The 68,585-nt window shown below is 41.9% G+C and overlaps 2 protein-coding genes across 2 annotated transcripts; both read left to right on the top strand.

Moving 5' to 3' along the window:
* Positions 1-8,662: 8,662 nt before the first annotated feature.
* Positions 8,663-24,634, top strand: LOC124039380 (inward rectifier potassium channel 16-like). The gene is made up of 2 exons (XM_046355343.1): positions 8,663-8,747; positions 21,928-24,634. Exon 2 carries the CDS (start codon positions 21,938-21,940, stop codon positions 23,210-23,212), a length of 1,275 nt encoding a protein of 424 aa, XP_046211299.1. The 5' UTR covers positions 8,663-8,747; positions 21,928-21,937; the 3' UTR covers positions 23,213-24,634.
* A 22,316-nt stretch (positions 24,635-46,950) lies between these two features.
* On the top strand, positions 46,951-56,807 carry kcnj2a (potassium inwardly rectifying channel subfamily J member 2a). Its single transcript, XM_046357586.1, has 2 exons — positions 46,951-47,123; positions 52,916-56,807. Exon 2 carries the CDS (start codon positions 53,193-53,195, stop codon positions 54,474-54,476), a length of 1,284 nt encoding a protein of 427 aa, XP_046213542.1. The 5' UTR covers positions 46,951-47,123; positions 52,916-53,192; the 3' UTR covers positions 54,477-56,807.
* Positions 56,808-68,585: the final 11,778 nt, after the last annotated feature.

Here is a 68,585-nt window from a genome sequence, read left to right as displayed (position 1 = left end):
TCAATGTGACAGATAGTGAGGTCCATAAGGGTTACTACACTAGAATTCAATGTGACAGATAGTGAGGTCCATAAGCGTTACTACACTAGCATTCAATGTGAGGTCCATAAGGGTTACTACACTAGAATTCAATGTGAAGTCCATAAGGGTTACTACACTAGAATTCAATGTGACAGATAGTGAGGTCCATAAGGGTTACTACACTAGAATTCAATGTGACAGATAGTGAGGTCCATAAGGGTTACTACACTAGAATTCAATGTGACAGATAGTGAGGTCCATAAGGGTTACTACACTAGAATTCAATGTGTCAGATAGTGAGGTCCATAAGGGTTACTACACTAGAATTCAATGTGAAGTCCATAAGGGTTACTACACTAGAATTGGATGATAGAGACATGAAAGATAGAGGGATGAAAAATAGAGGGATGAAAGGTAGAGGGATGAGTATTGAGAAGAATCGGACGGAGAAGGTATTTGATACACAACAGTGTAATGAGTGGCTGAAGAATATGCACTGAGAACACACTGTCTGGACAATCTTACACACACACGCACGCACACGCACTCGCACACACTCGCACACACTCGCACACACACACACACACACACACACACACACACACACACACACACACACACACACACACACACACACACACACACACACACACACACACACACACACACACACACACACACACACACACACACACACACACACACACTACTGTACTCACATACTGGAAAGGTTTGGGTCACTCTATTTTCATGAATACATAATCTGGATCTAAGTGTGGAACATCCCAAAATATTTTCAGAAAATTAAGCTCAAGCACCAACGAGATAAGATAGCATGTGTTACATAAATAGCATAGTTTATTTACAAAAATATATAATTTACAAAAATCTAAAATATGACATACCAGGTATCACGCAGAAATGGACTTTAATCAATATTACAAACTTAGAGAATCATATTTATGCTCATATATATTATGTTAACTAATTGCAATGAAAAATGGAATTTGGAAATGGCCTAATCAAAACCAAATTAAATCTGTGTGACATGATACCCTTTGGATTTATCATTTTAGAATGTCAGTGTACTAGCTAGTACACAGTGCAGGTTTTAATCATGACCAGAGGGACCGCCTTAGTGCCAAATTATCCTAAGTAGATTTAAAAACAGCATAATTCTGCAGTTCTGGTGAGAGCTGGCAAAATGTTTCACAACCTCATCCATGTTGAGGGAGCGTGCCGTCCTTGAATCAACACTGAGAATTCAGAGCTGACTTAACCTGTCATCAACCATTTTCATCTAAAAATGGGTTTCAATCAGTTTTAAAGTTGAGAAGCTTCTCTCGCAGGAAGCACTGCTGACTGGTGTAGCAACAGAAATCTTACAATGTTGAAATAGCTCATGGAAGACCTCTTTATAAGGTTCTATAAACACAACAAAGGCAAGGAGAGGAGATGGTCTGTCCCTTCCACTTTTCCATCTCCTATCAAGAAGCTGCTTGGTTTGATGAACCGCATGTTTGAGCTCCTCTAAATCTGACTCAAAGGTCTGAGCAAAGGCAAACAGAGGCTCCTCATTCAAGAATGTTGTACTCTCTGGGTTGAGAGACTGGACCCCTTGCATTATCTTGCAATTATTCTTTGAAAAACGCCTCTGCAGCTCAGCTGTGAGACTGTCAAGCACCTGATAAAAGACAAGCTCTTTGGAAGCTCTCGCCATAACTTTGGTCACTATGTTTCTGTCTTACAGGGCTCATCGTCAATGAGTCATGACATCTAAGCTTGTTTTCGGCTGTCTTGTACACACTGTTTGTACACTTATTTTTCAGTGTTCTGCAATCTCTTCAACCTCTTTCCATAGTTCTCCATAGTAACCTTCACTTCTGTAGTCCTATAATGTGTCTGTAGGACACCTACTAGATCCACAGCCCTTGCTAGGTCAAGAGAGCTTGATTGGAGCATGTCAGAAAGACATTTGGCATCACCAAGCACTTTACAAAAGGTAACCAAAAGCCCTATGAAATGTAAATCTGTCTGAGAAAGAAGGCCCCTTGCCTCCACTGATCTATCACCACTATTTTCAAGTGTGATATCCTGTAGCACTCTCAGAACTGCTGGAAGCCTGTCCCTCAGATCACGGCATGCCATTTAGCTGCATGCTCACCTTACATCCGTAAGTCTCCGTAGTTCCCTGGGCTGCTGCTGTGGATTCAGCTCTTTCTGAACTGCAAGCCACTTGAGATGAACGTACGAGCCAGATACAGAGTTATAAGGCTTCTGCAGGAGAGCAAAAACGTTAACTGCCTCAGGCACTGATTTTACAACATCGACAAGAACCAAATTCAAACAATGTGCATTACAGTGCACATAAAATGCAAATCTTGCACTGTTTTTAAATCTGTGCAGACACACCAGAATGCTTTCCACTCATGACGGATGCACCGTCACAGCCTTGCTCCACAAGATTATTTCTGTAGTCCAGACCACGTTTTTCATGGCAATCAATTATAATTTTTCTGAGACCTGCTGCATCTAGAATTTCAGCCGACTGTGGGCTCGTTGTAATAGTACCTCATAACGAAAGACATTTGTTCTTTTTCTTTAAATCTTTGGTTTCATCTGCAATTACGCTGAAAAACTTCACTTTCTTTTATTTATCTTATTATTCCACTCTGTACCATCTCAGCTAAGCCCTCGAGAACTTCGTTGTGGATTTGGTGGCTTGTGTACTTAGCGTTGCCACATGCATTCAGCCTTTTCTCTATGAGAGGGTCAGGCTTTGCTATCTTTTTTTCTAAGCTTGTCGAAAGAAATACCCCTTGTTGTGAGAGTCAATAGACTCTCGATGACCTCTCTGCGCTATATTTTGAGTGGCAGTTTAATAGGAGCACATGAGCAATTGTTCTAATGTAAGTACAGTTTTCCTCACCTTTCTTTTTCCGGGCCTCATTTATGAAATGTAACATTGATGAGTTGCTGTCAAAAGCCTTTTTATACTGATTCCAAGCATACATAGTATTGATATGATGCTCTGCCTTCGAATGGAGCATAAACCCAGAATCTATAATAATATATTATATATATTTTATATTTCAGGCTAGGGTCTATTTCTCTCCACTTCCTGTCTGGCAGATGTGCCCAAAGTAAACTGCCTGTTACTCAGGCCCAGAAGCCAGGATATGCATATAATTGGTACCATTGGATATAAAACACTTTGCAGTTTGTGGAAATGTTAAAATAATGTATGAGACTATAACACAATTGATATGGCAGGAGAAAATCCAAAGAAAAACCAACTGGAAAATATATTTTTTGAGAGCACATGCTCTTACAATGGAAAGCTATGGGGCATATGCAATTCCAGCTCCCAGATTGCAATTCCTATGGCTTTCACTAGATGTCACCAGTCTTTGTTCAAGGTTTCAGGCTTGTTTCTTCCAAAATGAGGAAGAATTTTGAGTTTTGGTACTGGGAGTCAGAGTTGGAAGTCAGTCTGTGCGCACTCGACGAAGAGGACGCGTACCTGCTAATTTTACTTTCCTATTGTACATATTTCTTTCCGTATGAAATATTACAGTTGAATTACATTTTAGGGTGCCTGAGGATTAAATAGAACCGTCATGTCTTTCTTGTTTTAACAAAGTTTAGCGGTAGCTTTTTTGGATTCCTTTCTCTGCATGTTGAACGAGTGGATTACTCAAATCAATGGGGCCAACTAAACAGACTTTTTGGGATATAAAGAAGGATTTTATGTAACAAAACTGACATGCATGATGTAGCTGGCACCCTTTGGATTGCAAATCAGAGGAATATTTTCAAAAGTAAGTGAATATTTAATTAATTCATTTGTGATTTTTTTTAAATATTTTGATGTGAGGAGCCGTCTTCAAACAATCGCATGGCTTTCGCTGTCAAGCCTATTGTAAATTGGACAATGCTGTTAGATTAGCAAGACTTGAAGCTTTTAACCGATATAAGACACTTGCATGTACCTAAATGTTTAATATCCATAATTGTATTTATTTATTTGAATTGCGCTCTCTAACTAGCTATGTATCCAAACTTTTTCAAAATAACACTTTTTCCCGAGACTTTAAAAACTTTCCAAAACAAAAAACTGAGCTCTCCCTCGTTCTGTGTTCAACATGGCTTTATGGTGTAAAACTGAATGTGTTACCCAAAGATAGATTTAACAAGTCATTTTGCATTAATTTGCACCTCCCTATTGCAGATAACAAGCTTCCATTCCCCTTCTCAGAAGGGAGGGTTATGGCTGATTTAAGATGAAATCGTCAACCCTGTTACTTTGTCACCTTTTATAGTATTTAAAAAAAATGTATTTAACCTCTGGAGATGGGATTTTTTGTTGTTGTTGGGAAGTACTCTTTATGACACAATGTTAAAATTAAGTTTAAAATTAAAATTAAGCTTTACAGAAACCCAGTCTAAAACCTCAAACAGCATGCAATGTAGATGGTGGCAGGAAGAAAGGCAGGAACCTAGGGAGAAACCTAGAGAGGAACCAGGCTCTGTGGGGTGGCCAGTCCTCTTCTGGCTGTGCCTGGTGGAGATTATAAGAGTACATGGCCATTAAGGCCAGATTGTTCTTCAAGAAGTTCAAACGTTCATAGATGACCATCAGGGGTCAAATAATAATCACAGTGACTGTAGAGGGTGCGACAGGTCAGTACCTCAGGAATAAATGTCAGCAGGTCTTTCATAGTCGAGCATTCATATGTCGAGACAGCAGGTGCGGTAGAGAGAGAGTCGAAAACAGCAGGTCCAGGACAAGGTAACATGTCCGGTGAACGGGTCAGGGTTCCATAGCCGCAGGCAGAACAGTTGAAACTGGAGCAGCAACACGACCAGGTGGACTGAGAACAGCCAGGAGTCATCAGGCCAGGTAGTCCTGAGGCATGATTCTAGGGCTCAGGTCCTCCAAGGGGAGTGAGAGAGAATTAGAGGGAGCATACTTAAATTCACACAGGACATAAGATAAGATGGGAGAATTACACCAGATAGGCCCGGCAAATAGACTATTGCAGCATAAATACTGAAGGCTGAGACGGGGGAGGGGTTGGGGGACACTGTTGCCCCGTCTGACAATACAATACCCCCGGACAGGGCCAAACCAGGGTAGATATAACCCCACCCACGTTTCCAAAGCACAGCCCCCACACCTCTAGAGGGATATCAATAGTCCAACAACTTACTATCCTGAAACAAGGTATAGCCCACAAAGATCTCCTCCACCACATGAGCCCAAAGAGGGCTCTTACACAACACAACACAACTAAGAGTCACAATGACACGCAACCAAAACCCAGAAGTGATACCATTAAAACATTGTCCATCTGTTTGAGAATTGAATAGAGAACAACAAATCTGTTTTGTTGAGTGTATCGTGATTGAATTTTATCACCAAGACCAATCCAATTGTTCCAAACTACTGCAGCTGCATGGATAGCCTTGTAATGTAAATTTCTCTGTTTTGTCTACGAGAGTTATGGAACTTGGCAGATAGAGCATTGTACTGAAATGACTAAACCATGGTGGTTTTAGTGTAGACTCGATGTATTACTTAACTAATGCAGGAGTTATTCAAAAACGGACTTTACAGCCATGAACTCACTGAACTTTTATTCACATTCATGAAGTCAAAGATCATACCCACCTCACACCATTACAAATAAAAAGTGAGGTTAGCATGACTTTGGGGTTATTTTACCTTTATTTAACTAGGCAAGTCAGTTAAGAACAAATTCTTATTTTCAATGATGGCCTAGGAACAGTGGGTTAAATGCCTGTTCAGGGGCAGAACAACAGATTTGTACCTTGTCAGCTCAGGGGTTTGAACTTGCAACCTTACGGTTACTAGACCAACACTCTAACCACTAGGCTACCCTTTGACCTCTCTGTAACTTTCTCATTCATCATAATTCACGGCTCATTCAGGATTACCCATAATTATGGTAGCATCCAGATTAACGTAGAAGTGTTTAGAAACACAGATTCTTAACACAGAAGCGACTCCAAAATAAGACCTTACATTGTTGTCCGTTCATTTCTATTGAGAACAAAATCATCAGAAACGCAACTCAAAACGAACTGCAAATACATCCAATAATTGAGTATGGTCACTACCTTGATGTTGTCATTGCGTGCTAGGAATATGGGACGAATTACTAAACGTTTTGAATACTTTATTGATAAGAATATTTTGGAGTGTCAATTTTGACTCTTGTTTTTTTTTTTTGAAAAAAATAATATTGCCCTTTAAACAAAATCTCTTTCTCTGAGCAATTGGATTAGTATAAAATAATATCACTTCACGATTTTTTTTATCATACAATATAGTATTTGAATTATTTATTGGTGATCTTTATCAAAGGGTGTGAATAAATTCAGACCCTAATGTTCTCCACCATATAATAGACCAGGGTGGAACATGTGTTTCTATTCCACAATGCAAAGTTAACAGTAGCTCTCAGACACAAGTTGTGGTTGATAGACAGCTTTCCCATGACCAACTGTAGGCCTACCGTCCTTTAAGTTTATGAGAAATATAGTCAGGCTTACTACAGTTGTCCGTGGTCAGATACACCAGGAAGTAAAGCCAGACACTCCACGTTGTTCTCCTGTAGCTAGGCTTTGTATTAGGACCTGTGTGGACCAAACAATTGACTGACCCAGATTGTATGAATGTCAATTCCCTGTTCACGCCCACATCAAATTATATATATTTTTTTAAAGGCATTCATCAGAGGCATAACGGAGTATTGTGAAAGCTGACTAGTTACTTCTACTGCTATATTGCATAAAGAATCATTCAAATCCAGTATAGAGTATTTTTCCCTCTATGTTCAGACAGAAGCCCAGCTCTCTTTGGGCATCCGAGGCGACAGGCAGATAATCCCCGTTAACTACAGTACAGCATGTGTGTTGTTCAGCCCGAGCTACTTTACACATCATTAACGTCAACACCGCCCGGATGGAAAAGTCAGGAAGGAAAGGGATCTCCCAAATCCATTGCCTCATATCTCCCTGCCCTGTGGGCCCACAACACCAACAACCCTACCTGGGTTATAATAGCCATGTGGGTGCTTATATTTGTCCTATTGTGTAATGTGTACTGTGTATTTGTGTGTTTGTACTGTACACACTAAAAAGAAACGGTTTTATATAGTGTCAAATGAGGGTTGTTTGGCTTGGTAGTATAGCAGGAACCATATTTGGTGCTATACGGAACCTTTTTATATAATATTCCTTTTATATATATTCTATATAACACCAAAAATAAGTTTGGCTATGTTTATCAAAAGCCTTTTAACATTTACATTTTGGCCATTTAGTAGATTCTCTTTTCCAGAACGACTTACAGTCGGTGTTCCAATTCATCCCAGAGATGTTCGGTGGGGTTGAGGTGAGGGCTCTGTGCAGGCCCGTCAAGTTCTTCCACACCATTCTCGAACAAACCATTTCCGTACGCACCTCACTTTGTGCACGGTGGCAGTGTCATGTTAAAAAAGGAAAGGGCCTTCCCCAAACTTTTGCCATTAAGTTGGAAGCACAGAATTGTCTAGAATATGTTGTAGAGTATGTTGTAGCGTTAGAATTTCTCTTCACTGGAAGGAAGGAGTTTAGCACAAACCATGAAAAACAGCCCAGACCAGTATTCCTTCTCTACCAAACTTTACAGTTGGCACTATGCATTTGGACAGAGCTGTGTGCAAACCAAGCCCCCACATATGCTAATGAGCTACCGCCCCTACATTGGAAGTATTACCCTGAGTGAGATTAAATAACCTTTTTTTGAACCATTAAAGGATTCAAATGGTTATTTTGGTTAGTATGATTCCACATACAACCATCATCCTTCTTCATTTTTGTGTGCATGTCAAACAAACCTCTTTTACGACACCATTAGAGGGATAGGTTAATCAACAGATTCTCAAATCTGAAAACCTGCCTATTTACATTTTTTCTTGCCTCTGACAATTAATGAGGATTTCTGGAGAAACTATTGAGAGGGAAGCAAAAGAGACATTTGAGTCTGATGTGTCACGTCTCTGAGACTGGAAACATGGGCTTCATGGTCAATTCATAGAGAAACAGAGAGAGTGGACACATGAGGGAGAGTGGGATTCCTCTACTCTTTATGTGGTCAAGTCACGGTGAACACAGGTTGAAAAGCTCTAATTTTGAACCATTGTCAGGAGGGTTGTTCAACTATTTAACAAATATGTTTGGACTGGTTTCACATCCAGACGGAGAAAGAGGCGGTTGAGTTTCGCACCCTTGTTTAATGGACTCTCCTGATTCCCATGAGAGGTAGTCTAGAACTAGATATCAGGATCAGTATAGATGGGGAGATATAATCATCAATATAACCCAAAGTAGTCGCTGAAACAGCTTGGAAACAATGTATTGCAGAAAGGCTAAATGCTGGGCAAGATGAACAGAAGGAGAGAGACACAAACAACCTGCTCTGAGCCATGGAGGTTGTTACGGTTACCATTATGATAATGCACACAAACAGGCCTACCCAGACAAACACAGGGACACACCTAAGGGGAGGTGTTTATATTTACTTTGTACAGCTACAGGTGGGCCGATTTCATTCTAGTAGGCACGGCTGTTGTTGCACCTGTACCAGTCTCTGCTCTGGTTCTTCCCTACACACAGGAAGCAGCCGGTAGCCCGACTCCAGACTACTTTTGTAACAGGTATGAAACAACAACTCTCTTTTTAAATCTCTTTTTCTCTCTTTTTAGTTAATCACAACTTTGCTTTAAACTACGACTGTTTATTATTTAACTCTTGGGTCTACAATGTCCTCGCCCCGTGGAAATTGTACTAACACAATTTTAAAAAATCGGTCTTCTCATGAAAACGTCTGTAGCGTCCGAATGATTTGGCGAAGTATTATTGAACGATGAGAAATCTCATGAACACGACGGTGTTCTCTGTTCTGCTCTAGGATGTTTACAAGACTCGTCTGAAGGTTCCCGGGTACCAGTTGAACAAACAAAAAAAATATGAAAGTATATATGGATAGTTCAGCACCTAAAATAAGGTGATAAATACTTGTCATATATTTTTTTACTGCAGTGTAAATTATTTTCCTGGTCTCTCAGATATAGAATAGGCACATCAGAACAAACTTCCCTTTGAAAATGTTTTGGGGTCTATGTTCCATGTAGTGAATCTAGTATTCAATGCATTTCTATTGGCTAATAGCAGTAATACCAAATTCAATGTTTAATACCCCCAAAAAATGATTTTTTCTTTTTTTGATACTTGAAGGGGTCTTAAAATTCTAACTCAAACAGCTAAATAATCCTTGCTATGACCCTCTTAATACAAGTCCATATTGTATGTTAGTTTAGAACCCCCCCTCCCCAGCTTAGACCAGGGCGTAGACTCTAGAGGGTAAATGGAGAGCCATGCAATTACTAAATACAACTTATTACACGGAAAATGCCTTAGTAGACGAATGACAAATCAAGCCAAAGTATTGTGAGTTGCATAATGAAAACCTAACGTTGTGGTCTTGCACAGGGGATATTTAAAGCATTCTGCTTTACTTACGTCAAATCAACATCTATTCCACTTTGGTTCAAAATAATTTAATTGAAATGACTTGGAAACAACGTTGATTCAGCAAGTGTCTTCCCATCGAGCCTCAATTATTTCCACTGAGATGATGCACAGAATGCTGACAGAGCAGAAAAGACACTGTTTCATAAATATTGATCTTTCAAGCATGGCTCAAGCAAAGATAAGAGTTTCTGGTTATAAAACAGTCAAGCATGCCTTCCTGAAGTGATAAAGGCCAGGGTTAAATCTGATCAGTGGTACATTTTCGTTATACGGGCTTGACATTTAAAGGTCCTTTTCAATTCTTCTAACATCACTTCTTTCCACTGAGAAAACAAAAAATACAATGAAAGTGTAAATTCTATACATTTTTTGGGTTTAACAACAGTTTGTCTTACTTCTATTTGTGCTTTAATACTTTTTCACTAAGAAACTAAACCTAGAAACAGATTAGTGCTGTTGTCAACGTTTTGTTTTTAGATTTAAAGTGTTGAGACACAACAACTAAGTAAGGATAGAGTTTAAACTGACAACTCCGATCTGGTGACAACGACAACAATGGAAAACCTGAGACTGATCTAAGGTTTTTAATTACAGACCTACGTGACTGTTTTTAAAACATCAAAAAGGACTTGTTGACAAGAGTGATAGTTTGTTGATCAACGGTCTGATCTGAATCTTCCATATCTGTGAACTTTAAGTTGTTGTAACGCCCTCCAGAAGTTGTTTTACTGTTGAAAACCAATATCCTAAGTATAAATACAGTGAAGTACGCATACTAAAGGGTAAAAACCAAATTGTTTTGAGCAAAATATTGTTTTTTTAGACAACTGCAAACAAAGAGTAGGTCATTCATGGAGTTGGTCTGATTGGAATCTGTGATGTCATCCTAGTTTGTTTGTGGTCCGAGAGCATCATGAAGTGTAGAGGGCGTCAGTCGATGACACCTAGACGCTACAGAGCAGAAAAAAACACTGTTTAAAAAAATGTGTTGTCTATTGATATTTCAAAAGATGGCACAAGCTATGAATAATACAGTTTTCACATAAACGATAGCAAAGTGACATTTTTCGAGAGGTTCTCGAAGAGATATCGATTCTCGAGAGGCAATACTGTTGTGTAAACTTGCGAAATGATCACAACTTGAAGCCTTACCTCGGGAGGTCGCGCACGACACTCGCCCAACAGTTGCACCCTCCCACCCCCGAGCTAGGCAATGCAATGTGCACTGTCCCTGTAAAACTAAAATAAAATAAACTAAACTAAACACAATTGTCTCGTTGAACTCCAAGCCGAACTACGTAAGTCAACATTTTTGAGATAGTAGATCATACAAATAGAACATGTTTTTTTCATTTGTAACATTGTGTGGTGATTTTAGAGGTTGCACCACAGGCCCCAGAGTGGTGTGGGGGAATTGTTTTCCAGGTTGCCCAGAGATTTTTCTGATCTGGTTGGCTTACCTAACCGGATATAATTCTTGGTAAGACATAGTGTTAAAAGCAGCGATAAAACATGGTTTTACTATATGTGGGCTATGATGGGACCAGGGGAAGAACTCCTGGCCCTATGGAGAATGAAAACCTAAAAATCCTGTCAAAGAAATCATGGGGTGAATCAGTCTGAACTACGATACTTTGTCTCTCTTTTCAACACTTCTGTGTCAATATTTTTTATTAATACAAATCAAAAGTCCTGGGGCAAAACGCCAGCTTGCCACACATTTCCTGGCGGCAACGTGGATAGATGGAAATCGCCACACAATGCTACAAATGAAGAAACATAGCCTAGAGTATATGTATGATCTACAACAGGGCTACCCAACCCTCGTCCTGGAGAGCTACAGTCCTGTTGTTTTTATATCCAACCCTCTTCCTGGAGAACTACTGTCCTGTTGTTTTTCTATCCAACCCTCTTCCTGGAGATCTACCATCATGTTGGTTATCAGTCCAACCCTCCTCCTGGAGATCTACTGTCCTATTGGTTATCAGTCCAATCCTCTTCCTGGAGAGCTACAGTCCTGTTGGTTATCAGTCCAACCCTCTTCCTGGAGATCTACCATCATGTTGGTTATCAGTCCAATCCTCTTCCTGGAGAGCTACAGTCCTGTTGGTTATCAGTCCAACCCTCTTCCTGGAGATCTACTGTCCTGTTGGTTTTCAGTCCAACCCTCTTCCTGGAGAGCTACAGTCCTGTTCGGTTATCAGTCCAACCCTCTTCCTGGAGATCTACCGTCCTGTTGGTTATCAGTCCAACCCTCTTCCTGGAGATCTACTGTCCTGTTGGTTATCAGCCCAACCCTCTTCCTGGAGATCTACTGTCCTGTTGGTTATCAGTCCAACCCTCTTCCTGGAGATCTACGGTCCTGTTGGTTATCAGCCCAACCCTCTTCCTGGAGATCTACTGTCCTGTTGGTTATCAGTCCAACCCTCTTCCTGGAGATCTACGGTCCTGTTGGTTTTCAGTCCAACCCTCTTCCTGGAGATCTACTGTCCTGTTGGTTTTCAGTCCAACCCTCTTCCTGGAGATCTACTGTCCTGTTGGTTATCAGTCCAACCCTCTTCCTGGAGATCTACAGTCCTGTTGGTTTTCAGTCCAACCCTCTTCCTGGAGATCTACAGTCCTGTTGGTTTTCAGTCCAACCCTCTTCCTGGAGATCTACAGTCCTGTTGGTTATCAGTCCAACCCTCTTCCTGGAGATCTACTGTCCTGTTGGTTTTCAGTCCAACCCTCTTCCTGGAGATCTACTGTTCTGTTGGTTATCAGTCCAACCCTCTTCCTGGAGATCTACAGTCCTGTTGGTTTTTAGTCCAACCCTCTTCCTGGAGATCTACTGTCCTGTTGGTTATCAGTCCAACCCTCTTCCTGGAGAGCTACTGTCCTGTTGGTTTTCAGTCCAACCCTCTTCCTGGAGATCTACAGTCCTGTTGGTTTTCAGTCCAACCCTCTTCCTGGAGATCTACAGTCATGTTTGTTTTCAGTCCAACCCTCTTCCTGTAGATCTATTGTCCTGAAATAGTAGATTTCCAGGAAGAGGATTGGACTGAAAACCCACAGGACAGTAGATCTCCAGGAAGAGTGTTGTTTAGTCCTGATATAAGGTGTTTTAAGGTGTTTTGGAATGGTGGGAATGTGCTTCCATATAAAACAGCTCAAAACAGCTCAACATCTCGTTGAATTATACCCACGTTTTCAGCCGCAATTTGCTTTAACTACATGATTTGCATGATATTGATCAAAAATAAGCATTGTTTCTTGTAATGTTGTAAGGTAAGCCTACTGTACGGAGCTAGGAGTTTAAGAATTTCACTTTACCCTGCAATTATATCTGCATGTGACTAATAAACTCATCTAATATAATCTGCACATTCCCATTAGCGGGTGAATCATTCATCTTTGATAGGCTAACGTTACTTGATGAAGACATGTTAGCTTTAGCTAGCAGTAACACCGTGTAACACTTTTGTCTGGAAGCTAAAATGTATTGAGTGTACAGATGAGAAAATAAACCCTTTAATTGTCTGCACATGCTTGTGAATTGTTGTGTAATATAGTAGATCCATGAAGAATTGCTTGCTTAATGTCAACTTGTAGCTAGCTTGTTGAATAGTTTGCAATGCCTCCTGGCTGGTGGGTACTGTGACATTTACAGTACTTTTCAGCCGCAAAGCAAGAACGTCATCCAAACCTTCTCTAGGCTTGTGACATTCCCGTTACTAATGTGAATTGAAAAGTGTATGCACATATTATGCAAATTGAAATTGAATCTCGACAGATCTATTCAATGGGAATAAGTGTTTCTGGGTAGAAACTCATTAAAAGGTCATCAAGATTGCTTTCCTGACCTAATCAAGGCATTCAATACGATCAGTTGTAGATCCGCATTAGAGGTTTTGACATTTAAAGAACATTTTCCATAGAGCCGATATATGCAGCTTTTACCGTGAATGTTTTCTTCATGAACACGGACAAATTGCCTTTAAAATGTGCATAGCTGACAGAGCATGATGGGATTGAATCCCAGCCATATCGATCTCATACTGTTAATAAATCCTCAATATTTATTGTAAAAAAAATATATTCTGTTTAATTAACTCTTTACTGCCTAACCATACATGCAAACGGTTTAGTAACAGTTGTATTTCACATACATACATTATCATCGAGTTAGAATTCACTTCACTTTGTTGCCTTGTTCACAATCAATTGCAGTAAAGCACTACTCAGTAAGGGTCAAATAACCCGATTCAACAAGTCCCTCTACAATAACTGCAATGTTGTTACACAATTTAAACCATTAACCTAACGATATAATGGTTTAAAATCAAATCAAATTGTATTTGTCACATACACATGGTTAGCAGATGTTAGTGCGAGTGTAGCGAAATGCTTGTGCTTCTAGTTCTGACAATGCAGTAATAACCAACAAGTAATCTATCTAGAATGCTTCAGACTGCTTTACAATGCTTTAGAATGGTTTAGAATGCTTTATAATGCTTTATAATGCTTTAGAATGCTTTAGAATGTTTTAGAATGTTTTAAAATGCTTTAGAATGCTTTAGGATGCTTTAGAATGTTTGTCCACAGAGGAACTGAAGGTTAAAAGGGGTGCCAGAAGGGCCCAGGGCAGTACAGGGGGGCTGGACCCACCCGCGTGAACAACGCCGGTTCTATGCCAGTGAATACTGAGTGGAGTGGCAGAATGTTATCTGCTGTTTTTTTAAAGTGAACATGTCATAGAGTTGTCAACGAGGGGCCCTGAGCGGTACAAGAAATAGACCCTTTTTGGTTGGACAAAATACTTTCTCTCCTTTCATCCCTCTAGTCCAGTTGTGTCTCGCCTTGGTCATAGTATTTTGTGTTTTCGTTATATATTTGGTCAGGCCAGGGTGTGACATGGGTTTATTTTGTTGTGTTTCGTATTGGGGTTTTGTAGGCACTGGGATTGCGGCTGAGTAGGGGTGTAGCATAGGTTTGGCTGCCTGAGGCGGTTCTCAATCAGAGTCAGGTGATTCTCGTTGTCTCTGATTGGGAACCATATTTAGGTAGCCGGGGTTTCACTGTGTAGTTCGTGGGTGATTGTTCCTGTCTCTGTGTAGTTGTTCACCAGACAGGCTGTATAGGTTTTCACGTTCCGTTTGTTGTTTTGTATATTTATAGTTATTTTCATGTATCGCAATTCTTCATTAAAGAACATGAGTAACCACCACGCTGCATATTGGTCCGACTCTCCTTCAACAAACGAACGCCGTTACAAGTTGTCTCTGAATAGGTGACACGGAGCTGTGTGGAACAGGACCTCAACTAGCCTGGAACCCAGATCTTGCCACTGGTGTTACAATGACCTTAGGAGTTCGGCAAGAAAGCACAAACAGCTCCGAGACCAGGCTAGAGCTTTATGCTATGATTCTCTGTCCTGCACTCTCCTTATCCGTGTGTTAGAGGGAAGTTTACTGTAGGGCATGGCCTGCTTTGCTATGGTTGTGTGCACTTTATTCACGTGTTGAGTCTGACGTGTTGTTTTGTACACTGAAGGTGTAAGCTCCAACAACAGGCCAGAGGCTACGGTATATTGCAGGTGAACTGTGCTGCCATTGGATGCAAAGGTTTTCAGCACAAACGTACAATATGGAAGGGCATCAGCTTCACGGAATGTTACTGCATGCAAGCAAACGGTGTGTGTGTCCGTGTGTGTGTGTCCGTGTGTGTGTGTCCGTGTGTGTGTGTCCGTGTGTGTGTGTGTCCGTGTGTGTGTGTGTCCATGTGTATGTGTGTCCGTGTGTGTGTGTCTGTGTGTGTGTGTCCGTGTGTGTGTGTCCGTGTGTGTGTCCGTGTGTGTGTCCGTGTGTGTGTGTCCGTGTGTGTGTGTGTCCATGTGTGTGTGTCCGTGTGTGTGTGTCCGTGTGTGTGTGTCTGTGTGTGTGTCCGTGTGTGTGTGTCCGTGTGTGTGTGTCTGTGTGTGTGTGTCCGTGTGTGTGTGTCCGTGTGTGTGTGTCCGTGTGTGTGTGTGTCCATGTGTGTGTGTGTCCGTGTGTGTGTGTCCGTGTGTGTGTGTCCGTGTGTGTGTCCATGTGTGTGTGTGTGTCTGTGTGTGTCCGTGTGTGTGTGTCCGTGTGTGTGTGTGTGTGTGTGTGTGTGTGTGTGTGTGTGTGTGTGTGTGTGTGTGTGTGTGTGTGTGTGTGTGTGTGTGTGTGTGTGTCCGTCCGTGTGTGTCCGTGTGTGTGTGTCCGTGTGTGTGTCCGTGTGTGTGTCCGTGTGTCCGTGTGTGTGTGTGTCCGTGTGTGTGTGTGTCCGTGTGTGTGTGTCCGTGTGTGTGTGTGTCCGTGTGTGTGTGTCCGTGTGTGTGTGTCCGTGTGTGTGTGTCCGTGTGTGTGTGCATTTGTGTCCGTGTGTTGTGTGTGTGTCTCCGTGTGTGTGTGTCCGTGTGTGTGTATGCGTGTGTGTATGTGTGTGTGTATGTGTATGTATGCGTGTGTGTCCGTGAGTGTGAGTGTGAGTGCGCGTGCGTGGATGCGTGAGTGTCTCCCTCCCTAGACAGGTGGCCTACAGTAACTAGATGTGCCTGTGTTTACAAGGACATCTGGGTTGCTTCAGCTGTAAATGCATTATCGTAATTGGACAATTATTCAAATAAATGAATGCCTGATTTGATCTAATTTGTAAAACTGCAGTCTTACCAACCCTACTGTGTGGTGTCTGACAGCAAAAGCATCTAATTAACATGAAAAATGAATTAACACTATTTGAGATACATATCAGACATTCTATACGATACACTGCTCTTCCTCTGTGGAAATACCCTGTTATGACTGCATAGAGAAGGATGAATAGAACTCAAAGAGAACGTGTGAATCGTAATCTGACCAAAGTGTAACTTGATTAAATTAAACTGAAATTAAGACTTTTTACTGTAGGCTACCCATATTTGATTGCTTGTGTTTTTCCACCAGCGTGCTGCAAGACTCATGCCTAGACTCCTAGCTTGTGTTTTTCCACCAGCGTGCTGCAAGACTCATGCCTAGACTCCTAGCTTGTGTTTTTCCACCAGCGTGCTGCAAGACTCATGCCTAGACTCCTAGCTTGTGTTTTTCCACCAGCGTGCTGCAAGACTCATGCCTAGACTCCTAGCTTGTGTTTTTCCACCAGCGTGCTGCAAGACTCATGCCTAGACTCCTAGCTTGTGTTTTTCCACCAGCGTGCTGCAAGACTCATGCCTAGACTCCTAGCTTGTGTTTTTCCACCAGCGTGCTGCAAGACTCATGCCTAGACTCCTAGCTTGTGTTTTTCCACCAGCGTGCTGCAAGACTCATGCCTAGACTCCTAGCTTGTGTTTTTCCACCAGCGTGCTGCAAGACTCATGCCTAGACTCCTAGCTTGTGTTTTTCCACCAGCGTGCTGCAAGACTCATGCCTAGACTCCTAGCAAATACAGCTGTTTTTATTGATTTCGATTAATACAATTCTTTACTTGGTCATCGAAATCTGCGTAAAAACAACAACAACAAAAAACACACAACTATGAACATTTGGAAGGAACATAACAGTCAGATCCTTGATGCTGTTATGAGATAAACATCCACATGAGACAAGATACAATTATCCTTATTAAACACATTAAACATTAAAGGGTTTAAGGCCGGCACCTGTAGAAAACATTACCAGAGAGTCAGCCTGTTAACATATTTGAAGGGGGCCATTGTGAGTTTCTTGACAAACTTTCCTTGTTGGAGAAACACTGACCATATTGTCCTGGGGAGGCGAAAGTCTTAATTAAGTTTGACTGAGGCTGAATTCCAAATGGCAACCCTAACTATATACTGCTGTACCCAGGGCTCTGGTCTAAAGTAGTGCACTATATAGGAAATAGGGTGCCATATGGGACGTATAAAGGGGTCATGTGATATACTTAGGACTGGTCACCACGTATTGTCGCTATGGGCCTCTGGTTTTGGTGCACTGTGTCTCCACTGAACACCAGTGGTCTGAAGCATTAAGAGCCTTATCGTCATAAAGTAGGTCTTAAATCAAGACATCAGTTGTGTTGATTAACACAATTAGTATTGTGTGGTTTATTTTCAGTTTGAACATCTTAAAACATGCTTCCTTTTAGGCTAAATTAGCAATAATACAATAATACATACTGTGTTTGTGCTGTAATCCTGAGTTTTATGACCAGTGAAATGTCATTAAAGTAAGGGTTATTCGACTGTATAACATAGACAGATTAATAGTAGGAGGATTTACTTTCACGTGAAAGCAGTTGTGGTAATGTGGAGTTGATTCACAGACATACAGTAGGGCTTTCCATTCAAGAATTTAAATATATATTTATTTTTTACAACACAAAACATCCACATTCAAACGACACCATTCGGACACACACAAACATCCACAACATCAGCCCTGTCCAGACCATCACATTCAACAATATATTATTCTCTGAATAACAACACAAACATCCACAACGTCAGCCCTGTCCAGACCATCACATTCGACAATATATTATTCTCTGAATAACAACACAAACATCCACAACGTCAGCCCTGTCCAGACCATCACATTCAACAATATATTATTCTCTGAATAACAACACAAACATCCACAACGTCAGCCCTGTCCAGACCATCACATTCAACAATATATTATTCTCTGAATAACAACATTATAGAGGTAAAAAGCATAATGTTTTGTTTCCTGTTTTGATTTAAAGATACATTTGCATTTTTGGAGAAGGAGGGGGTTATGGGAACTTAGTATAACCTTTTTTTTCCTGTGATCTCATACACTGAGTTCTATATTCTGGCAACGCGGGGCAACATCTTTAGCCAACAGGAAGCAGAGTTTGAGACCAGAGAGTCTCGTGAACTCAGTCAGATAACGTCAAACCACACTTGTTTTGGACAGAAGATAGGAGAGGTTTGATTATACTCAGACGGAGAAAAAGGAAGATGCTTTCAGGGGTGTGTGTGTGTGTGTGTGTGTGTGTGTGTGTGTGTGTGTGTGTGTGTGTGTGTGTGTGTGTGTGTGTGTGTGTGTGTGTGTGTGTGTGTGTGTGTGTGTGTGTGTGTGTGTGTGTGTGTGTGTGTGTGTGTGTGTGTGTGTGTGTGTGTGTAGGGAGGATGTTCTCTGTGGTTTGGCTGTGATGGATCCTTTCTTTGCCCGTGATCACACGATGAGAGTGTTCCAGTTTCCACATAGATTTTTCCCCTCAGTCTAACCTAGACCAATTCAGTCCTGTGGTACTTCCTCTACTGGCACAACCTTTTCCCCCAACACTTTGGACTCACTCCACCAGATGAAAGTCACTTAAACGGTGGGCCATGCACTGCATTTGCATTCAAAAACCTCATCCATCATGCATTTAGTGTTGCCGGTTTAAGATGAGTACAGAATAATTTGACCAAATTCACTGCAAAGTCAAATTGCTATTGAATTAGTACTCTGAAAATAGCACTATTGAAAACACCTGACTTAAAGCATAGCAATCAAATATACAAACAGTCAGTGTGTCACAGAGTGTAAACCACAGTTGTTAATGTGGGTGTTGTATAGTCTTACATGTTTCTCCTTAGATGACCTTGGTAAGACAGAAAATACGAGTTACAGGAAGCCCTATGAGTAGCAGGGCATTAGAAACAAACTGCAGTAGGGAGAAGCCCTATGAGTAGCAGGGCATTAGAAACAGACTGCAGTAGGGAAAGCCCTATGAGTAGCAGGGCATTAGAAACAGACTGCAGTAGGGAGAAGCCCTATGAGTAGCAGGGCATTAGAAACAAACTGCAGTAGGGAGAAGCCCTATGAGTAGCAGGGCATTAGAAACAAACAGCAGTAGGGAGAAGCCCTATGAGTAGCAGGGCATTAGAAACAAACAGCAGTAGGGAGAAGCCCTATGAGTAGCAGGGCATTAGAAACAAACAGCAGTAGGGAGAAGCCCTATGAGTAGCAGGGCATTAGAAACAAACAGCAGTAGGGAGAAGCCCTATGAGTAGCAGGGCATTAGAAACAAACAGCAGTAGGGAGAAGCCCTATGAGTAGCAGGGCATTAGAAACAAACTGCAGTAGGGAGAAGCCCTATGAGTAGCAGGGCATTAGAAACAAACAGCAGTAGGGAGAAGCCCTATGAGTAGCAGGGCATTAGAAACAGACTGCAGTAGGGAGAAGCCCTATGAGTAGCAGGGCATTAGAAACAGACTGCAGTAGGGAGAAGCCCTATGAGTAGCAGGGCATTAGAAACAAACTGCAGTAGGGAGAAGCCCTATGAGTAGCAGGGCATTAGAAACAAACAGCAGTAGGGAGAAGCCCTATGAGTAGCAGGGCATTAGAAACAAACAGCAGTAGGGAGAAGCCCTATGAGTAGCAGGGCATTAGAAACAAACAGCAGTAGGGAGAAGCCCTATGAGTAGCAGGGCATTAGAAACAAACAGCAGTAGGGAGAAGCCCTATGAGTAGCAGGGCATTAGAAACAAACAGCAGTAGGGAGAAGCCCTATGAGTAGCAGGGCATTAGAAACAAACTGCAGTAGGGAGAAGCCCTATGAGTAGCAGGGCATTAGAAACAAACAGCAGTAGGGAGAAGCCCTATGAGTAGCAGGGCATTAGAAACAGACTGCAGTAGGGAGAAGCCCTATGAGTAGCAGGGCATTAGAAACAAACTGCAGTAGGGAAAAAAGACAACTCTGCAAACTCAGGCCACATGATCCTTCAAAGTAGCTGAGAACACCATAGAATATGGATGGGGCCAATAGGGTCTGTTGCCATGGGTTTTTACATCTCTAGGCAACTGCCTCATTATGATAAACTGTATTGATACAGTCCATGGAGCCAGGGGAGAAACAAATGGGAATCGTAGATAGTAAACATTCCCAGGTTGACATCTTAAATTGCATATTGAGAGCAGGTCAAAGTGCACCATGCAGCAAACTAAATGGTATAGAAGACTATATATGGAGGAAAGACAAAAGAACACTCATGTTTATAAAATGATGTACAACCCCGTTGTGGAAAAAAGTATTCAATAAAATGCCTTCTCTCTCTCATCTCAAAGTTTTTACTGTCAAAAAAATAAGGTCCTTAGCTTTCTTTTCTCAATCTAGTTAAGATGTTACATCTGGGTGAGGACATTCAAGACAGGAGCGGTTGGAGATTGGCTGTGTCCCAAATGGAATAGGGTGCCAATCTGTTTGATACATGGCAGACATGGTTGCTAATTACTTCCTCGGCCCGACAATAACCGTAGTAAAAGCCGGTGGAAAACGGGCAAGCTAGTTGTGGCTAGGTGAACCACATTGAAGAGCCTTTTTGGATAAGTTTTTAAAAGATATGGCCGATAAAGTGTCAGTCAAGCTGTACATCATATCCTAATGCATGTTTAAAAACATTGGTCAAGATAAATCAAACTGTAAAAAAAAAAAAAATTAAAAAGTAAGAGGTATTACTTTCCACTGTGTGTACGTACACATGGATTTGCAGGATTTTCCATTTCCTAGTCATTCAGTCCAGCTGAAAAGCACTTCTTCCAAATGGGGGAAACAGACAAAGCAAGGTCAGGGAAAACATGAAAAATAAGCAGTGCCTTCAAAGTGCAATTAATATATAAGTGTCAATTCTTATTGAAACTTTCGTACATTATTCCTTATCATAAGAGAGTGTGGAAAAATGTGATGTGTGTGTTTTTTTGTGTGTGTGAGTGTGTGAGTGTGTGTGTGTGTGTTTGTTGTGTCTGTGTTGTGTATTTTTAGCTGTCTGTCTGTGCATGTTGTCTCTCCCTCAAGACACCGTTTTTGGTAATAAACAGAGAGAGACCAAATCTCATCTCAACTCAACTGTTCCCTGTCTAAATTCAGTTCAATACCAGTGAACCTCAGAGAGAAGTCTCCCAACTCACCATCATGTGGTTTCCAATCGCCGAAACATTCCATCATTATGATGGAATGGCACAACCTCTCCCTATAAGCATTCTCCTCCCTAACACACAAACACCCAACCCAAATCCACTCACTCAAAATTCCAATGACCCACCAATAAACAATGTGGTTGTATCTGGAGGAGTGTGTTGCTGCAAAACTGTTGTCCTTCAAATGCCACAAAATTCAACTAAATATATGTATTCTGAATGATGGTGAATATGTTTGATTTCAGTGTTCTGGTACATCATTCTCAATTCGTAATCTCGGAATCCAGAACCAAATCACGTGTCGTCCCACCTGATCAAAAGACTACAATTCATAACAGTGACATGTTCTGTGTTATACAGCAGATAACAAAAAAAACAATAAACATGATTTTCCTGTGTCTCTCTTCTTCCTCAGATCTTACAGGATGAACAATGACTACACAGAGATTAGTCCCTCTGATCCCTCTGTCGACGCCTACACCACTCCCCTGATCGCCGTGAAGGCCGAGATCGGCTACCAGCACAAGAAGCGTCGTTACGTCCGCAAAGATGGCAACTGCAATGTCCTGTTCCGCCATGTTCCTGAAGAGTGGCTCATGTACGTCACCGACATCTTCACTACGCTGGTGGAGATAAGGTGGAGAGTTATGTTCCTCATCTTCACCCTCTCTTACACCCTCTCCTGGCTCTTCTTCGGCATCCTCTACTGGTTGATCGCCCTGGCTAACGGCGACATCAAGGACCCTACTAACGCCCCTTGTATGTACGAGGTGAGGGACTTCACCGCGGCTTTCCTATTCTCACTGGAGACCCAGACCACAATCGGTTATGGTTTTAGAGGGATGTCGGAGAACTGCATGGTGGCGATCATCGTCGTCACCGTGCAGGATGTCATCAGCTGTTTTATTGATACATTCGTCATCGGTATCGCTGTGGCAGAGATGGCATCGGCACGGAAACTGACGCAAACAGTAGGCTTCAGCAATTGCGCTGTCATCAACTTGCGAAATGGCCGTTTGTGCCTGTCATGGAGGATCGGAGACTTCCGCCAGCACCACATGGTGGAGGGGATAGTTCGTGCTCAAATCTTCCGCCCCACCTTGCACGCCACTGGGAGGGTGGACATCAACTACAAGGACCTGGAAATCAAACAGAGTGATATCCTTTTAGCCATACCAACCACCATCTTCCACATTATTGAGCCCGGTACTCCGCTCTACCGCATGAGCCTGGAGGATCTTCGGAAAGACGACTTTGAGCTGGTGGTGTCCTTCACCTACACAGACGACTCGACGGGCATCCTGCACCAGACTCGCACCTCCTACACACCCGACGAGATTCACTGGGGACATCTGTTCCAAGATATGCTGAATGTAAACCTGAAATACTACAAGGTAGACTACTCCATGTTCCACCACACTGCTAAAGTCCTGATTCCGGAGGTCAGCGCAGAAGAGTACGATCAAATTAAGCTTCGGCGTTCCCCGCGCCACTCCCCGCGCCACTCCCCGCGCCACACTCCGTGCCACTCCCCGTGCCCCAAGCGCCCAAGCATTAATTGCAATCCCCCGATGGTGACTGTGGAACTGGTAAATGGCACCACAGAAGCTGAGGTACATGCAGCCATGGCTGCTACTATCGCAGCAGTTTGCGAGGACCAAGGACATTTGTGTCTTCCAAGGAACCCCATTCTGACGTAGATGTTCTGCTGACATGGAAATACCAACACAATTTCATTGTAACTGGCCAATGGTCATTCAGAAACATGGCCATTGCAGTCTGCCATTACTATTGTCCAGGCTCTGTAAGCTGAAGTTGCTTTTAAATGCTGAAAAGACAAAGTTGATTGTTTTCACGAAATCTAAGATGAATCCTCAGATTCTAACACGTACAGTCAATGTGCAGGACAAACAAATAGAAAGACTAGCAACTAAGAGGTATTTTGGTTTCTCGATAGATGAATGTCTCACCTTTAAACCCCACATTGTACGTCTTGTACTTGGAATTCTTGGTAGATGAGTGTCTCACCTTTAAGTATCGTAAGTCTTGCGAAAAAGTTTTTATTTTCGTATTCAGTCATGTTTTTCATTAGAAGCGAGAAAGATGCTTGTTCCCACTACTTTCTTACCTGTAATTGATTCTGGTGATATCCTGTACATGTGATTTCATTGCGTATGATGGACTGGGTACCACGGAGCACTGAAGTTTGTTACTAACTCCAGAGCCCTCACTCATCACTGTACTCTCTATATGAGAGTGGGCTGGTCTTCCCTAGCTCTTCGGAGATGAAGTCATTGGTAGGTTTTTATTTATATGGCCGTATTGAGACGGCTCCCATTTTACTTGTGTAACTACATTGTCCAGCAGACAAATGAAAACTATCGCCTGCGCTCATATGACTGGGTTTTGTTGATTGTGCCAAAGGCCAGTACAGAGATAGGTGAAAACACTTTCCAGTTCTCTGCTCCTTCCGCTTGGAACAAGCTTCTAAACGCCCTAAAATCACAGGAACTCATCCCTTAAAATTAGTTTAAAGCTAGGTTAAATTCTAGAATGGAATATGAGTTTAAAGATCAGTTAAATTCTAGAATGGAATATGAGTTTAAAGCTAGGTTAAATTCTAGAATGGAATATGAGTTTAAAGCTAGGTTAAATTCTAGAATGGAATATGAGTTTAAAGCTCGGTTAAATTCTAGAATGGAATATGAGTTTAAAGCTTGGTTAAATTCTAGAATGGAATATGTGTTTAAAGCTTTAAAATCTAGGATGTAAAATGAAGTAGGGGGCAGTCAATGTTTTGACTGATAGTTTAACAAGACTTTCCCAAAACATCTTGCTGTTCAATGTGTAAATAGATTTTTTTTAACTGTAGTGCTTTGTGTTTTATGTTGTAAATGTGACTGCAACTTTGTGTGCTGTATAACTTAGTTCTAAATTTGTATCCGTACCCCATTGGATGCAGTGATCACAATAGAGTGGCTTTGTCCAGGAAAACCAATGTTCCAACAGCTGGGCCTAAAATAGTATATAAGAGATCATACAAAACATGTTGCTGTGACTTATGTGGATGATGTAAAACAATATTTGTTGGTCTGATGTGGTTTATAAGAAACATCCAGATGCTGCACTTGATGCATTTATGAAATTGCTTCTTCCAATTTTTTGATAAACATGCACCTGTAAAGAAACTGACAGAACTGTTATGACTCCATGGAATGATGAGGAACTGAAAAACTGTATGGTTGAGAGAGATGGGGGCAAAAGAAGTGGCTGCACATCTGACTGGCTACACATCTGACTGGCTCCACATCTGACTGGCTACACATCTGACTGGCTACACATCTGACTGGCTACACATCTGACTGGCTACACATCTGACTGGCTCCACATCTGACTGGCTCCACATCTGACTGGCTCCACATCTGACTGGCTACACATCTGACTGGCTACACATCTGACTGGCTCCACATCTGACTGGCTACACATCTGACTGGCTACACATCTGACTGGCTCCACATCTGACTGGCTCCACATCTGACTGGCTCCACATCTGACTGGCTCCACATCTGACTGGCTCCACATCTGACTGGCTACACATCTGACTGGCTACACATATGACTGGCTCCAGATCTGACTGGCTCCAGATCTGACTGGCTCCACATCTGACTGGCTCCACATCTGACTGTCTACACATCTGTCTGGCTCCACATCTGACTGGCTACACATATGACTGGCTACACATCTGACTGGCTCCACATCTGACTGGCTACACATCTGACTGGCTACACATCTGACTGGCTACACATCTGACTGGCTCCACATCTGACTGGCTACACATCTGACTGGCTACACATCTGACTGGCTCCACATCTGACTGGCTCCACATCTGACTGGCTACACATCTGACTGGCTACACATCTGACTGGCTACACATCTGTCTGGCTACACATCTGACTGGCTCCACATCTGACTGGCTCCACATCTGACTGGCTACACATCTGACTGGCTACACATCTGACTGGCTCCACATCTGACTGGCTCCACATCTGACTGGCTCCACATCTGACTGGCTACACATCTGACTGGCTACACATCTGACTGGCTCCACAGCTGACTGGCTCCACATTTGTCTGGCTACACATCTGACTGGCTCCACATCTGACTGGCTACACATCTGACTGGCTCCACATCTGACTGGCTCCACATCTGACTGGCTACACATCTGACTGGCTCCACATCTGACTGGCTCCACATCTGACTGGCTCCACATCTGACTGGCTCCACATCTGACTGGCTACACATCTGACTGGCTGAGTTACTTAAAATTGAGAAATGATGTGACTAAACTCAACAAAAATAAGAAGAAACTGTATTATGAAGCCAAGATCAATGATATAAAGACTGATGGAAATGACCTGATGGGCAGAAAGACAGATGATTTGTACTCCAACAGTGGGCCGTCGTAGTCACGCATGAAGAAACATGTCATGGAAGGAAAGCAATGCAAGTTTGAATTTTGTAAAGTTGGTGTGGGAGAGGTGGAAAAATGATTGTTATTGATCAATGATTTACCAGCCTCCTGGCATTGACAATTTAGACGGAAAGCTACTGAGAATGGTAGGTGACTCTATAGCCACTCCTATCTGTCATGTATTTAATCTGAACCTAGAGGAAAGTCTTTGTCCTCAGGCCTGGAGGGAAGCCAAAGTCATTCCGCTACTGAAGAGTGGTAAAAGCGACCTTTACTGGCGCTGCCAGCTCTTAGCAAACTGTTGGGAAAAAATTGTGTTTGACCAAGTACAATGCTATTTCTTTGTAAACAAATTAACAAGATACTTTCAGGATGCTTATAGAGAGGGGCACTCGACATGCACTGCACTGACACAAATTACCAATGATTGGTTGAAACAAATTGATAATAAGAAGATTAGATTTCAGTGCAGCCTTTGATATTACTGACTATAACTTGTTGTTGAGAAAACGTATGTGCTCTGGCTTTTCAACCTCTGCCTTATCGTGGGTTCAAAGCTTTCTATCTAATAGAACTCAGAGAGTTTCATTTAATGGAAGCTTCTCTAATGTCAAACATGCAACGTGTGTTGTACTGCAGGGCAGCTCTCTAGGCCCTCTACTCTTTTCTATTTTTGTCAGTGACCTGCCACTGGCATTAAAAGAAGCATATGTGTCCATGTATGCTGATGATTCAACCATATACACATCAGCAACCATAGCTAATTAAGTAACTAAAACCCTTAACGAAGAGTTGCAGTCTGTTTTGGAATGGGTGGCCAGTAATAAACTGGACCTGAACATCTCTTAAACTAAGAGCATTTTATTTGGTACAAATCGTTCCATAAGTTCTAGACCTCAGCTGAATCTGGTAATGAATGGTGTGGCTGTTGAAGAAGTGGAGGAGACTAAATTACTTGGCGTTACCTTAGATAGTAAAACAAAACATATAGACATCTAGATTCAATGGTTGAGGAGATGGGGAGAGGTCTGTCCATGATAAAATATGCTCTAATTTTTTGACACCACATTCCAAAAAGCAAGTCCTGCAGGTTCTAGTTTTGTCTTATCTTGATTATTGTCCAGTTATGTGGTGGAGGGCTGCCGCTGACCCAGAACAGAGTGGCACATCTTTCTCTTTATCCCTCTGATTACTAACTTACCAATCTGAAAACAACAAAATCATTGGGGGCCCATTGAGATGGTTAGACTAACTTACCAATCTAAAAACAACAAAATCAATGGGGGCCCATTGAGATGGTTAGACTAATTTACCAATCTAAAAGCAACAAAATCATTGGGGGCCCATTGAGATGGTTAGACAACACATACCAATCTAAAAACAACAAAATCATTGGGGGCCCATTGAGATGGTTAGACTAACTTACCAATCTAAAAACAACAAAATCAATGGGGGCCCATTGAGATGGTTAGACTAACTTACCAATCTAAAAACAACAAAATCAATGGGGGCCCATTGAGATGGTTAGACTAACTTACCAATCTAAAAACAACAAAATCAATGGGGGCCCATTGAGATGGTTAGACTAACTTACCAATCTAAAAACAACTAAATCAATGGGGGCCCATTGAGATGGTTAGACTAACTTACCAATCTAAAAACAACTAAATCAATAGGGGCCCATTGAGATGGTTAGACTAATTTACCAATCTAAAAACAACTAAATCAATGGGGGCCCATTGAGATGGTTAGACAACACATACCAATCTAAAAACAAATTTGCTGACATGGGCTAATTGAGTGACTGACAATCTGCTAATGCACAACCCCACAATAAATATTTTACAATATTGACATTTATTGTATATATCATGACGATCAATGATGTCACGAAGAGTGTATTACTTCCGTTTGGCATGTCTCTGATTGTAATGACATGACAACTATGTCTGAGCTTCTATACAATTTCAAAACTCTAAAATACTATTTGGAGAACAGTGAAAACAAGTAAAAATGACCCCAGACATTATCACCTTGGCTGCTGTAGCTTCATTCACCTCAGTCCTCCATCTACAAACACATAGCCTATTAGCTATTAGCCGCTTTAACTCATATTAACTCATATTAACTTTAAAACTATAATTTTTAAAAATGAAAGCAAATATGTTTGTTTTACATAACCGATTTTGTTTTTGCGGTTTTACAGCTAATTTCCTGTCATTCTACATGTTTTGCCATGTTCATATGATATCTGAGTGAGTAACTAACAAATTCAATGGGGGCCCCCTGGAGGTCCATGTGTCCTGTGTGCCTGGTCGGTAATTCGGCCATGATTACTACAAGTTTAGATAGCTGGCTAGACTCACTAGACTAATTTACTGAAACGTTGATTAATGTGCACTGTCCCTGTAAAAATAAAATGAACTAAACTAAACTAAACTAATTTACCGTTCCACCGGGATGCTGGCCCACGTTGACTCCAATGTTCCCCACAGTTGTGTCAAGTTGACTGAATGTCCTTTGGGTGGTAGACCATTCTTGATACACACGGGAAACTGTTGAGCGTGAAAAACCCAGCAGCTTTGCAGATCATGACTCAAACCGGTGCACCTGGCACCTACTACCATACCCCGTTCAAAGGCATTTCAATATTTTGTCTCGTCCATTCACCCTCTGAATGGCACACATACACAATCCATGTCTCCGTTTTCTCAAGGTTTAAACATCATTCTTTAACATGTCTCTCCTCCTTCACCTACAACGATTGAAGTGGATATAATAAGTGACATTATTAAGGTATCATAGCTTTCACCTGGATTCACCTGGTCAGTCTGTCATGGAAAGAACAGGTGTTCCTAATGTTTCGTCCACTCAGTGTAAATTATTTTGGACCATTTTGTCTATGGTAAAATGCAAATGTATTGAGTAGGAAAAAGTGGCACGTATTTGGCTATACAGTTGAAGTCGGAAGTTTACATACACCTTCGCCAAATACAATTAAACAATTAAACAATGCTGATATATCATGACTATCAATGATGTCAAGAAGTTTGTATTTCTTCCGTTTGTCTGTCATGTCTCTTGATGTAATGACATGACAACTGTGTTCTGAGTTTAGGGCAACCCTTCCCCCTGTGTTTGTTCTATGCTGGCTGAAGACCTACAGTAGCTAGCCAGGTACTAGCTAACACCAGACACAGATGATTGCCCTTCCCCCTGTGTTTGTTCTATGCTGGCTGAAGACCTACAGTAGCTAGCCAGGTACTAGCTAACACCAGACACAGATGATACCCTTCCCCCTGTGTTTGTTCTATGCTGGCTGAAGACCTACAGTAGCTAGCCAGGTACTAGCTAACACCAGACACAGATGGTATCCTTCCCCCTGTGTTTGTTCTATGCTGGCTGAAGACCTACAGTAGCTACCCAGGTACTAGCTAACACCAGACACAGATGATACCCTTCCCCCTGTGTTTGTTCTATGCTGGCTGAAGACCTACAGTAGCTAGCCAGGTACTATCTAACACCAGACACAGATGATACCCTTCCCCCTGTGTTTGTTCTATGCTGGCTGAAGACCTACAGTAGCTAGCCAGGTACTATCTAACACCAGACACAGATGATACCCTTCCCCCTGTGTTTGTTCTATGCTGGCTGAAGACCTACAGTAGCTAGCCAGGTACTATCTAACACCAGACACAGATGATACCCTTCCCCCTGTGTTTGTTCTATGCTGGCTGAAGACCTACAGTAGCTAGCCAGGTACTAGATAACACCAGACACAGATGATACCCTTCCCCCTGTGTTTGTTCTATGCTGGCTGAAGACCTACAGTAGCTACCCAGGTACTAGCTAACACCAGACACAGATGATACCCTTCCCCCTGTGTTTGTTCTATGCTGGCTGAAGACCTACAGTAGCTAGCCAGGTACTAGCTAACACCAGACACAGATGATACCCTTCCCCCTGTGTTTGTTCTATGCTGGCTGAAGACCTACAGTAGCTACCCAGGTACTAGCTAACACCAGACACAGATGAAAATGGAAACCTATAAGTATCTTTGCCTTAGATGAATAGTGGAGCCATCTAATTGTGTTTGCTGACATGCTGCAGTCCCATTTTGGCACCAGTAGACTAGTTAACTAGTTCTGTAAACAATGCCGCTCTGCGAACATGCTTTCTGTCATGTTGATAACAAGGCTGTAGTTATTTAAATTAGGTAAGAAAATAAGATGTACACCCATTGGTGCATTAAAAGGAGAGGCTTTTTGTGATGTCACAAAATGCTGGTGTTAATCGCACCTCCTGAATCTAAGTGGTTGATATAAGGGGAGGGGACCAGTGACTTTATGATTACACCTTAATGTTGAAGCAACCGTAATTTTCACACTTTTGTCATACTACTTTGATCTGGTTTCATCCAAATATTATCAAATTTCATGGAAAACTTGATTTTTATACATGCTGCATGTTGTAGCATACATTGATCAATTAAACATCCCTATTCCCTACTTTTATCATTTGTACTAGATGTAGATATACCGCTGATAGTGGTGGTGGTGTTTTGTTGTTGGCAGTTTCACCATTGACAAATCAATCATCAAGGCACAGGTTTTTTTATCAAGCTGAATTTCGCCTATCAGCTAGGATAAAATGCATAGAAATAGAACAAATAGAACAGACATCCCTATTTAAGACGTTGATTCGTTCACTCCATTCATTATATTTCTATGCATTTAATTCTAACCAATAGACAAAATATTTTCAAAAACTGGGCTCAGATTCTTGAATATGCATTATGTAGTGACATTCGTTAGTCATGTTACGTTGTTACTTTCCACGTTTTGTTACGTTACAGCCTTATTCTAAAATGGGTTAAATTAAAGAAATGTCCTCATCTATCTACAGACAATACCCAATAATTACAAAGCAAAATCGGGTTTTTAGGCGTTTTTTAAAAAGTATTTAAAAAAATTTTTTTTTTACAGAAATACTTTATTTATGTAATTATTCAGACCCTTCTGCTATGAGACTCGAAATTGAGCTCAGGTGCTTCCTGATTCCATCGATCATCCTTGAGAGGTTGTTACTTAATATGTTACTAGGAACATCAGCATTAAACCAGTCTGTTACTCAGTCTTTAGTTGCAGTAGGTAACCTGTAATTGGCTGTGTAAACTTATATTTAGGGACACATTGTGATCATTGTGGTGTAAACGCCTGTTGGGTCTGGCGTTCGTCTTCCGACTGGATACACGCCGCAGTCCAATACCTGGCATTTACACCAACTCCGTGTCATTGGTGGCAGAACAGCACTATGGCATCTGGTGTGTCTGGTCTATGTCTGTAAGAACAAAGGCACTGAATGACAAGAGACGGGCCGAAAGCTGAGCACACTGACTCTGCACGTGCTTTTTAGTTGCTTTCATTTTACAGGGATGTTTAATGCAATAATGTCATTGAGGCAGTATAATGTTTTCTTCAGAGCAGAATAATCTCTATCAAAAAAACGATAATATTGTCCAAGACATAAAACCTGTACTTGATACGATTGTGATATGTTGTTGTCTCACCTAGCTATCTTAAGATTCATGCACTCACTGTAAGTGGCACTAGATAAGATATCTCTCCATGTTGCTCACTCATACTTCCTCCCTACAGCATCAGAGGAGAGCTCATGTGGGAGCCAACCATGTTCCAAAGTCAGTCTCGTGCTCTCCACCTTGTGGCCCGGAGTGGCATAACCGTGTCTGACTCCTGTAGTTGTTAACTGACAGTCTGTCTGACTCCTGTAGTTGTTAACTGACCGTCTGTCTGACTCCTGTAGTTGTTAACTGACAGTCTGTCTGACTCCTGTAGTTGTTAACTGACAGTCTGTCTGACTCCTGTAGTTGTTAACTGACAGTCTGTCTGACTCCTGTAGTTGTTAACTGACAGTCTGTCTGACTCCTGTAGTTGTTAACTGACAGTCTGTCTGACTCCTGTAGTTGTTAACTGACAGTCTGTCTGACTCCTGTAGTTGTTAACTGACAGTCTGTCTGACTCCTGTAGTTGTTAACTGACAGTCTGTCTGACTCCTGTAGTTGTTAACTGACAGTCTGTCTGACTCCTGTAGTTGTTAACTGACAGTCTGTCTGACTCCTGTAGTTGTTAACTGACAGTCTGTCTGACTCCTGTAGTTGTTAACTGACAGTCTGTCTGACTCCTGTAGTTGTTAACTGACAGCCTGTCTGACTCCTGTAGTTGTTAACTGACAGTCTGTCTGACTCCTGTAGTTGTTAACTGACAGTCTGTCTGACTCCTGTAGTTGTTAACTGACCGTCTGTCTGACTCCTGTAGTTGTTAACTGACAGTCTGTCTGACTCCTGTAGTTGTTAACTGACCGTCTGTCTGACTCCTGTAGTTGTTAACTGGACATGAAAAGCAAACATACAACTCAGAACTCACGTTCAGACAGTTAAATATAGGACCTGCTATTATTAGAGCGTAGGCCAGCAACGCTGTGGAACCTGTCTGACTCCTGTAGTTGTTAACTGGACATGAAAAGCAAACATACAACTCAGAACTCACGTTCAGACAGTTAAATATAGGACCTGCTATTATTAGAGCGTAGGCCAGCAACGCTGTGGAACCTGTCTGACTCCTGTAGTTGTTAACTGGACATGAAAAGCAAACATACAACTCAGAACTCACGTTCAGACAGTTAAATATAGGACCTGCTATTATTAGAGCATAGGCCAGCAACGCTGTGGAACCTGTCTGACTCCTGTAGTTGTTAACTGGACATGAAAAGCAAACATACAACTCAGAACTCACGTTCAGACAGTTAAATATAGGACCTGCTATTATTAGAGCGTAGGCCAGCAACGCTGTGGAACCCTTTCGACACCTTGTAGAGTCAATGCCCTGAAGAAATTGAGGCTGTTCTGAGGTCAAAAAATTAGGAAGATGTTCCTAATGTTTTGTACAGTCAGTGTATATTTTATTGAGAGCACACATGTAGGGCCAGGGGCACACTGTCTGTCTGTCTGTCTGTCTGTCTGTCTGTCTGTCTGTCTGTCTGTCTGTCTGTCTGTCTGTCTGTCTGTCTGTCTGTCTGTCTGTCTGTCTGTCTGTCTGTCTGTCTGTCTGTCTGTCTGTCTGTCTGTCTGTCTGTCTGTCTGTCTGTCTGTCTGTCTGTCTGTCTGTCTGTCTGTCTGTCTGTCTGTCTGTCTGTCTGTCTGTTTTACCTCCACTGTGCGTCAGCAGCAGCTGAGCTGTCTTTTCTGCTAAGCCTAGCATCACTGGGAGCAGAAGACCAAGATCCAAGCAGCCTGTGCAACGTTCTAGTTGTGAACAAATACAAATAAATATTAGACAAAGAAGAAAATCACTGAATACATGTCAATACTTACATTAACTTATAACAGCCTAACTGCTTAATAATGGGAATGTATGCCTGTAATGTGTCCCCCCCCCCTGCCCACTTAGCCAAGTGTTTATTAGGCTATATATGCAATCAAAACATTAAATAAGTGGCAGACTCTCTCTCTCCCCATCTCAATGTTTTCTTCTTTTGAATTCGATTTTAAACCTCCTTCTGTGTTTATCATAGAACGATGGGACTAGTTTCTGTCGATGCGGATAGATTTCCATCGTTGTGCTTCGTTTGACAGTATCCATATGCGTGTCCTTCTGCCAAGAAGTGACTGGCACTCCGAAAAGAGCAAATTACATTTTAGGCGGGACTTTCCGTCCTCCAATGGCGTGTTATATGTAATGTAATCCGAAACCATTTCATCCACTCAGAACCTTGCCTTGCTGGCTGAAGAGATTTGAGATTCAGAAGCAAACAAACACAGATAAAGAAATGTAAATACACAGACTTTTAACAGGATTATTTAGCAATTATTATGCATGAATTCAGTGCTATACATAATCATGTCTAATGTGATGCTAATCCATTGTCAAGCAACTCAGTTAAGAACAAATTCTTATTTAAAATGACGGCCTACACCGGCCAAACCCAGACAACACTGGGTTAATCGTGTGCCATCCTATGGGACTCCAAATGACAGCCAGATGTGAACACAGCCTGGATTTGAACCAGGGACTGCAGTGACACCTCTTACACTGAGATGCAGTACCTTTTCTTACACTGAGATGCAGTGCCTTCTCTTACACTGAGATGCAGTGCCTTCTCTTACACTGAGATGCAGTACCTTCTCTTACACTGAGATGCAGTGCCTTCTCTTACACTGAGATGCAGTACCTTCTCTTACACTGCCTTCTCTTACACTGAGATGCAGTACCTTCTCTTACACTGAGATGCAGTGCCTTCTCTTACACTGAGATGCAGTGCCTTCTCTTACACTGAGATGCAGTGCCTTCTCTTACACTGAGATGCAGTGCCTTCTCTTACACTGAGATGCAGTACCTTCTCTTACACTGAGATGCAGTACCTTCTCTTACACTGAGATGCAGTGCCTTCTCTTACACTGAGATGCAGTGCCTTCTCTTACACTGAGATGCAGTGCCTTCTGAGATGCAGTGCCTTCTCACTGAGATCTTACACTGAGATGCAGTGCCTTCCTTACACTGAGATTCTCTTAGATGCACTGAGATGCAGTACCTTCTCTTACACTGATGCAGTACCTTCTCTTACACTGAGATGCAGTGCCTTCTCTTACACTGAGATGCAGTGCCTTCTCTTACACTGAGATGCAGTGCCTTCTCTTACACTGAGATGCAGTGCCTTAGACAGCTGCGCCGCTCTGTAGCCCATAAATGTTAGTGTCTATCATATGTGTTCCCAGAAGCCCCCATTCCCTAATTAAGTGTAAATTCACCTACTATTTCACACGCTATACAGCCAAAATATGAACAGGCAGCATTAGGCAGAAATTGGAGACATTGCCCTGTGTAGCTTGCGGTCTTTCTGATGGAACGTTAAACGGGTGACCTGACTCTCTGTGGTCACTAAAGATACCATGGCACTTATTGTAAGAGTAAGGGTGTTAACCCCGGTGTCCCCGATAAACTCCCAATCTGGCCCTCATACCATCGTGGCCATCTAATCATTCTCAGCTTCCAATTGGCTCATTCATCCCCCTCCTCTCCCCTCTAACTATTCCCCAGGTCGTTGCTGTAAATGAGAACGTGTTCTCAGCCAATTTACCTGGTAAAATAACAGATAAATAAATACAAATAGGCTACACCTGTGTCAATGTGTGTCTTTCTCTGTTGCAATGGTGGAAAAAGTATCAATTGTCATGCTTGAGTAAAATGACTAAAATAAAGAAAGTCACCAGAAAATTACTACTTGGAGAAAAAGATAAATAAAGAGAAAAATACAAAAAAACATTTTTTTAATTCAGACAGGGGAAACCGTCTGTCTGTGCATTGTTTTGTCACAACATTTGGACCAGCAAGAGACAGAACTTTTAGAAAAATAAGTTGTTAATTTCAAATGTCGGACTTAAGAGGCTTTTTTTGTTCTTGGTCTCTCTAACCTTTTTTTTTTACGATCAATGATCTTTGCTGACTGATGACAGAGAGTCAGAGTGGGTCTCTGCTGGTGCACGTTCGACTTTGAATGTGAATTCATGACCAGCTCAGCCAATCAGAAAACCAGGCCGGCTCATCTTGGTAGGGGAGCTGGCCATTGGCCACTGATCACGTAAATGCTCATTATATTTTATTATGACAACAGAGAAATTGCGCAAAAATCATTAAAAAAATCTTAACAGGCCCAAAAGCCATCGCCCGTATCCCTAAAAAAGTGTTTTATATATTTTTTTGTTGTACAATTTGAACAGCCAACCCAACTAAAAGATGGTCCAGACCCTTTGGCATTTGCCAGAATTGACAGATGGCCAGTCCGTCCCTTGTGTTGCATAATATTTTCAGGTGAGATGGAGTGGTGCATCATTTTGGGGACTTTTGAAGCCATTTCAATCATTTTTAACAACTCTTTACTCTGGGACAGTAACGGTAGCCTGTTGCCTGAACAATGAAGCAAATTTAGGAGTTTTATCAAATCTAATAAAAATGTATTTGTCACATGCGCTGAATACAACAAATGTGGACTTTACCGTGAGAAACTTACTTACGAGCCCCTTTCTAACAATGCTGAGTTAAAAAGTAAGAACATTTACAAATAAGAATAGAAAAAAGTAAAACAATAGGTAACATTAGCGAGGCTATACACAAGGAGTACAGGTATCGAGTTAATGTGCAAGGGTACGAGGTAGTGTGCAAGGGTACGAGGTAGTGTGCAAGGGTACGAGGTAGTGTGCAAGGGTACGAGGTAGTGTGCAAGGGTACGAGGTAGTGTGCAAGGGTACGAGGTAATATGCAATGGTGGAAAAAGTACCCAATTGTCATGCTTGAGTAAAAGTAAAGATACCGTCATAGAAAATGACTAAAATAAAAGTGAAAGTCACCCAGAAAAATTACTACTTGAGAAAAAGATAAATAAAGAGAAAAATACAAAAAAAAAACATTTTTTTAATTCAGACAGGGGCCCACCACAACACGCAGACATCTCTTACAAATGAAGCATTTGTGTTTAGTGAGTCCTCCAGATCAAAGGCAGTACAGATGACCAGGGATGGTCTCTTGATAAGTGAGTGAATTGGAACACTTTCCTGTCCTGCTAAGCATTGAAAATGTAACGAGTATTTTTGGGTGTCAGGAAAAATGAATGCAGTAAAAAGTACATTATTTTATAGGAATGTAGGGACATAAAAGCAGTCAAAAATATACAGTTGAAGTTGGGAGTTTACATACACCTGAGCCAAATACATTTAATCTCAGTTTTTCACGACGCCTGACATTTAATCCTGATAAAAATGATCTGTTTTAGGTCAGTTAGGATCACCACTTTATTCTAAGAATGTGAAATATCTGAATAATAGTAGAGAGGGTGATTTATTTCAGCTTTTATTGCTTTCACCACATTCCCAGTGGGTCAGAGGTTTACATACACTCAATTAGTATTTGGTAGCATTGCCTTCAAGTTGCTTAACTTGGGTCAAAAGTTTTTGGTAGCCTTCCACAAGTTTCCCACAATAAGTTGGGTGAATTCTGGCCCTTTCCTCCTGACAGAGCTGGTGTAACTGAGTCAGGTTTATAGGCCTCCTTGCTCACACACGCTTTTTCAGTTCTGTCCGCTAATTTTCTATAGGATTGAGGTCAGGGCTTTTTTATGGCCACTTCAATAGCTGGACTTCGTTGTCCTTAAGCCATTTTGACACAACTTTGGAAGTATGCTTGGGGTCATTAACCATTTGGAAGACCCATTTGCGACCAAGCTTTAACTTCCTGGCTGATGTCTTGAGATGTTGCTTCAATATATGCACATATTCTCCCCTCCTCATGATGCCATCTATTTTGTGAAGTGCACCAGTCCCTCCTGCTGCAAAGCACCTTCACAACATGATGCTGCCACCCCCGTGCTTCACGATTGGGGTGGTGTTCTTCGGCTTGCAAGACTCCCCCTTTTTCCTCCAAATATAACGATGGTCATTATGGCCAAACAATTCTATTTTTGTTTCATCAGACCAGAGGACATTTCTCCAAAAAGTACAATCTTTGTCCCCATGTGTAGTTGCAAACCGTAGTCTGGTAAATTCATTTCAGTTTTGGAGCAGTGGCTTCTTTCTTGCTGAGCGCCCTTTCAGGTTATGTCGATATAGGACTTGTTTTACTGTGGATATAGATACTTTTGTACCTGTTTCCTCCAGTATCTTCACAAGGTCCTTTGCTGTTGTTCTGGGATTGATTTGCACATTTCGCACCAAGGTACATTCATCTCTAGGAGCGGTATGGCGGCTGCGTGGTCCCATGGTGTTTATACTTACGTACTATTGTTTGTAGAGATGAATGTGGTACCTTCGGGTATTTGGAAATTGCTCCCAAGGATGAACCAGAATCTAATTTTGTTTCTGAGGTCTTGGCTGATTTCTTTTGAATTTCCCATGATGTCAAGCAAAGAGGAACTGAGTTTGAAGGTAGGCCTTGAAATACATCTACAGGTACACCTCCAATTGACTCAAATTTTGTCAATTACTCTATCAGAAGCTTCTAAAGCGTGACATCATTTTCTGGAATTTTCAAAGATTTTTAAAGGCACAGTCACCTTAGTGTATGTAAACGTCTGACCCACTTCAATTGTGATACAGTGAATTATAAGTGAAATAATCTGTCTGTAAACAATTGCTGGAAAAATTACTTGTGTCATGCACAAAGTAGATGTCCTAACAGACTTGCCAAAAGTATAGTTTGTTAACAATAAATTTGTGGAGTGGTTGAAAAACAAGTTTTAATGACTCCAACCTAAGTGTATGTAAACTTCCGACTTCAACTGTAAATTGTAAAGTAAAGCTTAAATAGTACAAAGAAAACTTAAGATGTACTTTACAGTTTTTACGGGACGGTTGAGCTAACGTAGGCTAATGTGATTAGCATGAGGTTGTTGTAAGTAACAAGAAAGTAACAAGAAAGTTTCCCAGGACATGGACATCTGATATTGGCAAAAAGCTTAAATTCTTGTTAATCTAACTGCCCTGTCCAATTTACAGTAGCTATTACAGTGAAAGAATACCATGCTATTGTTTGAGGAGAGGGCACAATTTTTTAACATAAACGTTATTTATATACAAATTAGACACATTTGGGCAGTCTTGATATAACATTTTGAACAGAAATCCAATGTTTCATTGGATTAGTCTAAAACTTTGCACATACACTTCCTCCATCTAGTGGGCAAAATGTATATTGCACCTGGGCTGGAATAATACATTATGGCCTTCCTCATGAATTTCAAAGATGGTGGTACAAAAGAACTGTTGTTTTTTTCTTTGTATTATGTTTTACCAGATCTATTGTGTTATATTCTCCTACATTCCTTTACCATTTCCACAAACTTCAAAGTGTTTTCTTTCAAATGGTACCAAGAATATACATATCCTTGCTTCAGGGCCTGAGCTACACCCAGTTAGTTTTGAGTTTGTAATTTTAGGCAAAACATTTTTTTTTAAAGAGGCAGATCCTTAAGAGGTTTTATAAGTACTTTACACCACTGGTTATATGTACATGTAGGTAGGTATGAAAGTAACCAGCAATCATGATAGATAATAAACAGAGTAGCAGCAGCATATGTGAAGAGTGTGTGTGTGTGTGTGTGTGTGTGTGTGTGTGTGTGTGTGTGTGTGTGTGTGTGTGTGTGTGTGTGTGTGTGTGTGTGTGTGTGTGTGTGTGTGTGTGTGTGTGTGTGTGTGTGTGTGTGTGTGTGTGTGTGTGTGTGTGTGTGTGTGTGTGAGAGAGTTTAGACTGTTTAGCAGTCTTATGGCTTGGGGGTAGAAGCTGTTCAGGAGCCTTTTGGCAGTCTATGGCTTGGGTGGTTGGGGTCTTTGACAATTTTTAGGGCCTTCTTCTGACACCCACTGGTTTCGAGGTCCTGGAAGGCAGGGAGCTTGGACTCTCAGATCCTCCGTTTCCTGTAGTCCACAGTCAGCTCCTTTGTCTTGCTGACGTTGAGGGAGAGGTTGTTGTCCTTGCACCACACTGCCAGGTCAATGACCTTCTCCCTACAGCCTATCTCAACATCGTTAGTGATCAGGTCTACCACCGTCGTATCATCAGCAAACATGATGGTGTTGGAGTTGTGCAAGGCTATGCAGTCGTGGGTGAAGAGGGAGTACAGGAAGGGACTGAGCATGCACCCCTGAGGGGGCTCCCCGTGTTGATGTTCAGCATTGGGGATGTGTTGTTACCTACACTCACCAGCTGGGGGCAGCCCGTCAGGATGTCCAGAATCCAGTTTCAGAGAGACGTGTTCAGTCCCAAGGTCCTGAGCTTATTGTTGAACTTGAAGAGCACTAAGGTGTTGAACACTGAGCTGTAGTCAATGAACAGCATTCTCACATACACTGTAAAAAATGTTCTGTAATTTTTTAAAGTAAATTACTGGCAGCACAGTAGCTAGTAGGTTACTGTAAATTTACAGCAAATTATGGGCACCCCAGAAGCCAGTAAATTACTGTACATTTAGAGGACCTTTACTTTAACACAAATGTACAGCATATTACTGGAATACCCGACTGCAGCAAAATGCTGCATTTCTAGAATTTACAGTGGATTACCGGAAGCACAGTGGTTATAAGGACTCCCGAGTGGCGTAACAGTCTAATACACTGCATCTCAGTGCAAGAGGCATCACATCTCAGTGCAAGAGGCATCACATCTCAGTGCAAGAGGCATCACATCTCAGTGCAAGAGGCATCACATCTCAGTGCAAGAGGCATCACATCTCAGTGCAAGAGGCATCACATCTCAGTGCAAGAGGCATCACATCTCAGTGCAAGAGGCATCACATCTCAGTGCAAGAGGCATCACATCTCAGTGCAAGAGGCATCACATCTCAGTGCAAGAGGCATCACATCTCAGTGCAAGAGGCATCACATCTCAGTGCAAGAGGCATCACATCTCAGTGCAAGAGGCATCACATCTCAGTGCAAGAGGCATCACATCTCAGTGCAAGAGGCATCACATCTCAGTGCAAGAGGCATCACATCTCAGTGCAAGAGGCATCACATCTCAGTGCAAGAGGCATCACATCTCAGTGCAAGAGGCATCACATCTCAGTGCAAGAGGCATCACATCTCAGTGCAAGAGGCATCACATCTCAGTGCAAGAGGCATCACATCTCAGTGCAAGAGGCATCACATCTCAGTGCAAGAGGCATCACATCTCAGTGCAAGAGGCATCACATCTCAGTGCAAGAGGCATCACATCTCAGTGCAAGAGGCATCACATCTCAGTGCAAGAGGCATCACATCTCAGTGCAAGAGGCATCACATCTCAGTGTAAGAGGCATCACATCTCAGTGCAAGAGGCATCACATCTCAGTGCAAGAGGCATCACATCTCAGTGCAAGAGGCATCACATCTCAGTGCAAGAGGCATCACATCTCAGTGCAAGAGGCATCACATCTCAACCCCTGGTTTGAATCCAGGTTGTATTACATCTGGCTGTTATTGGGAGTCCCATAGGGTGGCACACAATTGGCGAAGCATCGTCTGGATTTGGCCGGGGTAGGCCGTCATTGTAAAATAGGAATTTGTTCTTAACTGACTTGCCTAGTTAAATAATAAAATATGATTTAGAGTGCAGCTAGCTAGTGCCAACAACAGGCAGTATTTCTGTTTTATAATTAAGTATTTCAAAATGTTCAATACCTACTTAGTAATTTGTATTTCACTGTTCCGATATACAATTAATGTAGCCTATTTTGTCACAGTTTAATTAGAATACATGTATTTTATATTTTCTAATACAAATATATACTTGCAAGTAGCCCACTTAACTACAAAATTCTCGGTAACGGTAAAATAATATTTTTACTTGCTATGACTGTGGTATATTCTTGTTTACGTTGCTTGTCACTGACTGAACTGTATGTCTCTTTGGAGTAAGTGTCTGTTAAATTATCAAAATGTAAATGTAAATAATGAACACTTACAAAGCACACTGTTTGGTGTGATCCTAATTATCTCTGCCCCCAAAACAACACCAAATGTGATCCAAATACAAAACGGTTTGAGGGTGGAGCTCATTAGAAGAATACCCAGCAGTGTGCTTTGCAAATTTACATTTTAAACACTTTGGTCATTTACCAGACGCTCTTGTCCAGAGTGACTCATTCATCTACAGTAAGGTTGATAAAAACCACAGTCAAAGCAAGTCATATGTTTCTGAAACCACGTCTGGAAATGTTTACATTGTTTTTCAACATATCTTGTAACAAGATATTGTTAGAATATATCAATGCATATCTCTATAATTTACAGTAACTTGCCACCAGTTACTGGAAAATGTAGTGCAATTTATTTTTATTTATCCATTATTTTACCAGGTAAGTTGACTGAGAACACATTCTCATTTGCAGCAACAACCTGGGGAATAGTTACAGGGAAGAGGAGAGGGATGAACGAGCCTGGGGATTATTAGGTGACCGTGATGGTTTGAGGGCCAGATTGGGAATTTAACCAGGACACCGGGGTTAACACCCCTACTCTTACGATATGTGCCATGGATCTTTAATGAACTCAGAGAGTCAGGACACCCGTTTTAACGTCCCATCCGAAAGACAGCACCCTACACAGGGCAGTGTCCCCAATCACTGCCCTGGGGAATTGGGATATTGTTTAGACCAGAGGAAAGAGTGCCTCCTACTGGCCCTCCAACACCACTTCCAGCAGCATCTGGTCTCCCATCCAGGAACTGACCAAGACCAACCCTGCTTCGCTTCAGAAGCAAGCCAGCAGTGGTATGCAATGACCTGGTACAATCAGCCTACTATACTGTAAGAAAGTAAAAGCTACTGTGATAATGTATTTTTTTGATAGTATTTCACTGTAATTACATGGGATTTACCGCAAGCAGGTTAGCTGCAAGGTATTTGCATAGTACAGCATCTTCATGAATATTCAGTATTTTATATCACCATTTAGAGGCCTAAACAAAGGCTTCCAAACTGACTGTGATTACAAGACAAAATGACATGGCTTAATATTCAACCATTAAAGGTTTAAGACCCACTGTCACTCTGCGCTATCACCGATATATACATATATTCAACTGTTGAAGTATTACCATCTTGAGATCTTGTGTGGAGCCCCAGATTGAGGAAGATTATCAGTGGTCTTGTATGTCTTCCATTTCCTAGTAATTGCTACCACAGTTGATTTCTTCAAACCAAGCTGCTTACCTATTGCAGATGCAGTCTTTCCAGCCTGGTGCAGGTCTACAATTTTATTTCTGGTGTCCTTTGACAGCTCTTTGGTCTTGGCCATAGTGGAGATTGGAGTGTGACTGTTTGAGGTTGTGGACAGGTGTCTTTTATACTGATAACAAGTTCAAACAGGTGCCATTAATACAGGTAACGAGTGGAAGACAGAGGAGCCTCTTAAAGAAGAAGTTACAGGTCTGTCAGAGCCAGAAATCTTGCTTGTTTGAAGGTGACCAAATACTTATTTTCCACCATAATTTGCAAATAAATTCATAAAAAATCCTACAATTTGATTTTCTGGATTTTTTTTCTCACATTTCGTCTGTCATATTTGAAGTGTACCTATGATGAAAATTACAGGCCTCTCTCATATTTTTAAGTGGGAGAACTTGCACAATTGGTGGCTGACTAAATACTTTTTTGCCCCACTGTATATACTAAACCAAAATATAAATGCAACATGAAACAATTTCAACAATTTTACTGAGTTACAGTTCATATAAGGAAATCAGTCAATTGAAATAACTAAAATAGGCCCAAATCTATGGATTTCTCATGACTGGGCAGGGGCACAGCCATGGGAGGGCATAGGCCCACCCACTAGGGAACCAGGCCCAACCAATCAGAATGAGTTTTTCCCCACAAAACCGTTTTATTACAGACAGCAAAACTCCTCCATTTCATCATCTGTCCGGGTGGCTGGTCTCAGATGAACCCGCAGGTGAAGAAGTCGCATGTGGAGGTCCTGGTCTGGAGTGGATACACACAGTCTGTGGTTGTGTTGGACGTACTGCCAAATTCCCTGAAATGACATTGGAGCTGGCTTATGGTAGAGACATTAACCTTCAATTCTCTGGCAACAGCTCTGGTGGACATTCCTGCAGTCAGCGTGCCAATTGCACACTCCTTCACAATGTGGAACATCTGTGGCATTGTGTTGTGTGACAAAACTGCACATTTTAGAATGGCCTTTTATTGTCTCCAGCACAAGGTGCACTTGTCTAATCAGCTTATTGATATGCCACACCTGTTAGGTGTATTATCTTGGCAAAGGAGAAATGTGCACTAACAGGGATGTAACAAACATTTATACACGAAAACTGAGAAAAATACGCTTTTTGTGCACCTGGAAAATTTCTTTCAGCTCATGAAACATGGGACCAACACTTTACATTTTGCATTTATATTTTTGTTCAGTACATTTAATTGTTAGGGAACGACTACCACATATCACTTAAATTGGTACATCAGTCTCATCAACGTGTGCAAGTGTAGCTACTTACAAGGGACGCCTCATTACGTGTTAAATGAGCCAATACCAGCATCCACAAAAGGTTACGGCACTGTAGGGATGGAACTGAATTACAGTTAATTACTAGCAGCATAATAGCTAGCAATTTACTGTAGATTTACACAACAGGGTTTTTAGATTCCCAAACTACAGTACGGTACTGTGTTCTGTCGGGTGGTAATGAATTACAGTAAAGACCGTAGAAGACAAATATACAGTATGGTACTGTATTATATGGGGTACAGCATTCTCACAAATACAATACATCATGCCTTGACATATGTTAATGAGCCAGAGATTATTTCCCACATTTTCTCACAACGAAATAACAAAAAATACAGTATTCTGCTGTAAATATACAGCAAAACAGATAATACAGTACTTTACTGTTATTTTTCAGCAGTGTAGCAGAACGCCGTTGAGACACCATAATGCATTGCTCTTTACAGTACAACACTGTAATATAAAGTTGCAGTAGCTGACTGTAAACCATCTTGCTGTAAATGGACAGCCGTGGCCAAAAGTTTTGAGAATGACACAAATATTAATTTTCACAATGTCTGCTGCCTCAGTTTGTATGATGGCAATTTGCATATACTCCAGAATGTTATGAAGAGTGATCAGATTATTTGAAATTAATTGCAAATTCCCTCTTTGCCATAAAAAATGAACTGAATCCACAAAAAAACATTTCCACTGCATTTCAGCTCTGCCACAAAAGGACCAGCTGACATGTCAGTGATTCTCTCGTTAACACAGGTGTGAGTGTTGACGAGGACAAGGCTGGAGATCACTATGTCATGCTGATTGAGTTCGAATAACAGACTGGAAGCTTCAAACGGAGGGTGGTGCATGGAATCATTGTTCTTCCTCTGTCAACCATGGTTACCTGCAAGGTAGCACGTGCCGTCACCATTGCTTTGCACAAAAAGAGCGTTTATCGGATCATCAAGAACTTCAAGGAGGGCAGTTCAATTGTTGTGAAGAAGGCTTCAGGGCGCCCAAGAAAGTCCAGCAAGCGCTAGGACCATCTCCTAAAGTTGATTCAGCTGCGGGATTGGGGCACCACCAGTACAGAGCTTGCTCAGGAATGGCAGCAGGCAGGTGTGAGTGCATCTGCACGAACAGTGAGGCAAAGACTTTTGCAGGATGGCCTGGTGTCAAGAAGGGCAGCAAAGAAGCCTCTTCTCTCCAGGAAAAACATCAGGGACAGACTGATATTCTGCAAACGGTACAGGGATTGGACTGCTGAGGACTGAGGTAAAGTAATTTTCTCTGATGAATCCCCTTTCCGATTGTTTGGGGCATTGAGAAAAAAGCTTGTCCAGAGAAGACAAGGTGAGCACTACCATCAGTCCTGTGTCATGCCAACAGTAAAGCATCCTGAGACCATTCATGTGTGGGGTTGCTTCTCAGCCAAGGGAGTGAGCTCACTCACAATTTTTCCTAAGAACACAGCCATGAATAAATAATGGTACCAACACATCCTCCGAGAGCAACTTCTCCAAACCATCTAGGAACAGTTTGGTGACGCACAATGCCTTTTCCAGCATGATGGAGCAACTTGCCATAATGCAAAAGTGAGTAGATCGGGGAACAAAACATCAACATTTTGGGTCCATGGCCAGGAAACTCCCCAGACCTTAATCCCATTGAGAACTTGTGGTCAATCCTCAAGAGGCGGGTGGACAAACAAAAACCCACAAATTCTGACAAACTCCAAGCATTGATTATACAAGATTGAGATGCCATCAGTCAGGATGTGGCCCAGAAGTTAATTGACAGCATGCCAGGGTGGATTGCAGAGGTCTTGAAAAAGAAGGGTCAACACTGCAAATATTGACTCTTTGCATCAACTTCATGTAATTGTCAATTAAAGCCTTTGACACTTATGCAATGCTTGTAATATTTTTATTCCAGTATTCCATAGTAACATCTGCCAAAAATATCTAAAGACACTGAAGCAGCAAACTTTGTGAAAATTAATATTTGTGTCATTCTCAAACCTTTTGGTCACAACTGTACAGCAATTTGTTGCAGTGTAGGTGTTCCTCTTATCCAGATGGGAGAGGAAAGTGTGGAGTGCAATAAAGATAGTGGTGTCTGTGGAACTGTTGGAGAAGTATACGAACCAGAGTGGGTCCAGGGTGTCTGGAATGATGGCGTCAATGTGAGCCATGACCAGCCTTTCAAAGCGTTTCATAGCTACGTATATAAGCGATACGGTGGTAGTGATGTACACAGGTTACCTGGGCGTTCATGGGCACAGGGACTATGGTGGTCTGCTTGAAACATGTAGGTATTACAGACTGGGTCGGGGAGAGGTTGAAATATATAACTTGTCCCCTTTGTAGACTAGAAAAATCTGTAGCTCAGTTGGTAGAGCATGGCGCTTGTAACGCCAGGGTAGTGGGTTCGATTCCCGGGACCACCCATACGTAGAATGTATGCACACATGACTGTAAGTCGCTTTGGATAAAAGCGTCTGCTAAATGGCATATATTATTATTATTATTATTATTATTAAAAATATACCCTAAGGGGGAAATTATGTTCCTGTGTTCTGCCTAAAATGGGATGACCCCCCCCCCGCCCCAGGCGACCCAAAAACGAACAATCGCTTAGTACTATGAATAACCACCGCTAAAAACAACCCATCTGGTGTTACGCATATCCCTCCTATCCAAACCCCTGACATGTGTCTCCCAAAACATTACTTGCGGTTTGTAGCCTATGAATTTTCACTCACACGGTTTCATACGTCAGTGTAAATGTATCAGCCTACTTCAACGCGTTCTTCCTCTCCGCAATACTATTGGCTGGGTAGGGTCCAGAAGGCGGGGCATGCCGGTATACGCTATTTAAATTACTTTGAGCACTATTCGCTAAGCACACTATTAAGACCAGTCATTTCATTGACATGAGGCAGTTTCAGTTCTCGCTGTCATCATAACAAGAAGGCAACATTAAATCCAAAACAGAAACAAACGCTTTGAAAAGTGTTTACCAGCGGACTTATCTTCTGGAATATAATGTCAACTAACTTTTGATTTTGTCCCGGTCTATAAATGTGCAACAGGTAAGGTTTAACAACCTCTTCGTAGCAATTCGTATCAAACGTATGGGGAAGTCGACGATGCTGCATAACATAAGACTACTGTTTATTTTATATATTTGAGAATATTGGGTTAGTTGCACTTGGACAGTCGCTCCTTTGAATGGATGCGCTGCGCTGTAGTCACCCCGCCGACTTTCAGACAACGTCATACCCACTGTGGCTAGAAGCTTGCAGAGCGGGACTTTTTATTGTTTATTCATGCATATCATTTCATCAACCTGTTTAAATCCATAATAATACATTTTAAAGTGCAAAAACATGCCATGTTTATGCGTCGGCTGATTCATACAGTTATGATGTAATACACTGCTCACAAACAGGCAGAAACATCCCAAAAGTTACAATTTGTCATGCAATCAGTGTTAATCGTATATCTGTTTCCATGTAAACGTACATTCATGTACAATTATAACGGTATGGATGGAATGTTTGAACGATGTATGAGAGATTGCATCACTCAGTCGGTTCACGTTTTTTAGCCCGCACCTGTTCGCGTTTCTCGTTGGCATGTCGAGTGCTGCTTGGAGTCTGGAGCCACATACTGTATTCTATATTAAAGGTCCAATGCAACCGTTTAAAAAAAAATGTCAATATGAAATCATTACTGGGTAACAATTACTTACTGCAATTGTTTTCAATTGAAAACATAAACAAAAAATAGCTTCTTAGCAAAGAGCCATTTCTCAAGCAGTTTAGCTAAGACTGTCTGGGAGTAGTCCGAGTGGGGAGGGGGAAACTGAAAACGAGCTGTTATTTGCAGAAAGGTTTGGAACTCTCTTTCTTATTGGTTTATTAACTAATTTATCAGGCAGGCCAAAACTCCATTCCACCGAAACAGACAGAAATGTATTTTCAAACAGCTCTTACACTAAAAGAGCATTATCATAATTTTCACAAATTCACAGTATTATTCCAGCCTCATAGTGTGAAAATAGATGTATATATGAAACAGGAAAATCACGTTTTTTGGACTCCACTGGGCCTTTAAAATGGTAGTCCTAGATGAGACAGCTTTTTGTGTACTGCAACAAGACCATCCTCAAGGTGACCGTAAATGACTGTGCGCTGGCAGCGGGTCAGGGAGTTACCATACATTCTGTAAGTTATGTTTCTGCAGGACACTTCAACCATGACATTGTTTCCACAGTGTGAATATTGGCACCGTATATACACCTCTCAGATTAGGCCAGTCCAGCAGTACTAATTCAATCAGAGATCAGAGGGATTCCATTTTCCACAGAACATAATTATCCCACTGATCAAAAAGGGGGATATAACCGAACAATAAACAGTCATGTTTTTCCATTCTGTTATCATGGTGTCATAGCAACAGATGGGAAAATAGCATCTATTGATGTTACTAAAAGACAATACAAAATTCAACATGTCCGTAATAATTTTCCATTAAGTGTCCTCTCAACCCCCAAAAGCAAACAAAGCCGTATCAATTTCTATTCACGTCACTCTGTCAGAAAACAGACTAGTACAAGTTGGAAAGATACTTATTTAGTTGGCGGGAAAAACTCATATTAATCATGTACTGTGTAAACTGCACAGTCATCCTAACAGGTGTTGATTGAGGAGAGGTTGAGATGTAGACTGACTTTGCATGTCTAATTAGTAATTACTGTCAACAATCCAGAATTCCCCAAATTCCCAAAATAGTGCCCATGTTTGATGAGAGAGTTCCTCCTGACTACTCACCACCAACATGCTATTTGAGATACAAGTTAATAAGAGAGAGAGAGAGAGTTAAGGAAACATTCTAGGAGCTGATACTGCAGATACCACTCTATAAACAATTTTTACAAACATGAAGGGAAATATCTGAAGGCAGTCTACATACTAGAGAAAATGTGTACATTGACTTAACAGAGACTGTAGTCTACTCATATCTTTTCACGGTTCACGAGTCAAAATCATTATATTTAGTGATTTCAGTTTTGCAATGGAGCAAGAAGAAACGCTATATCTTATCCTTTTAATATTAAACGACAATAAGAAAAGCTATTTCTTCAACTTTACATGTTAAAGAACACAAATAAATTCCCTATATTTTCCTCACGCACTCACATACATTTTCCTCACTGACTCTCATATCACAAAATCTCCCAAAAGTATTTTTTAAATAATCTAAACACATTTCTTTGGGATATAACCCAAACCCCTAAAAAAACATAACAGAAGAGTTCACAGTGTTCGTTGGTTGGTTGCTAAGACAGCGAGGTCTAGAACATGTACAACACTTCAGACACAGGCAGGCAGGGCTCTCTCTAATGAGTGGTGTTTCTGTAGTGCCAGAGACAGAATCCTCACAGGACAGCCATTATGCTGCTGAGAGAATATGAAGTCCCAGATGACTCTGTGAGTCAACAAGCTATGCTGATGTACTCAAGTACACCCAGAGAGAGAGAGAGAGAGAGAGAGAGAGAGAGAGAGAGAGAGAGAGAGAGAGAGAGAGAGAGAGAGAGAGAGATACAGAGAGAGATACAGAGACAGAGAGAGAGCGATACAGAGACAGAGACAGCGACAGAGACAGAGAGAGAGAGAGAGAGATACAGAGAGATACAGAGAGAGAGAGAGATACAGAGAGAGATACAGAGACAGAGAGAGAGCGATACAGAGACAGAGACAGACAGAGAGAGAGAGAGAGAGAGAGAGACAGAGAGGGATGGAGAGAGACTGGGAGACAGACAGAGACAGAGAGATACAGAGACAGAGAGAGAGCGACACAGAGACAGAGAGGGACAGAGAGAGAGAGAGAGAGAGAGAGAGGGACGGAGAGAGACTGAGAGACAGAGAGAGACACAGAGAGAGAGAGATACAGAGACAGAGACAGCGACAGAGACAGACAGACAGAGGGATGGAGAGAGAGAGACAGAGAGATACAGAGAAGAGATGACACAGAGACAGATTCAGGGACAGAGAGAGAGAGAGCAGAGAGACGCAACAGGGACGGAGAGCGACTGGAGACAGACAGAGAAAGAAGGATACAGAAACAGAGCTCTTGGAGTATCACTGCACAGAGATCAGAGATCTTGGGACACTGCTCTTGATAGTATCACTGATCTTGGTAGTATCACAGAGAGGGAGAGAGAGACTGAGAGACAGAGAGAGTACAGATCTTGGAGTAGAGATACTTGAGACAGATCAGAGAGAGATTTCCCCCAGTAAAAAAATATGCATGTTTCATATTCATTTCTGCACATTCTACTATACTCAACAAGCATATAAACGCAACATGTAAAGCGTTGGTCCCATGTGTCATGAGTTGAAATGAAGGAAAAAGGAAACCGCTCACTGCTCTTGGTAGTATCACTGCTCTTGATAGTATCACTGATCTTGGTAGTATCACTGCTCTTGATAGTATCACTGCTCTTGATAGTATCACTGCTCTTGATAGTATCACTGCTCTTGGTAGTATCACTGCTCTTGATAGTATCACTGCTCTTGATAGTATCACTGCTCTTGATAGTATCACTGCTCTTGGTAGTATCACTGCTCTTGATAGTATCACTGCTCTTGATAGTATCACTGATATTTAATAAGCTTATGTATCGGCCACACAGCCTTCTTCAGAGCTTTTGTGAATTTTTTAAATGTGCACCCTTATGTAGACCTAGCCCCGCCCACATCCGTTCCACACATCGAATGGGGTTGGAGGAGAAGGAAAAACATAAGTGCTAAATATACCAATATGCATATCATAAATATTCAAATAAAGTGTGTAAATAAGACGTATTAAACACGTCTGAAAAACCACAATGAGGACATAGCAAGTTTTATTTGATCCTTTAGGAAATAATGTCTGGAGGGTGAAAATCCCCAAACATTCTCTTTTACTCAGAGTATTATTGATATCACCTCCCTTGTCTGATATCTTAACTTTCTCTATGCCACAAAATCTCAAGGTAGAAATGTCAGGCTTTAGGTCATTAAAATGTACTGCGACTGGATAATCCCTGTCGTTTCTCCTGATTGAACTTTTATGTTCACTGATTCTTTGTTTGAGAGAACGGGAGGTTCATGAGCTGAAATAAAATATCTCAGGATGGTTCCATATGCATCAAAAGCTTATTTCTCTGTTTACATCCTTGTTAGTGAGTATTTCTCCTTTGCCAAGATAATCCACCTGACAGGTGTGGCATATCAAGAAGATGATTAAACAGCATGATCGTTACACAGGTGCACCTTGTGCCAGGGACAATACAAGGCCACTTTAAAATGTGCAGTTTTGTCACACAACACACTGCCACAGATGTCTCAAGTTTTGAGGGAGCGTGCAATTGGCATGCTGACTGCAGGAATGTCACCCGGAACTGTTGCCAGGGAATTTAATGTTCATTTCTCTATCATAAGCCACCTCCAATGTAATTTTCGAGAATTTGGCAGTACGTCCAACCGACCTCACAACCGCCGACCACATGTAACCACACCAGCCCAGGACCTCCACATCCAGCTTCTTCACCTGCAGGATCATCTGAGACCAGCAACCCAGACAGCTGATGAAACTGAGGAGTATTTCTGTCTGTAATAAAGCCCTTTTGTTGGCAAAAACTCATTCTGATTTGAGCCAGGCCCACCCATGGTTGCGGCCCTGCCCAGTCGTGTGAAATCCATAGATTACGGCATATTTAATTAATTTAAATTGACGGATTTCCTTATATAAATTGTAACTCAGTTCAGTGTAATACACGTGCAGTATGTTTCCATGCATGTAGGTCTAGTGTCTAAGTCAAGTTATCACTAATCGGAAAGTCTCCACAAATATGAATATAATGAAGTCACACAGAAAATGGAATAATATTTCTGTACAATTGACACCCCATTAAAGTACCTCATTACAACCTGAAAACACCAATCTTGAGCCTTAGAAAGTTTCCAGAACCCCAATAAGTGACATTCGAGAAAAGAGCCTGTTCGGTCGGTTGGCCAAATGATGTGGTACTGTAGTTTACATTCAAGCAACAAAACATTTTCCAAGGTTGTGATTAGCAAGGTATGTGAAAATGGGTATTAAGAACGGACCAGTGGGTAATGAGGTAGTAGGATTGGTTCATGCACCGTGTAATTTGTCAAACAGGCTGGTGTGACAGACAGTAAGACTGTCTTCACAGAATGGAAGTGACGGGTCTACTTGTAAAGGAGTTTTAAACTGAAGGCAATCGTTCATTTGCTGCTTTAACAAGACTGTTACTTCCTCTTCCATGTTGCAAGTAATGTGCTGTCTGTCGTTGTTCCCCAGAAATAAGAAATTACAATGGCTGTACGTGCGTCTGAGCTCGATCAGTTATCATTTCTCTTCTTTTTTTGTTTAGAAACAGTAGCGGTCCGGCTGGGCTGGGGGGGGGTTCCAAAGAAGTCATGAGTGCACTTGATCCCTTAGAGGCCCCGCAACCCACAATCCAACGGGAAATGATCGTGTCGACACTCTGTGGGCACCAAAAAACAAGTATGCTTTGTGACTGACCATCAGTGGGACATCGCTCACATTGCTCCCTGACCTCTCTCAGTAGAGAGTGGAGAAGCCAGGATAGGGGTTAAATATGACTATTGTCATAACCGAATGAAATATTGTTGGCATGAGGAGACGTGCTTGTTCTTGGGTATACATTATTTGGTTGTTTTCTCAGGCTTCACACAAGACAGATAAATCGATTGGATATTGAAGTAATATTCATGACAGTTGGTGGTATTTCATGTATCGTGACTCATCAGCAAGTCTAAAACCTTTCTCTCTCTTTTTCCCTCAGCATACGTCATTGTTGAGGTCCGGCTGCCTGATGAGAGAGCACTACTCAACCCCAAGGACCTCTCCCTGGTTGCAGTCAAGCTAGAGGCAGTCGAAGACCGAGAGAGAGGCTTTGTCTCCTCCCTCCTTTCCTTCGTCCGCCTCACTTCACCACCCCATTTTCTGCTTGTGTTGGTCCCGTTAGTGTTTCAAAACTGTTTCTCCAACGCTTTTTCAAGAAACTCAGACTGTTTTCCAAAGCAGAGGCAGCGCTACAGCCCTCCCACCAGAACGAGGTGATGGGAAGTGTGCGAGCCAACCGCTACAGCATAGTGTCAACCGAGGAGCACGGTATGAAGTTGGCCACCGTGGCAGTGCCCAACGGGTATGGGAATGGCAAAGGAAAGGTGCACACGCGGCACCAGCCCCAGAGCCGCTTCGTCAAGAAGGACGGTCACTGCAATGTGCAGTTCATCAATGTGTCCGAGAAAGGACAGCGTTACCTCGCTGACATCTTCACGACATGCGTGGACATCCGCTGGCGATGGATGTTTGTCATCTTCTGCCTTGCCTTCCTCCTGTCGTGGCTGTTCTTCGGCTGCGTCTTCTGGCTGGTCGCCATCTTCCACGGGGACTTGGAGAACGGCTCCCAGAAGTGCGTCTCCAACGTGAGCAGTTTCACTGCAGCCTTCCTGTTTTCCATTGAGACCCAGACCACCATCGGCTACGGCTACCGCTACGTCACCGACGAGTGTCCTGTGGCGGTCTTCATGGTGGTCTTCCAGAGCATTGTGGGCTGCATTATCGATGCCTTCATCATCGGCGCCGTCATGGCCAAGATGGCCAAGCCCAAGAAGAGGAACGAGACGCTGGTGTTCAGCCACAACGCTACAGTGGCCATGAGGGACAACAAGCTGTGTCTGATGTGGCGTGTGGGCAACCTGAGGAAAAGCCACCTGGTGGAGGCTCACGTGCGTGCCCACCTACTCAAGTCGCGCACCACTGCAGAAGGGGAGTTCATCCCTCTGGACCAGATGGACATTGATGTGGGCTTCGACAGCGGAGTCGACCGTATCTTCCTGGTGTCGCCCATCACCATCGTCCACGAGATCGACGAGGACAGCCCATTCTATAACATGAGCAAGCAAGAGCTGGAGACGTCCGAGTTCGAGATCGTGGTGATCCTGGAAGGGATGGTGGAGGCCACGGCCATGACCACCCAGTGCCGCAGCTCCTACCTGGCCAACGAGATCCTGTGGGGCCACCGCTTCGAGCCGGTGCTCTTCGAGGAGAAGAGCTACTACAAGGTGGACTACTCTCGTTTTCATAAGACTTACGAGGTTCCCAGTACCCCGCTGTGCAGTGCCAGAGACCTGGCAGAGAAAAAATACATCCTGTCCAGCTCCAACTCCTTCTGTTACGAGAACGAGGTGGCGCTGACTAACAAAGAGGAGATGGACGAGGGGAACGGGGGTAGTGTGGGCCCAGATGTAACCCAGACAGACAATATGTCAGACTCAGAGCATCACCAGGCCACTGTGCCACTAGAGTCCAGGCCCCTGAGACGAGAATCTGAAATATGACTGTGCAGAGACTGCAGATCACCTCACAGAGAAGAAGATTCTGATTCTAGAATCCCATCTAGTTGTTATAAATGGCACATTGAGCTGAGCTGGACATTGGGTAAAGGACATTGAGCTGAGCTGGACATTGGGTAAAGGACATTGAGCTGAGCTGGACATTGGGTAAAGGACATTGAGCTGAGCTGGACATTGGGTAAAGGACATTGAGCTGACCTGGGCCTTGGGTGAATGACAGGTTCATGCCAACGGTACTGCTGTGGGAAGGGGATAGCTGGGGACTTTTTTTAACAATGTAATTGCATATTACAGCAAGCACAGCACTATGAAATATGTGCAGATAGGAAGGAAAACTTTTTTGAAAAAGGTTCCCACAAGAAAATGAAATTTATGTATCACTTTAGCATCTATGTAAAGAAAGGAATGTGCATCTGTATAACATATTGGAATGGGTGTTAGCTACGATGACTTGAAAATAGCAGGCATGTCTCTCTGTTTATCTGTCCAGCAAATCATGAACAAGATGACAACAACTGTTGTATTTCTATTGTCTGCCTTGTAGTATATAAAACAAATGCTGCTATAATCAAATTCTCTACTTTCTCGTTTCAGAGAAACTCGAAGGGGAAAACTTGCAAAGATGCCTACCCATAGAGTAACAGAGAGATTTAGAAAGTTCTGCTCTGTGAAAACCAAAATATTATTTTTATTTAGCTAATTTGCACTTTGAATTGATCCTGGGCACAAACTCTAAAGTTTCGGAATGTTAATCCAAACAATTAAAGATGCAGTACAGCTTTGCAACGAAACTTTTTTTTCCACCATCTTTTGCAGTGAAATGCAAAACTGTTTTAGCCTCTGAATAGACCGTCGTGTTGCAGTCAACTGGTGATCTTTGGTGAATTACATCCAAGGAAATGTAGCTCAATATAGAGAGACATTTCCTACTATCGGAGAAAACATACTATGCAGCCATGGTAAAGTAGTGCAATAAAAACTGGATCGAATGATCAATTAGAGAAATGTTTCTGAACTATTAGCATTCATCCATACTGTACGTATCCAAAGCAGATATATGGCCATGTTGTATGTGCTGTTGGTAATGAGCCGGTCTCTTAACAGACGCACAACATAACATACATTAAAGGGACGTTCAATGCTGGTCAAATCAATAGAAACTTGCCTGTTTTGTTTGAAGGAAATTAGCAGGGTGGTATTAGTGTTCGAACGTGAAGCAGAACTGAACAAACAACACCGACAAGACAAGGGAGGAGGGAAAATTAGCATACGAATGTTCTTTAAAAAAAAGTGCTGCTACGTTGTTGCATTTTGTAGGGTTTGATAACAGAAGACGCCAAATATTATTATTATTATTATTATTATTATTATAATTATGTGTCTCATCCATTTGGTAGAATTAGAGTATTTTTGAAGTATTTTTTTTTTTTTTAAATCAAGACAAAATATTTATTTTCTAACCCGTGTATACAGTGTAGATGTTGCTAGAACTTAATTAATCAATATCACCGTGGTAACCGTCATGATAAACACAGTTATATGGCCCTTATGATGCCCGGGCTTCTGTAAGGTTTTTCCATCGTTTTCATATTCAAAGCTAAACATACGAGCCAGGTTCTAGGCCCTAGATGAGACCAGTAGCATGTTGTTAAGGCGAGATGTTCAGAACATAACAGTGTTACAATACTTCTCTTTTTTTTCAATATCATTTTTAAGTAAAACAACAAAACATCCATTTTTTTCCATAGTACTTTACAATCGTCCACTATTCTGCCATCACAAAAATAGCACTTCTTCACCTATAGGCTCTTTAAATAAGGAGGGAATAAAAGACAGTATATATACCCCTCTGTCATACCCTATCTTTGCTGTTCATGCATTCATATTTATACCTAGAGTAGGTCGATGGATTGCCATGCCTTGTTATCAAATATCATTTTATTTTTCATTATAAGTTCATTGTTGTTTTACTAAGGAATCTTGAATTGGACAACATGGTTTAATAAGCCAACAGTACTGTATCCCAGGCATGTTAATAAGGTGTATTGAAAGCCTGTAGAGTTTGCATTATGACAAATCTATCTCCTATTTCTTTATTTTGAAACAACGGTTAAAGGCCGTTAGGCTACAATGACCCGTTTCTTGTACATAGAACCCCGCCCTCCCTGTTCCAGTCATTTTGTATCAGAGTCTTCCAGTTGTACTGCAGAACAACGGAATGTACAGAGTTTTATATTATTCATAATATTATTGTTATTATTATTGTACAAGCCATTTATTATATTGTTCTTTTTTCAATAAAACCTCAATGATCAATTGCAGTTCTGTTCATACCAGCCATGAATAGGCTGGTATTTGGGATGCAGATATGGAAGAATCCAGAATTCGCCAAAGCCCAGTGGGTCAGCTCTGGTAGAGTGTGGTTTGAAGGGACCCTGTAGGGGTGAGTGGGGTAAGTTGAGCCATTTTTTACATTCAGCATCACTCCGTCAAGGGAAATATAGTATTGTTTCATTGTGTATCCATGGATACAATCAGAAAATGGTCTCTTGGCACAACTTACCCCGGGGTATGCGATAAGTCGAGCTGCCTACACATTTCTGTACTGAATGAAATATTACCACTATCTTAATAAAACCATGTATATCTTTATTTCCTAAACATAATTAAACACAATTCTTAATCATTTTAAGCATATTTTAACACCTAACAAGAACTTTTTACTATTTAAAACACTTTAACATGGGCCAGGCCCTGTTGTAACCTCATATCCCAGTGATAATGCCTTGCACTTCAATTAACTTAACTTCCCTTTGGCTCAACCATTGGCTCAATTTACCCCATGGCAATTGGCTCAACTTACCCCAAGACAAACATGTTGACTATATTAGCCAATAGCTAAAAGATGCATTTTCATGCAAGTTTTAGGACCTCATATTGAAGCGTATAGAGATCACAACTGACATGTAGAACAATCTTAAAATGATCTACTTTGGTTTAGTTACAAGCATCATGAGACTTGCTTGGCACAAGAAACATGAGCAATTTACATAAGACTGGAGGAAATTTTAGATTTTTGGTTCCAACCGCCGTGTCTTTGTGAGACAGAGTAGGTTAACGGAAGATCTCCACGTGTGTGGTTCCAACCGTGAAGCATGGAGGAGGAGGAGGTGGGGGTGCTTTGCTGGTGACACTGTCTGTAATTTATTTAGAATTCAATACACACTTAACCAGCATGGCTACCACAGCATTCTGCAGTTATACACCATCCCATCTGGTTCGCACTTAGTGGAACTATCATTTGTTTATCAACAGGACAATGACCCAAAACACACCTCCAGGCGGTGTAAGGGCTATTTCACCAAATAGAGTGATTGAGCGTGGCATTAGGTGACCTGGCCTCTACAATCACCCGACCTCAACCCAATTGAGATGGCTTGGGATGAGTTGGACCGCAGAGCGAAGGAAAAGCAGCCAACAATTGCTCAGCATATTTGGGAACTCCAAGACTGTTGGAAAAGCATTCCAGGTGAAGCTGGTTGAGAGAATTCCAAGAGGTTGGAAAGCTGTCATCAAGCCAAAAGGTGGCTACTTTGAAGAATCTAAAATCTAAAACACATTTTTGGTGACTACATTATTACATATGTGTTATTTCATAGTTTTGATGTCTTCACTATTATTCTACAATGTAGAAAATGGTAAAAAAAAATAAAGAAAAACCCTTGAATGAGTAGGTGTTCAAATTTTGACTGGTACTGTACATATTTGCAACTCTGTGGGGAGTGGGGGAGCAGGTCTGCCTATTCAGCAGTCTGCTTGTGTGGGGGTAGAAACTATTGGTTAGTTTTTACTTGATGCTCCTATACTGCCTGCGTCCAGTGTCGACCCGTCATTCAGGGCCGCTGGAGCAGAGCCCCACCACATATCAGTTTGCAAACAATGTTTAAAAACAACTATCATTGAGTTAATAAAGCCGCATACAAATATTCTATTTTTTTGCTTTTTTGAGTAATGCAGCTCCAAAATTCAGATGTTTCAGCCTAGCTCAGTCAATCAATCAATCAAATGTATTTATAAAGTCAGTTTTACATCAGCCGATGTCACAAAGTGCTATACAGAAACCCACCCTAAAACCCCAAACAGCAAGAAACGCAGATGTAGAAGCATAGTGTCTATGAAAAAAAAGAAAGGCCGGAACCTAGGAAGAAATCTAGAGAGGAACCTGGCTCTGAGGGGTGGCCACTCCTCCTCTGGCTGTGACGATGGGAGATTATAACAGTACATGGCCAAGATGTTCAAACATTCATAGATGACCAGCAGGATCAAACAATAATAATCACAGTGGTTGTAGAGGGTGCAACAGATCAGCACCTCAGGATAAAATGTCAGTTGGCTTTTCATAGCCGATCATGCAGAGTTAGAGACAGCAGGTGCGGTAGAGAGATAGTGAAAAACAGCAGGTCCGGGATAAGATAGCATGTCCGGTGAAAAGGTCAGGGTTCCATAGCCACAGGCAGAACAGTTGAAACTGGAGCAGCAGCACGGCCAGGTGGACTGGGGACAGCAAGGAGTCATCAGGCCAGGTAGTCCTGAGGCATGGTCCTAGGCTCAGGTTCTCCAAGAAAAGAGAGAAAGAGAGAGAGAGAATTAGAGGGAGCATACTTAAATTCAAACAGGACACCGGATAAGACAGGAGAAATACTCCAGATATAACAGACTGGCCCTAGCCCCCCGACACATAAACTACTGCAGCATAAATGCTGGTGGCTGAGACAAGACGGGTCGGGAGACACTGTGGCCTCGTCCGGCAATACCCCCAGACAGGGCCAACCAGGCAGGGTATAACCCCACCCATTTTGCCAAAGCACAGACCCCACACCACTAGAGGGATATCTTCAACCACCAACTTACTACCCTGAGACAAGGCCAAGTATAGCCCACAAAGATCTCCCCCACGGCATAAACCCGAGGCAGGCACCAACCCGGACAGGAAGATCACGTCAGTGACTCAACCCACTCAAGTGATGCTTCCCTCCTAGGGACGACATGGAAGAAAACCAGTAAGCCAGTGACTCAGCCCCCGTAATAGGGTTAGAGGCAGAGAATCCCAGTGGAGAGAGGGGAACCGGCCAGGCAGAGATTGCAAGGGTGGTTTGTCGCTCCAGTGCCTTTCCGTTCACCTTCACACCCCTGGGCCAGACTACACTTACTCATAGGACCTACTGAAGAGATGAGTCTTCAAGAAATACTTGAAGGTCGAGACCGATTCTGCGTCTCTCACATGGATAGGCAGACCATTCCATAAAAATTGAGCTCTATAGGAGAAAGCCCTGCCTCCAGCTGTTTGCTTAGTAATTCTAGGAACAATAATGAGGCCTGCGTCTTGTGACCGTAGCGTATGTGTACTGTAGGTATGTATGGCAGGACCAAATCAGAAAGATAGGTGGGAGCAAGCCCATGTAATGTTTGTAGGTTAGCAGTAAAACCTTGAAAACAGCCCTTGCCTTGACAGGAAGCCAGAGGCTAGCACTGGAGTAATATTCTAGTCAAGATTCTAGCAGCCGTGTTTAGCACTAACTGAAATGTATTCAGTGTTTTATCCGGGTATCCGGAAAGTAGAACATTGCAGTAGTCTGCAACATTTATGGACAAAAAGTTTCAGATTTCTGGCAATATTAGTAGATGGCAATATTAGTGGCAATATTAGTAGATGGAAAAAAGCTGTCCTTGAAAATATCTTGATATGTTCGTCAAAAGAGAGATCAGGATCCAGAGTAACACCGAGGTCCTTCACAGTTTTGTTTGAGACGACTGTTCAGCCATCAAGATGAATTGTCAGATCCAACAGAAGATTTCTTTGTTTCTTGGGACCTAGAACTAGCATCTCTATTTTGTCCGAGTTTAAAAGTAAAACATTTGCCGTCTTCCACTTCCTTATGCCTGAAACACAGGCTTCCAGGAAGGGAGGGACATTTTGGGGATTCACCATGTTTCATCGAAAGCTACAGCTGTGTATTGTCAGCATAGCAGTGAAAATTAACATTATGTTTCCGAATGACATCACCAAGAGGTTAAATATACAGTGAAAACAATAGTGGTCATAAAACAAAACCTTGAGGAACACCAATATGTACGGTTGATTTGAGTTGAGTTGAGTTGATCTAAACCACGCCAGAACTTGTCCGGGTAGACAAATTTGGGTTTCCAATCTCTCCAAAAGAATGCAGTGATCGATGGTATCAAAAGCAGCACTGAGGTCTAGGAGCACGAGGAGAGATGCAGAGCCTTGGTCTGACGCCATTAAAAAAGGTAATTTACCATCTTTACGAGTGCTGTCTCAGTGCTATGATGGGGTCTAAAACCAGACTGAAGCATTTCATATACATTGTTTGTCTTCAGGAAGGCAATGAGTTGCTGCGCAAAATGTTTGAGATGAATGGGAGATTCGATATAGGCTGATAGTTTTTAATATTTTTGGCTTTTTCAAGAGAGGCTTTATTACTGCCACTTTTAGTGAGTTTGGTACACATCCGGTGGATAGGATGCCGTTTATTATGTTCAACATAGAATGGCCAAGCACAGGAAGCAGCTCTTTCAATAGTTTAGTTGTAATATGGTCCAGTATGCAGCTTGAAAGTTTAGAGGCCATGACTATTTTCATCAATGTGTCAAGAGATAAAATATATATTTTTTAAATTGAGTGTCTCCCTTGATCCTTAGTCCTTGCAGTGTTATGCAGACTCAGGACAACTGAGCTTTGGAGAAATACGCAGATTTAAAGAGGAGACCATAATTTGCTTTCTAATGATCATGTTTTTTTCCTTCGAAGAAGTTCATGAATTTATCACTGCTGAAGTGAAAGCCATCCTCTCTTGGGGAATGCTGCTTTTAAGTTAGCTTTATTCTCCTTAATTAAGTTGGAAAAATAGGATGATTGAGCAGCAGTGAGGGCTCTTCGATACTGCTCGGTACTGTCTTTCCAAGCTAGTCGGAAGACTTCCAGTTTGGTGTGACGCCATTTCCGTTCCAATTTTCTGGAAGCTTGTATTTTCTGTATACCAGGGAGCTAGTTTCTTATGAAAAATATGTTTAGTTAATAAGGGTGCGACTGCAACTAGGGTATTATGCAAGGTTAAATGTAGTTTCTCAGTTAAGTGGGTATGTCACGACTTCCGCAGAAGTAAGGTCCTCTCCTTGTTCAGGTGGCGCTCGGCGTCGCTGGGCTTCTATCAATCCACTTTTCATTTTCCATGTGTTTTGTCTTGTTTTTCCTCACACCTGGTTTTAATTCCCTCAATTACTTGTTGTATATTTAACCCTCTGTTCCCCCCATGTCTTTGTGTGGGATTGTTTATTGTAGTGCTTGTGCACGTTCCCCGTGAGCGTACGATGGGTTATTTTTGTGCCTATTTATCTTGTTGTTCTGAATGCCATTTGTTTTGCTTAATAAATCTCCGGTTATCACCCAGTTCTGCTCTCCTGCGCCAGACTTCTCTGCCACCAATTACGCACCCCGCTACAGGGTAACCAATGTTTGTACTCTGAAATCCTTGGGTAGGTGGAGGGAGTCTTGAAGGGCATCTAGGAATCTTTGAGTTGTCCGAGAATTTATAGCACAGCTTTTGATGATCCTTGGTTGGGGTCTGAGCAGATTATTTATTGCCATTCCAAACATAACAAAATGGTGGTCCGCTAGTCCAGTATTATGAGGAAAAACATTAAGATCCACAATATTTATTCCACGGGACAAAACTAGGTCCAGAGCATGACTATGTCAGTGAGTAGGTCCGGAGACATGTTGGGCGATGATGGCTCTGAAAGCTTTTTGGAGTGGGTCTGTGGACTTTTCCATCTTTTCCACATCCCAGAAGGCCTGTAAACAGTATCTAAAAAAAAGTGATTGAGTAGCCTGCATAGATTTAATGACTAGAAGCTCAAAAGATGAAAACACAGTAATTGTTTGGGGGGTAAATTGAAATTTACTATTGTAAATGTTAGCAACAAATCCGCTTTTGTGGGATACACAGGGTTATGGTCACTAGCGTAACCAGGAGGAGAGGCCTCAGTTAACATAGCACATTCCTCATGTTTATGCCATGTTTCCGTCAGGCCAATCACATCAAGATTATGATCAGTGATTAGTTAATTGACTATAACTGTATTGGAAGTGGGGGATCTTACATTAACTAGACCTATTATAAGAGTTGAGATTTTACCGTCTCTTTAATTAATGACAGGAATGGGGTAGGTCTTTATTCCAGTGAGATTGCTAAGGCGAACAATGCCACGTTTAGTTCTGCCCAACCTAGATCGAGTTTGTTGTCGTGTTGTGCAGTAGCTTCGCTGGCATGCAACGAAAAAAAAACATAATTTTTGTTTGCCCCATTTACATGCTAATATTGCCTGAGTGATGGAAACGGGGAGAACAGGCTGTGGCTCGTGTGGCTGAGGTCCTTGATGATCTTCTTGGCTTTCCTGCGACACCTGGTGTTGTAGGTGTGCTCAAGGGCAGGCGGTGTGCACCTATTGGTGCTTTCGGCTGAGCTTACAAACCTCTGTAGAGCCTTGCGGTCATCGGCATCGGAGTTGTCGTACAAATGCTTTCGATGGTGCTCCTGTAGAACACTGTGACCCTCGGGGAAAGGCCAAATGTCTTCAGACTAATGAGGTTGAAGAGTCGCTGTCGTGCAGGGAGAGATTGTTTACCTGGTACCACACCATCAGAGAGCTTACCTCCTCTCTGTAGGCTGTCTCATTGCTGTTGGTAATCAGGCCGACTGTTGTCGTGTCGTCAGCAAACTTGATGATGAAGTTGGAACTGTGTGAGACCATGCAGTCGTGGGTATACAGGAAGTGCTGGAGGGGAGGGGCCCTCGTGTTGAGGATCAGTATGGACGAGGTAATATTATCTACAGTGTGCATAGTCACTTTACCCCTACCTATATGTAGGTAATATTATCTACTCCCTGACGAAGGCCATGCAGCCGAAACGCGTCATTTAAAAAAAAAACTTTGTTTCTATTGAACATGCCATACTGATAAAGGCATCTTAATCAATTATATGAAGAGTGCCTTGGTTCTCCTTTCTTTTTGATGACCAATTTACCCCTTTTATCAAAGAGCCCCTTCTGTCTACCAACATGTACTATTGTGTACCTTAGTAGCGCTTCCCTTCCTCCTCTTTCTACTGGTGTGCATAGTCACTTTACCCCTACCTATATGTACATATCACCTCAATTTACCTCAAATAACCTGTATCCCTGCACATTGAGTCAGTACTAGTATCCCTGTACATACAGTATCCTCGTTATTGTTATTTTATTGTGTTACTTTTTTCTTTCTTTCGTATATTTTATTTTATATAATTTATTTATACCAAATATTTTCCTGCTGACTTAAAACAAATCTGCATTGTTGGTTAAGGGCTTGTAAGTAAGTAAGTATTTCACGGTAAGGTCTACCTACACCTGTTGTATTCAGCGCATGTGATATGGCCTGTCAGGAAGTTCCATTACCCAGTTGCACAGGGAGGTGTTCAGGGCCAGAGCCGTGAGCTTTGTGGTATGCTCAGAGGGTAATATGGTTTTGAAGGAGCGCTGCAGTTGACGAACAGTATCCTCACATATGCATTCTTTTTGTCCAGGTGGGTAAGGGCAGTGTGCAGTGCAGATCTGTCAGGGGGGTAGGTAAATTGGAGAGGGTTGAGTATGTCAGGGAGGGAGGATTTGATGTGTTCTTTGACTAGCCTCTCGAAGCATGTTGTCTCTCTGGTTTCCAAACTACAGCTACTGTAACTGTAAGACCATTAGAATTGATTGTTTTATTTCAAGTATGACCAGAGGTCAGACTTTGGGCTACTTCTCAATCCTCCACAGTATCAAGTGTTTTTCTTGCTGATTTCTCTCTACATTTACATGTTTCTCAAGTGTGACATTGAGTGCAAAATTTAGTTTTAGTCTCCACAGGATATTCAACAATTTCATAATTTTACGTTCCAAACAGGGTCAGTTTCTTTCAATGGTCTCTGCAAAACAGACCGTTTTATACTTTCAGGGAAATACGCATTGATACATCTCCAGGTTAAGTTTCCATAGCAACATTTTAGTGTTCTACGTTGTAGCATACACAATAATCATATACACACACATGAAACAATCAGCTCACTCAGGTTGGCGTGCCCAAGGAGGAGGAGAGTAGATCTCGGTGTAAACTTTACCGGAGGAGAGTAGATCTCGGTGTAAACTTTACCGGTGCTATTACGCACAATACATAAAGGGAATGAACAGGCATCCTATTTCCCAGATGAAATAGTCTCACAGTGATCAAAAAACAGCAGCAATACATTTTTGTTACAGATTAAAATGATTCAGAATTTGAGAAAAAAAATTAACCCTAATTCTCATCTGAGCCTATCAGTGCATCTGTATCCTTGGATTAGAGGGGTGCAGGGAGCAATATTATAATGAGCTCAGACTGACACGCCTATTGATACACCTACTGCCCCAACACATGTAAAGTGTTGGTCCCATGCTTCACATACCACAGTGTTTTTCTTGTTGACTATCCAGGCAATCGACATGAAGCTGATTCTTTACGGATGAGAGCAAAAATGGAGATAAATGGATCAAATTCAACATTCACTCCAATCTGTATGGGAATGGTAAACAATGTGTATATCTTATGAGCACATACTGGCAATGTTTGGATGTAGCTTTCCTATCTTCCAATCTGTGTCTGCTCGCTAAATATATTAGCTAAGATAGCTTGATGTGAGTGCTAGTGAGCTAGGTAGCTTAGCTAATGTCAATGCAAGCTGTACGAACACTTGGCCCCTAAGCCCTTTATCAAGTGGACACTTGCTGATGTGTTCAATAGTGATCCCTTGCGTCTGCAAGCATTTTGGCCAAAATTGTTTTGAGACGATGGGCACTCAACGTCCCTACAATATTCCAAAATGTTCAATCCCTTCACAAGCATTGTCTCCCATGATCTGTCTCGTAGCACGAGTCGCTATGAAACACGGGCACTCAGGCAGACACAGACACACACTTTGATAGATAGTGAGAATGTTGTAAAAACAAAATGTCAACTAGCTCGCAAAGTGCCATTATAGTTGACAAAGAGTCAACAGATCATTCCGTTGTAGAACAGAACAGTTGCTGTATCCTCATAAACGTATAAGTTAGACAGATATGATGTGGTTTGTTCTGTATTCATCCCTGATAGGCTACTGTAACTCTCTGTATAGCTAAAGATACTCTTTGATAAAGCCATTGCTAATGGGATCAATGCAGGATAAATCACTGTTTGAAGAGGTTTACGAGGATAAGGCACATCTGTTCTAATTCATGTTGATAGCTTTGCTATTGTCTCTTGGATTTTTTCAGAACGTCAATAGTATTTCCCCAACTACTTACAAATTATGTTTGCAATGTAAATAGTAAAGCTATGTAACTTCTTGTCAACATGAATAGATTTTTTGTAACTTTTCCTGCAGATGTTCCCGTGGTCACCACCACTGCCAAACTAGCCTATAAGGCAGCACTGCAGAAATCCTTTCCTGTGTGAAAACCTTTCCCGTGTGGAAGTTCCTAAGGTGCGTTTGTAGGTAAGGTGTAAGGTGTAAGTTGTAAGGTGCGTTTGTAGGTACGGTGTAAGGTGCGTTTGTAGGTAAGGTCTAAGGTGTAAGTTGCGTTTGTAGGTAAGGTGTAAGGTGTAAGTTGTAAGGTGCGTGTGTAGGTAAGGTGTAAGTTGTAAGGTGTGTGTGTAGGTAAGGTGTACGTTGTAAGGTGCGTTTGTAGGTAAGGTGTAAGGTGTAAGTTGTAAGGTGCGTGTGTAGGTACGGTGTAAGGTGTAAGTTGTAAGGTGCGTTTGTAGGTAAGGTGTAAGGTGTAAGTTGTAAGGTGCGTTTGTAGGTACGGTTTAAGTTGTAAGGTGTAAGTTGTAAGGTGCGTTTGTAGGTACGGTGTAAGTTGTAAGGTGTAAGTTGTAAGGTGCGTTTGTAGGTACGGTGTAAGTTGTAAGGTGTAAGTTGTAAGGTGTAAGTTGTAAGGTGCGTTTGTAGGTACGGTGTAAGTTGTAAGGTGTAAGTTGTAAGGTGCGTTTGTAGGTACGGTGTAAGTTGTAAGGTGCGTTTGTAGGTATGGTGTAAGGTGTAAGTTGTAAGGTGCGTTTGTAGGCAATAGTCTATACCTATTATGAGTGGCCTATTAAATGTACAGGTTACCACAGGTTACCAAAAGTTGCAACAAGTTCCCTGACATCTCCAATTACTTCATAAACATTTGTTTAGAAATTATATCTCTCAAGTCAGTTTCTCTGTAAAGTGCCCTCTTGGAGCTGATCATAAGACTGTTGGATATAAAACAGCAGAATTAAACAAGCTTTGGCTTCAATTAGTTTGTGACTACCTACAAATGAATCATGTTTAGCCTACATCCCACCAATATACATTTCTGTATTTTAATATCAAGGAAAACACAAGATCAAAAAGATCTGTCTCGTAGGTTAATAAGGATTGGACCCTATTTTTCAATTTTCGCCTAAAATGACATACCAAAATACCAAAATTGCCACCTGAAGCAGGGATTTGCATTTTCTTGAAACCATTTGAAAGGAAACACTTTGAAGTTTGTGTAAATGTGAAATTAATGTAGGAGAACATAACACATAAGATTATTATATATATATTTTTTCATAATCTTTGAAATGCAAGAGAAATACACTGTGTTGTTCCAGCTTTGGTGCAATTTATATTTTGTCTGTGCCCTCTCCTCAAACAATAGCATGGTATTCCTTCACTGTAATAGCTACTGTAAATTGGACAGTGCAGTTAGATTAACACGAATTCAAGTTTTCCTGCCCATATCAGATATGTCTATGTCCTGGGAAATTTTCTTGTTACTTAAAACTTTATGCTAATCACATTAGCGCACGTTAGCTCAACCGTCCCGTCATTTTTTGTTGTTGATCAAATTCGACACTCTTATTGCCTTCCAAAACTCCTTTCTTGGTGGGCGAAACAACGTTTTTCCACCCAGGAAATAAAGGTTTGTGTCGTAAATATAACCTTAGCTCATTGACAAATAAATGAGCTTGATAGGTAGCTAATAATCTCTACTTATTCTATGTTAGCTACCTACGTGATGATCCACCCTTTGCTGCTGAGACTGTCAGTGGCAACTCAAGTGATGGGACTGCATCGGGCTTCAGTATCATGGGACTGCATCGGGTTTCAGTATCATGGGACTGCATCGGGTTTCAGTATCATGGGACTGCATCGGGTTTCAGTATCATGGGACTGCATCGGGTTTCAGTATCATGGGACTGCATCGGGTTTCAGTATCATGGGACTGCATCGGGTTTCAGTATCATGGGACTGCATCGGGTTTCAGTATCATGGGACTGCATCTGGTTTCAGTATCATGGGACTGCATCGGGTTTCAGTACCATGGGACTGCATCGGGCTTCAGTATCATGGGACTGCATCTGGCTTCAGTATCATGGGACTGCATCGGGTTTCAGTATCATGGGACTGCATCGGGTTTCAGTATCATGGGACTGCATCGGGTTTCAGTATCATGGGACTGCATCGGGTTTCAGTATCATGGGACTGCATCGGGTTTCAGTATCATGGGACTGCATCGGGTTTCAGTATCATGGGACTGCATCGGGTTTCAGTATCATGGGACTGCATCGGGTTTCAGTATCATGGGACTGCATCTGGTTTCAGTATCATGGGACTGCATCGGGTTTCAGTACCATGGGACTGCATCGGGCTTCAGTATCATGGGACTGCATCTGGCTTCAGTATCATGGGACTGCATCGGGTTTCAGTATCATGGGACTGCATCGGGTTTCAGTATCATGGGACTGCATCGGGTTTCAGTACCATGGGACTGCATCGGGCTTCAGTATCATGGGACTGCATCTGGCTTCAGTATCATGGGACTGCATCTGGTTTCAGTATCATGGGACTGCATCTGGCTTCAGTATCATGGGACTGCATCTGGTTTCAGTATCATGGGACTGCATCTGGCTTCAGTATCATGGGACTGCATCTGGCTTCAGTATCATGGGACTGCATCGGGTTTC

Source organism: Oncorhynchus gorbuscha, linkage group LG07 (assembly GCF_021184085.1).
Source record: "Oncorhynchus gorbuscha isolate QuinsamMale2020 ecotype Even-year linkage group LG07, OgorEven_v1.0, whole genome shotgun sequence".
NCBI classification, from domain to species: Eukaryota; Metazoa; Chordata; class Actinopteri; order Salmoniformes; family Salmonidae; genus Oncorhynchus; species Oncorhynchus gorbuscha.
The sequence above is the reverse complement of the archived record's forward strand: the minus strand, read 5'-3'. Positions and strand labels throughout refer to the sequence as shown.

Coding starts and splice junctions, on each gene's coding strand:
- LOC124039380 (XM_046355343.1), top strand. CDS start 21,938: ATGAACAATGACTACACAGAGATTAGTCCCTCTGATCCCTCTGTCGAC.
- kcnj2a (XM_046357586.1), top strand. CDS start 53,193: ATGGGAAGTGTGCGAGCCAACCGCTACAGCATAGTGTCAACCGAGGAG.